Source organism: Phodopus roborovskii, unplaced genomic scaffold (assembly GCF_943737965.1).
Source record: "Phodopus roborovskii unplaced genomic scaffold, PHOROB, whole genome shotgun sequence".
NCBI lineage: Eukaryota > Metazoa > Chordata > Mammalia > Rodentia > Cricetidae > Phodopus > Phodopus roborovskii.
Genome location: NW_026126447.1, coordinates 25,238,077 through 25,310,165, shown reverse-complemented (window position 1 = coordinate 25,310,165; position 72,089 = coordinate 25,238,077). Strand labels below are relative to the sequence as shown.

Here is a 72,089-nt window from a genome sequence, read left to right as displayed (position 1 = left end):
GTGGTCAAATATTTTTTTCAATTTTTTTTTTCCTGAAAGGGAAGACCTTAGGTCAGCTGCACCTTTTGTGACTATGAATTGGTTAAAAGTGTAAGTTCCCATTTCCCAAAAACAGAACAACTGATTCTGAAGATCCCCCTGGCAAAGACCACCAATCCATGTTCTATCGGGTTCTTGGCAGGGTTCGAAAGTTCAAATGGCAGTAATTCATGGGTTGAAGGAAATGTTCACAGTGTGTTTCCCTAAAGAGAAGGTGAGTAGATAAATTTCCTTCCTGGCTTTTGGGATCCAAAAGCCTGGAATGTTAGAATATGTTATGTTTAATAATATAAAATACATAAATGTGGGAGGGAAGCTGATATAATTGATTAAGTACATGCAGCCATGTGGGCCCTGAACTTGTTTCTTGAATCTGCATAGTTAGATGATAGAAATGACTCTGGCAAATTAAATTATTTTTAAATGTATAAATATCTTGGATTCTACATGTGGATATTATAATTTAAGAAAAAGTGGCTTGAGAAAGAAAGATGACATATAATAGAGTTCAAGAGGAAGTTTGTTTTTTCTTTATGGGGGGGAGATCATAAAAATAGGAAAGGGGAGGGTAGAGACCATCCTCCAGGGACCGGAGCAGCTAGATAGTGGAAAAGAAAGGCAGAGAGAATCAGAAAGCAAGGAATACTGAGAGGGAGTTAAAGAAAGAGAAATGGAATGGGAGGTGGGCAGGACACTTTTTAAGAGAACATAGTGAATATGCAGAGGCAGTGCTCTTAGTAGCTGCAGCTGTGGCTACATCCTGTCAGAATGCTAAAGGCAGGCCAGTAAAAATGCCTAAATACTAACATGTATGTTTGCCTATCTGAAAATTGGAGTATCCCTACTTGGACATTCTCATCTGGTAATGGCTTAGCAGCTTTCTCTCCTAGAACATCAAATTAGCTGAAAATTAGTGGTGTTATATTTTAGAATCACAAAAATGGGCCCAGTAATTGTTACTAAGTCAAAGAATTTCTAGATAAAATGAAGATGATATCATGAGCGATATTTATGACATGGAGTTCAGTATCATATTTGTACTGGGATTTTACAAGGAATTAAATAAAGGAGTCATTTGCTAGAGAGCTTATAGTTTCAAAGAAATGGACTAACAGTACCATCTCTCCTCCAAAAGCTATTTGGTAATAATAAAAAAGAGCACAAGACTGCTATTTTCCTTGCTAGAGATACATATATTAAAAGAAATTCCTGAGAAACCATCGATGCTTGTCGTAGGAAAACAGGCAATGAGTGTCTATGAGAGCAAAATGGAGGTTTCATCTTTCTCTTGCATAAAGGAAGGATGTTAGGAGCTATATAGACATAAGGTTATTCTAACTCCCCAAAGCTGTAGACATGTTGCTTCTTTTAGAAAGAATTCAGGAAGACTCAGGATTATGTAGAGATAGTATCTCTGGTTTGAAAACCTTCATCAGTTTGCAAAGGGAATTGGATCATCACAGTGTGTAAATTTGTTTGGTGGTGAGTACATTGTGAAGGGATTACTTAGGATGAAATAAAATCTGAAGTTTTCTTCATATAAATTGGGTAAAATTTCAGCTTACTGTTCACGGTACTTACTTCATACCAACACAAAGTTGTGAGACTAGTAAGATAAATGACTGAGGATGAAGAGAAAAGCAGATAAATAGAGCTCACTGACCATCCAATGTAGACAACCAAAGAACTCCAGCAACAGTGAGCTACCATGTCTTCAACAAAAGAGGAAGAGAGGAAATTAAGAAGAAACCCTTCTTCGACCTCTGACCCCCATACAGATTTCCATAAACTATGTGTAAGCCAAACACATGTATTCACATATACACTGAGTATATATGCATATACATTTGTACACATGTAAATAATAGTTAAAGTGGTAAATTGTATATATTTTATTGCACTAATTGAAGGAATAAGAATTGTATCTCTTCTGTTATCTTTTTCTCAGACTTCCATAAAAGGAAAGTGAGAAAAGCAAAGAAGTGTGAGAAGTAAATACACAGTTGTTTTCTAGGCACTCAGATCTAGTCATTGTAGATATTATTGTCTTGCATTTTAGCTTAAAGACATAAAACCTAATATTGAAGTTTTCAAGCTTAATATATGTAGCAAGTGCTATAATTGGTATTCAAATGAATTTGGGGAGATTCAAGCTGTCTTCCCATACTGGAAGGCTCTGCAGAATTTAAATGAATGCATTTTTACAACAACAAAAGTCTTATGTTGTGTAAGTAAAAAATAAATAATGAGTATCACCTCCTTGAAAATTAAATGAACTTGGCATAATATTGTTAACACTCACCCACACAAATTATAAATCTGCCAAATTAAAAAAGCTACCAAGAGCAGAGTTAGATATACCTTTCTCTTTATTATTATAGTAATAATATTATTTATATAATACAATGTATCATATATAATAATATATGATAATATATTATATATAGTATATGTAACAATTTTATCAATCCTTATTCTCCCCACATCACTTATGTAATACTGTGACTCTTAATAAGAACATTGTCCACACCCAAGTGTATGAAATACTCTATAACGAATTTAAATCTTCACTTCAGTTTTGACAGTAATTTAGAGGATGAGTTCCAAAACAAAAATGAGTCATCTCAGAGAAAACTGTTTTCATGTCAGCATAAATACATAATATATTGCAACTGAGAGCAAAAGCAACTATAACATTTTCAGTGGAGTAACTAGGAACAGAAATTTTATGTATAGATAGTGTGTTTATTATATGAGGCACATTTCATATCTAATATAACTATATACAATACATTTGTGCACAATATATACACAATTATATATGTTTCTTTCTAGGCTAATATCAAATCCCCAGATGGGTAAAACATAGTTATAATAATTTCAGAAAGAGAAATATTTAAGGTGCTGTTGAAGAGAACAGGGTAACAACTTCAAAATAAATTTGTTATGAAAAATTGTGTCTTTTTGATGCTTTAGATTGGCACTAAGAGTGAATGATGAAGTCGAGAGCAATTATTAATGGTATGTAGTTCTCTCTAGTAGGGACTCCTACTACCTATGCCCAAAGGCATGTAGACCAACCTTTAAAAACAGCGATGCTGAGTGAAAGGGTTTGTGTACAGCCCACTCCTAGTCACAAAGTTATTTGTTGTCAATATGTTTACAGATTATTCTACATTTTTAACTAAAGTGAAGAACAATCAAATTTTCAAAGTAAAAGCAATCTTCTGTGGAGGTAGGGTCAGCTGGTGAGCTAACAGTTGTTCACAGGCATGGTATTTGGGGGACAAAGAAAAATTCAGATGAACTTTGAGGAGAAAGGCCCTTGAAATTAAAATTCAGCAGTTTCTCAGCACTTTTGTACCTTGAATATTATAGCATTTGAGTGAAAGCAACTATGTATATAACTGTAGGGAATATTTTAGATTATGAAATTGGTGACTCAGCATAAGTTTCCCTGTAGTTTATATATAAAATTCAATGCACATATATCAAAACATAAACATTGATTTTGACTTACATACATGTCAGCCTAAGATAAAAGTATACGTGATAGTAGTTGTAATTAAAATCAAAACTGGTACATATAAACAATTTAAAAGTATATACAAATTCACAATGTTCTTTGAAATTGGGCCTAATTCTTAAATTTATATTACGAGATATTGTTCTATTAAAAGAAAAATTATATTTAAGGCTATTTACTAAGCAGTATAGTTATCAGAAAATGAAGGAAAATTATAAATATGTATAAATGACTTTACACTGTAGTATAATTTATTTCATTATTAATAAATTATTTGTATATTTAATATTCTAGCAGAAATATTATACACTAGTAAATAGAGGAAATACTACTGTGGAGTATTTTACAAAGCCATGGATTAAGGAGGCAGATGCTCTTCAGTGCAAAGATTATAACAAGAGTAGGAAGCCACGTCCCCACCACCACCCTGTACATGGAGTAGGCAAAGGGTGCAGAACCACCATATCATATGGTTATAGGAACAACAACCTCCCCAAAAGTATGGTTGAAGAATGACGCTGGGGATGAAGCTCGTGGATATTGTGATTGCATAGCATGTCCTGGTATGATCTACTACAAAAAGCAAAACAGGAATGAGGCAAGGAAGTAAAGGAAGGGAGAAAAGGAGAAGAAGATGGGAGAAGGGAGGGAGGGAGATGGGGGGGAAGGAACCACAGATCTTTGTAGATAGGAAACAATCTGTAAACAGTTAGCACACTTCTGTTATGGGGGATTTAGCAACCACCTTGAGTCCTCCTACCTTATTTCTCTAGAGGATTCATGTTATCCACTGCCTAGCTGAAGCCAGAGGTCAATGGGTCTTGTTGGAGTGGTACTTGGATCTCTGCTTGGGGGTCCAGAGCAGAATGTCAAGAGGGAAAAAGTGACAAGGTAAGATTTCTACAGTGCCCTTAGTTCTTCTGCATTTCATCCAAATCATTCAGTTCAAAGAACTTTGAAAATAATAGCATGACTTTGAGTTATTCAGCAATGTCCAGCTCATGTGTAACCAAGCAAGCAAATCAGCATTCTTAGAAGCCTACATTGTTTAGACTATTTATGAGATTTTGTATCCAAGAAAATTCCATTGTATAAGTTAAAAATATGTTTCTCAGAGTTTTCTGGATTTCATGCTGGGTAATTAAAATATAAATGCAAGAATGTGTAATGGGAACATAGGTTTCAAATAAGCTTTGCCAGATATGTTTCCATTCCTTCAGCACTTTAGCACAATCACATAGGTAGCTTGGTCCTCTGTCAATCTTTACAGAGGTCTTACAAGGAAGTGCATTATCAGGAGAAAAGTAAGGAATCTAATACTATGTTCCCTGCATGATCATTGTAATGCGCTACAGCAGTAAGATACCCAGCCTGCTGTGTTCATGAGAATTAACTGAATAGAATTATTGATCTCAAAATCTAGAAACATCTGTTCACAGAGAATGAAAATTCTACCTCACTCCAGGCACAACAATATTCATCTTTTTTAGGACAGTAAAGCTCTTTTGTTGAAAGGCTATCAAGTAAAGAAGGCAGATAATATGCACTAATGTGAATAAAAATACTGGGTACTGTTAAAAATAAATAGGACGTTTTGTATATGTGATTAGACTAGCCTTTTGGTGAAAGAAATGGTAATTCCAGAAATATAACATGTACAATAAAACTAGCCCTCCTAAAAGATCTGATTTATTTTGAGAGAGCCTGTGTTTCGTGTGATGTTTTGACTTGTGTGTTTGAAGGCAAAGTGGAAGGAATTTGAGGCACATTGCCAAAGTTACAGTCTTTGAGTGATAATCCAAGGCTATTCATAAATTATAGGCAACAAGAATTACCCTCTTCCTTGTTTATCCTGGACTTGAAACTTAGCAGTAAATCTCTTTGGGGACAGTACAGCAAGCATTTTGTAACCTTAGAAACACTAAACAGCACACACATTGCATCTACCTAGGAGGAAATGGCTATTTTGTTACTGCATGCTGGAAAGATACTGGATCATTCCTATGCTTTGTAATAAATCTTTTTTTGTTTTTTCCCCACAATAATTTATCTGATATAGAAGCCAACACCTTCCAGGTTACTGAGCCTACCTATTGAATTAATTCATGAGCTACATTGCAAAAAGGGCCATTCTTCACCACCAGGATCATGAATATTTTAATGTCTGAATAAAGATAAGAATAAAGTTGAAGTCACTCAACTTTGTAGAGATGCCAACAGGAGAAAAGCTGAGTTAGATGCTATAGTTGAATTCATTTTATATTAGCATAATTGAGATGACTGAGAAATGTATTTATTGTTGTGGGTCAAAACAAATCATAATACAAACATCAGCATGGTTATTTCATGGAAAAATGACTAGCATACCATTATGATCTAGATCACCCTCCAGAGAAATTATTATTTTTATTGTTTCTACTTGAAGGTTCACACAACATCATTATATTTTGAAGTTTGGTATGTGATTATGTGATGTGATAATCCCAGTGTTCTATCAACTCAATAACAAGAAGTTAGAGTTATTCCCCAAGATGACAGGAAACTTTTGTATAGTATACAACTAAACTGGGTATGTGATTGCATATGTCCCAAAATTCCAGACCTAGTGGTGGCTTCTGGGGCATCTGAGATGTTGCAAACCACAACAATCTGACAACTCAAAGAAAAATGAGAAAAGCAGGTATTGTTTTTAATCTGCTGCCCAACACTCTTTTCAGTTTGTTGTTCTCCAAAATCAGAAAAGATAATTCAAAGGAATGTCCACAGAGAACTGATAAATTCAATATATTCAGCTGTGTTCAGTATTTTACTATCCTTCCCACAAGTAACTGAGTCAGTGTGCTTCTCTGACATGAGAATACTGAACTCATCCCTGTCTTTCTAGAGAAGGATAGATCTAACACTTTTAAATCACCTATATATGAATAGATCCTCAGTCTAGTATTGGAACCTAATTTTCTTTCACCAGTTCACTTTTTCTGTCCTTTCATATTTAATTGAAATATTTATATGTTACTTTTTTTACTGTCTTCTATAATTTAATTTTTATATATACAACCAGTAATTATAACCAAAATTATTTATATGCACTTACATACTCAGTATCTTTTGTGTAATAGGGAATGCTGATGAAAAAGTTAAAATTGTTATTGCTTATGGATGTATGTACTATCTCTTTTGAATTTCAAGAAATTTTAATGAATATTGTAATAAAGCTGCCAGTTGTATTGAAGAATGTGTGTTATAGTAGTTCAATAAAAAGGTTATCAACACAATTAGTACCGATATGATAGTTTTGGTACAACTTAAAACTTAAGGCAAAGGTGGGAATTTCATGCCTAAATAACAAAATAGTGTTTTAATAAAACTATAAATACATGAATATTTTTGAGAAGTAGCATCATTACCAGCAAAAGGAAGATAATCTGGAAAAGTGCTAGATTAGAACAGCAAATTATAAAGAAACTGAGGAACAAAAACGAGAGAACCCAGGACAAAGTGATGTCTTAGTATTACAGTCATTCCAACATGACTAAAGAAAGTAGAAATATTTAATGTACACAGATAAAATGCTTAATTTAACAACGTAGTCTCACTTTAAATATAAACATATTTTCCTTCTTTAAAAATGAATGTGTCTTAATTATATGTTGATTTTAAAAAAATTGAAGTCCATGGTTGTAAGAAGTGCCTAAGGAAATAACTTTTTGGGAAATTATAACCGCTGTCCAGAAAGAGGAATTAATGTGAGGAACAATTACATGAAAGGTTAATAAAAAGTATTTAAAACAGACAAACAGAAGACTTACAAACAATGCTTAATTTAAAAGACACCATCATTTCCTTAACTGAAAAGTATACATCATGTACAAGAAAAGAGGTTTTGAAGATTTACTACCATATCACCGTCAGTAAAACTTCTTACATATTAAAACAAATGTCATTTCTTTTGGCATAATGGTCAGTTTATTATAAGACAACCCTCCTTTAAAGGTCAAAATTATTTCTAGAGAGAAAATAAAAAGATTCTTTTTATCTAGTAAACAATTATTTGAAGGGAAATTAAGTTAGAAGATATTCTAGAAAGGAGCTGATATGACCTAGACATGAACAAAAGATATGGATATGGATAAAAAGTTTCATGTGCCCATTGGGACAACTTTAGTTGCCACTACGAAATATAAAATATTATAATTGTGTTAGCACAGTCATCAATGACAGGCAATGTATAATATTGTCTTCTTAAGCAGTCATTCATTGTGCAGCCAGATAAAACACACTGCCATTTTAATTACTGATATTGGAGGTTCTTACAGTCTGTTGAAAAAAAAAGAATGTACTTGATTTCTTTCAAGTAAATGAAATAAACTTCAAACTTGCAAGTCTCTAGGAAAAGTAGGATCCAAAGAGGAACACATGGATCACCCTGGGAAGAGAAATTAGATGATATCAGTAGGGCAAACTTGGGGTAGGGAAGGTGGTAAGGGAAAGTTGGGGGAGAATGAAAATAGGAGGGAACAAGACACCCTAGAAGAAGGGGGATTCAATGGAAGACCAATGAAAAACATACCTTAATAGAGAGAATATGGGTTTAGGTAGAAACCTGGTGCTAGGGTAAATCCATGAGGTGGACTCTAGGTAAGACTCCAAGCAATAGTAGAGAGAAAGGATGCCTGAACTGGCCTATCCCTGTAACCACATTGATGAACACCCCAACTATCATCAGAGAACCAGGTGCACAGATCCAGGGCCAAGAAGCAGGCCAGGATGTGGGAATTCATGTGATGACAGGGAAGAGGAAATACAGGAACAAGGGAGGTCATAAGTTTCAGACATAGAACTGTGGAGATTCCAGGGGACTGGACTACATCCTCCATATGTGGGAGACAGTTGTGAAGCTTAGACTATCAGAGGGACTCCTGCCAATAGGACCACAATACAAGTCTGGAACATGAACTAGCTTTTTGGAGCCCATTCCTTTTGGTAGAATGCCATACTCAGTCTTAATGCATGGGAGAGGGGCTAGGCCTCACCTCAATCTATTGTGCTAGACTGTGTTGACTCCTCATGGGTCTTCTTACCTATGAGGAGGAGTGGACTGGGTGTGGACTAGCGGAGAGGTGAGGGAGTATGGGTAGACTCTAGCAGCTTCACAGAACACTACAAAGTTGATGCAACTGACAAGAATGGCACAGGTGTGGGAATCACAATACAGACCAGGGGAGTGGGACAGAGAGAAAACCAACATTCAATGTCTTTATATTTTGTCATTCTATATTTTTATGAGGATACATTGAGAAGGGGCATTTGTTTGGTTTCACAGTTTAAGAAATTTCACCTGTGCTCATGAGCTTTGTTAATTTGTGTTAAAGCAAATCAGAATATCACAGTGGTATGAACTTAAGATGCCTACCTTGTCAAATTTGGGAAGCATTTGTGATCAGTTCCTTCAGTCAGGTCCCATCAAGCAAGTTTCTACCACATACCAATAATATCATCATTTTGTAAATTCATCAATTTCATAACCCATCATTGAATGTAGAGACTTGAGAACCCAATGACCTCCCAATTATTTTTATCTACCATCTGGAGACTAAGTTTCCAACAGGAGCCTTTTGTGGATACTCCATTTACACACCATAGCACAGCCAGTTGGATATTATCAAAGTTGCCTAAAGCCAATATTAGATAAAACAACACTTCTTTCTTTCATCTCTCTCTGTCTCTCTCTCTGTGTCTCTCTGTGTATGTGTCTTTGTTTCCTTCTTTCTTTCTCATTTTGTGTTATGTTAATAACTACAATATTTCTCTCTTCCCTTTCTGCCCTCCAAACCCTCCCATATATCCTTTCATCTTCACTTTCAAATTTGTTGCTGTTTTTTCACGAATTTTTATTGCATATACAAATGCATTTTAATATACATAAATTCAGAAATACAACCTTTTTAGTCTGTAGCACTTGTACATATGTTTTCATGGGTGGTATTATGGCACTGGACAAATAATTTGTGTGCTCTTCCTTGGGCAAGACCATCTCTATTTTCCCAGCTTTCCTCAGTTGCCTCTTTGTATAGGATTTTCCCCATACATTTCGGAACTCATTCCCAATGGATTCATTCTTTAAAACACAAAACAAACAAACAAAAACTAATCTAAAGCTCAGGAATCATTGAGTAAGAATGGGTAGAATGATTATAAGAGCCAGAGGATTAAGGAGTTTTCAATGAGACTGTGTCTCTAACTAACATCAGATGCTACAACCATAAAATCTGACAAACATGGAACACGTTTTTAATGACTAGTATTTGAACACCTGGAGATTCACGTGGCAACAAGAAAAACTGTACCCCTATAATTTTCCATACAAATATACAATAAAAATAGAACTAAAGCTTTGAAACTGCAATAAAGAAGAAAAGAAGGAAAAACATTTTCAGACAATATTATCAGAAAAGATATCTGGGTGTGGCACACGAATATAAGAAAGGAAAGCATGGTTGAAAAGCAGGATACATCAAACAAATATGCCATTGCAACACACACACACACACAAAGAGGCAACAGAGTAAACAGATACATGAGGATGGGGTAAAGGTTTCCAAACATATCTGAAAACGTAGTTAATTTATATAGTATACAAATGTACTTGCCACTTGGCATGGATCTGACTCAAATATCTGAAAGAAAACCTGAATGGAGGAAAGATTTAATCTTGACTCACAGTTTCAGTCCACAATGCTATGGCTCCATATTCATTCAGAAAGATATGGTGACATCAGCTTTCCACAGTATGAGGCAGAGGCTGCTCTTCACTTCCTGAAAAATATAGAAGTAGAACAACACATGAAGAGACAGAGTACAATTGAGTTCCCAGTTCTGTTCTCCACTGCCCTATTACCTGGAACTAGGACCCAGCTCCATCTTTTCACTAGCTCCAAATAATCCACCATATTATGAGCCTGCCTCATTATTTCAGAGACCTTATGAGATCTAATTATCTCAAAGACAGCACTGCAGACACTCTTAGAGGTGTGCTTCTCTGATATCCTAGGTGTTTCCTATCAGCCAGAAATCAATAATGAGTACCACAACAAGGAAGTCAAACAAATAGAAATCATATAAACAAATACTCTTTATTTAAAATTGAGCAAATAAAGAAATGTCAGACCCTGCACTGTACATTCTCATGATAGCTAAGATGCTGAGCTATAGAGATTCAGAACCTTACCTGATTAGACCATTAAAGTCTGCTGTTAACATTTTGAAGTCAAATTGAGTCAATTCTTTCTTTTTCTTTGTTGACTCCTTTCAAGCAGTTTCTACGCATATGTTAAACAACTGTTCATTCAACCTTGCTATGGATCATAGTGTAACTACACAACTTCATTATGGTTCCTCTCAACTACTGTGTGATATCAATTATTTTGCCATGGCCCACAAGGAGACATATTTGTCTCTGATGCCAGGAAATATCCTGCTAAGTTCATATCACAATAGATCCCAAGCAGTCCCAAGACCCTGTAGTACCTTCCTGCTGTAGGCCTTGGGGCATCTAGTGTGGTGATAACTTTGCTTATGCAAATAAATCTTGTCTGAAGATCAGAGGATAGATCTTGCCACTAGCTAATCATAGTGGTTTGGAGGTCTGTGCAGACAGGCAGGAAGTTGAGATAGCTGGGGAGACACAGGAAGAGAAATGGGTGGGCAGAGAGAGGAAATACGTGGGATAAAAATAGGAACTCATACTTTTTTCCCACTGGGAAGCTAATGAGATAAAGGTGACTTTGGCTTACTCTTTCTCTCTGATCTCTCAGCATTTTCCTCTATATCTGATTCTGTGTTCTTGTTATTTAGTTAAATGAAGAACTCCATTTACAGTCCAGTGAACCAAGATAGCAGCAGGTAGGTAGCAGCAACTCTGTGGCCCTGGAAGCATGCCTATAGGCCTCAAATTTAGCTGTGCACTAAAAAATAGCCCTACCAGTTCTAGTTTTGTAGCTGTGGTTAGGAGACAGTTCTTCATGTTTATGACCTTACCTGGTGATGCAGTTGTAGTTCTGAGGAAGCAGGAGGGAGCTGAGTAAGTAAGTTTATATACCTGAAAACATGTTCACCTCCTATAAATGTACATCCAAAGTGGTACCTTTGTCTCTGTGGCAACTCTTCTAATCAAGGCTCTGGCTTGGAATGAATGGAGTCTAATCTTCCCAGGCATCTCATTCACTGATAACTGCCTAACTAACAGTAAAATCAGGAGGAACTTCCAATAACTACCCCCCCTACTCTCAGTCACCATCCCTGAGTCTTTCTCTACGATGACCCTGAAGTGATCCAATTGTTTATCATGCCTAGATGAAATGTCTTTACAGAGAAAAAGAAAGTATACAACAACTGGAAGAAGTGTTCTTTCCTACAAAAGTATACATCCCATGGCTGCTTATCTGTACAAATAACCTCTTGGCAGGCAAATATATCACCATCAAAAGAAACCAAGAAGAACCACGTAATTTTTCCAATAAAGATGGAAATGTACAAATTGTGTAGTGAATATTTCAAACCAATTACCTAGACAAAGTTCAAAGAGATATAAAAATAAAAGGATACATCTGCAAATCATTTCCAAACATCGGGCTTAGGGAATATTGCAGCAGAAGGTTGTGGAAAGATTGTAAAACATCTGAAGATCAGGGAGTTTGCTATAGATTGAGTCTCCTGGTAATATCACCTAAAGTCACTCACCAATATGGTGGCACAAACATGAGCTAAAAAGGATGAATATACAAAACGGGACAATGAAAATCCCATGAGGTCTCAAGCCTAAACAAAGAACTAAAATTAGAGTGAGTTAAGTGAAATAATATTGCCAAAAGTTACCAATTTTTAGGAAGAAAATGGACATTTAGAATCATGAAACTCTTTGAATCCCAAGATAGAGAATCCAAACGCTATATAAAACTATGTTACACTAAAGCTATCCAAAGAGATTATTCACAGAGAAGAGATCCTCCCTAACTCTATGAGCAGCAAAGCCTGCAGAAATCTTGCAAAGAATAAGAAGAATACCCATTCCAGTTTATGGGGGGCAAAGGGGGAAGACTTGCAAATAAAGCATATTATTAGTGCTGAAGATGTCCTTCAGAAATGAGGACTAAACAATGGCATTCCAGACAGAGAGTGTTATTTTATTACCACCAGACATATCTACTGATTACTAACAGGAGTGCTATCATGAAAGGATGCTAAACACCAACAATATGAAAATGTGAATCTCTAGTAGAAGTAAATGCATACTCCAAAACAGAGCATCCCGATGTTGTACTAATAGTGTATCTATCACTTTTATTTGTAGAGGAAATGCTACTGATATAAATAGGCATATCAACTGCTGATATTTTAAATTCACTGGATATACAGTAATAAATAATTTCCCATGGTGAAGTATGGTAAGTGTAGCCTGGCACAAAAGGTTCAAATGTATGTATTGTCTCACCTATGTCAGTGATCTGAGGTAGGAATAATGCTTTAGCCCAAAAGTTTTAAGATCTGTCCAGGCTAAATGAGGATAAGACATTCTAGAAAAGAAAAGAAATAATGCCTGTATTGCCGGCAACAAAAAAGGTGAATGAATAGAAGGAATCTTAAATGTTCTGAATACACACACACAAAACCTACACACACACACACACACACACACACACAAATGCATATGAGCATGCACTTGTGTGAATTCACATTTATGTTTAAATGTATACATATACACACATACATGCACATAGCCACAAAGGTTCACATAAGGCACACACATATACACAAAATAAGCAGAAAACCACATATGCACCAATAAAAATTATACTCATCATTTTATAATGTATATATGTATCTGTCACATTATATGCTTTGAATATATATATACATGTTCACATGTATATGAATACATAGTACAAGTAAATGTTATTTTTAAACATTATATCCTTTACTTAAGTAGAAAACAGGGGAAAACTTCAGAAAGGCTAGTAGTTGATGGAAATATAAGTCATCTTAAATTTTGAGATCCATACTCACACAATGAACACAATTCTTACTAAATACATAACACATATGACTAGGAACATGTGTATGGGAAGATTCGTGACACACTTCATTTTTGTTATGTTTAATATAACACTGTTGGAAATGTTATATCATGGCCTTTAAAACACAAGTTTTATTAATTACAGAATTGATTGAAAGCTCAGTAAAATTAGAAAATGCAGATATGTGTGAAGAGTAATGTTGCTCTAAAGTAAACATGTAGGAAGGGGCTGTTTTCTCTTTTTCACTCTGTTTTCAAACAAGAATGAAGTAGCAGGGTACACAGTCCAACCTCCTTCCAGTTCACAGTGAAGAGCTGTAGGCAAGCAGCAGCTAGCGACAGGATAGCAATTAAAGCCTACACAATTCATTACCCCTTTTAAAAGAGTTCTTTTGTTTTGTAGCACAAAGGGAAAAGAAACCATGAATTGACACCCAGTCCCATTTCAGGAAAGCTATAAATTCTGTAGAGTTATGTAGCAAACTAGCATTTGGCGTCTCAGCTGAGCACTGTGTTTATTTGTTTTCTGCTCTGTTTTGACTCAGGCAATGAGAAGTCCACTGGAGAGTCAGCTTGCCTGCTTTCTCCAAATGCTGTCATTATTCTTTCACTCCACAGTCTGACTTTGGTCATGTTTTTAAAACCAAGTCAATTCTGACTTCAAGTTTGAACAGAGACGTGAGTTTGCAGTCCTTTCCCCCACCTCTATTTCGATGAAATAAAATGCTTCCTCTCTAGGAAAAATACAAATATAAAGGACTTGCCCAATATCTAATTTTAAAACATTTAAATAAATCAATACCATATGGATTTTCTTTCCCTTACAATATATATTTGAAGAAACCTGTAAAGTAATATATCTTACATTTTTCTACCTAAAACAAAATCCATCAGGGTATGTTCTCAGCTGCTTAATACCATGTACTTACTCCCCTCTCCATGTGTCCAGTAGCTGGTAGGCCCTTTTATAAATCACCTATTAAGGATACCTGTTGGAGTAGACTGGAGTATTGGGAGGGGTGGTGTGAGAAGAAGGAGCCTACAAATACTGATTACTTTGTCTGAATAAAGTCTATAAAATACCCAAAATAAAATACAATGGTTCCAAAAATTCCATTATACTTTAAAAGAATAGACAATATTTTAATAAAGCATTCTTCTTTTAGATGATTTTAATAATTAAAACATGATCCAGAATCACTACATACAATTATATTTAATCTTGTAAGTAACATTTCTTGAAAGAATAGCAATAAACGATCTTGATCAAGTCTATCTAAATTGTATTTCATTATCAATTAAAGAGATATGTATTACAATGTCATCTTCCCTGTTTGGGAAATGGAAAGTATTCCTGGTCTTATCCTACTGCAGAGAGGGGCTGGTGTTCTTCTCTCTCCTACCTCCATCTTAGAACTCCTCCCTACTACTTCCTCACCCCTCCTAGTCTCCTAGTCCTGCCTATATTGCTTTCCCATTGGCCAACAGTGCTTATTCATTAACCAATACGAGAAACACATTTACAGAATGGAATCTCCCATCATCTCCTCCTTTCTGTCTAAAATAAAATAAAATAAAAAGAAGTGTTTTAACCTTAATATAGCAAAATATATAACAAAACAGTTATCAAATAAGAACCATAGTTAACAATGTTCAGTCCACATAAAGAAAATATTCCATCATCTATCCTATCTTTGTGAGTCTAAAGCCATATATGTAACTTATCTTTAATCATAACTAAGGAAAACTATAACCATAACTGTCTTCAACTCCATCAAAGACCACAAAAGGGTAATATATAAACTCTAGAAATGACAGAGACATCTTGCTATCTGATCAGTCACCCGAAGTTCTTCTGTAATGTTCCATCTTCAGCCTATAGGCCATAGTGTGTCTGGCAGACTCCTCAGCAAAGCAGGAAACTTTAAACTGTCTATCTTTACTGGCACTTTGTCACTCTTCTCTGTGACCTGCAGACTGTCAGGTAGACTCTTGCATGAAGCAGGAACCCAGTAGCAATGTCCATCTTGTGTCAGCAGTCACTTTCCTATGGGTCCTGCATGTCCAGTTTATACAGCTTAAAGTTGAACAGTCCAGACCAGAGAACTATATTGCCCAAATAGCTAGTCTTGTCATGTTGAAAGCAAATTCCATAACGTGTTTCTTTTAATGTTCATCTTCCTTTCTGGCACAGGTGGTGTTGCCAGAAGCAGTTATGTCTCACTATAAAGAAATACCCTAAACCATTTTAAATGCCAAATTCTGTAGATTTTTGAAAAGCTTGAAGAATGCCTATTCATCTCAAATACATCTCTGTATATCTAGAAAACCTAAGCTTTGACTATCATAGTTAACTATCTATAATCTGTACTAATTTATACATTTTTAAATGAACTATATAAACACAATACCTAAACAAGAGGAGAAATATACATATCACAAAATTGACCTTAAGTTTGTATCAATAAATGAAAATCCATTCTAAAACAAAGTATTCATATCTATACCATAATCTCTTTTTTACTTTTATAGATATTGGTTCTGATCATTAACCATTTATAACAAACCCCATATAAATGAAAACAAATATTTATAGACAATATTTGGGAATTTGGGCATCGTTCTTTCCAAACTGGTTCCTGCTGGTAGGGGGCGCTGTCATGGGGATCCAAAGAAATCCTGGCTGTAGTCTGCAAGGCTGCCTTGTCCCAGCATTTTTGAATGTTGGATTACCTGGTACTCTTGTTTCAGGGGGTCTGGCTTGATCAAACCACATTAGTCTGGAATAAGTCTACACCTTTTCATTTTCTGTGGAAACAAAAATAGAAATCCTTTTCCCCAGTGACCTGTCCTTAGACTTAAATTTTGTAGTCAAAGGATTTTTAAAATATATTAATTGAATTAATCCAGCAGTTAACATTTGTTGCTATTTCCTCAGCAGTCAAAATATAAAGACAACAGAACAGCATATAGTATCCACAATCGTTTTGTGCTTTCCATCTTCATGTGGCTTCTTTATTTGTAACGAGTACAGGTTTTTCCTGCCGGCCGCCTGGTCTTGTCCTGCCGCCGCACCAGCCCCAATTAACACACAGAGACTCTGTATTTGTTATTATACTGTTGGCCAGTTACTACTTTCTTATTGGTTAGCTCTGTCTTAATTATTAACCCATTTCTATGTATTTCCACGTGGTCTTACCAGCGAGAGGCAGCTGGCGGTTCTATTCTCTTCAGATTCTCCATCTTGATTCCTCCTTACTCTTCCTCTTCCTCCTTTTCTCCTAGTCCCTCCTATCTTCCTTTCCTATTGGCCAACAGTGCTTTATTTATTAACCAGTATGAAAAACATATACAGAATGACATCTCCCATCATCTCCTCTTTTCTGTCTAAAATAAAAAGAAGTTAACAATATTTAGTCCATTAACATTTAGCAAGATTAAAAGAAACTATTTTATCATCTATCCTATATTTGTGAGTCTAAAGTCCTATATGTAACTTATCTTTAAGCTTAACTAAGGAAAACTATAACCATAACTATCTGTCTTCAACCCCTTCAAAGACCACAGAAGGATAGTATATAAACTCTACAAATGACAGAGACAACTCATTGCCCAGTCACCCGAAGTTCTCTTGTAATCTTTCATCTTTAGCCCATAGTCCATAGTGTGTCTGGCAGACTCTTTAGCAAAGCAGGAAACTTTAAACTGTCTTCTTGTATTGGCAGTTTGTCAGTCACTTTTCTCTGTATCCTGTAGACTGCCTGGCAGACTCTTTCATGAAGCAGGAACTCTGTAGCAATGTCCATCTTGAATTAGCAATTACTTTTTTGTGGGTCCTGTATATCCAATTTATATAGCACAAAGTCAAACAGTCCAGACAAGAGCAGTATCTTGTCCAAATGGCTAGTCTTATCATATTGGAAGTAAACTCCATAGAGTTTCTTCAATGTCCATCTTTCTTTCTGACACAGGTGGTGTTGCCAGGAGCAATTATGTCTCATTGTCAAGAAAAACCCTAAAATATTTTAAATGCCATATTCTGTGGTTCTTTGAAAGGTTTGAAGAATTCCTATCTATCTCAAATACATCTCTGTGTATCTTGAAAACCAGGCTAACTTAACTCTAAACTTTGACTATCATAGGTAATTATCTATAATCTGTAATACATTATATGACATTTAAATGTTTTAATATTAGTACTCCATTGACATGAGACACTGTTGCTCCTGACAGCACCGTGCACTTTCCCAAAAATATGTTGGACACTTTTGTTGCTCCTGCTGGAGTTCATTATCACCTCAGCTAATGGCCTGTTGGGCAAAGAATTGCCCCCACCTTGACCACTGATTTTGACATGCAGTCCTATGTGCTTGCAGGAGACAAATATAGAAGACTGCTTGACCTTGACAAGTCAGGGTAAGACAGCCATTCTACCTCCCTGCTGTTGTTGTGGTCTGTCAAGTTCTCTTGGCCTTAGCCAAAACTGGGTGTACCAACGTTGCTGTGAGACCTAGGGTGACTGTTCAGGTGGCTTGCTGTTTCTGTCCTTGCTGCACCTTTTGGAAGTTGTCCATCTGTACTTCCTGTCTACTCTAGTATTGTTATTTTCCTTCTCAGGTCTTGATGAGGTTGAAGATTAAACTATCACAACTATTATTCTCTCTTCCTAGTTAGATATATTAGGTACTAGACTTACATTTTCCAGCTTAGGACAACTCTATTGTAAACTCCATTGTGCCTTTACCCTAGGACTAGATAGATTTTGTTCTAGATTTTCCTTTTCTTAGAGCACACTTGTTATTCACTGTTTTGTATATAGTTTTGTATTAAGCCTAAATCTTTTCTTTAGACTAAAAGGGGAATTGTAGTGAGATAGTCCTTCTGTGGCACTGACCATGCCCATTGGGGGGTGGAGCCATGGGCGGAAGTGACCTGTGGAAGGAAGTGGGAAGGAGAGCCGGGAAAAGCTCTCTTGCTGGCGTGACTTGGACAGGAGAGGATCGGGTTGAATTTCCTGGTGTTCATCTGTGTAGGTTGTAAGTTATTTCTCCCTGAATGAACATCTATTCTGCCTATTTGTTTATCCTGATCCTTATTTCACCGCGATATTTATTACTCTGTTTTTTTATTTTTTGAGACAGGGTTTCTCTGTGTAACTTTTATCTGTCCTGAAATTAACTCTGTATACCAGGTTTACTTTGAAATCACAGAGATCTGCTTGCCTCTGTCTCACGAGTGCTGGAATTAAAGGTGGGTGCCACCACACTCAGCTACTCTCTCTGTCTTTTTAATACCATTTTATTCTTTTTCTTTCCTAAGCCTATGTAAATTTCAAAACGCACTGTAAACCTTTAGTGGTTTTTCTTAATGTGAATCTGTCTTTTACTGTATATCTTTATCTTTTTCTGGCCATGAGTCTTTCATCTGGTAAAGAACAACATTGCTGCAAATGAAAGCCACAGCTGTGTTAGCTGCGGTCTATCAAAGATGGCAGCGGGTACTTTTACCACCAGAACTGAGAGCTGTGCTCACTCCCCGTGGTCTACGCTGCCATCCAGCAGCATATTGCTGGCTCGGAGATATGGTCATTGCCATGCCAGTTGTTAGCAGATCTCTTTAAAAGCCTTGCTGGTTTTTGCTGCTTATGCTGAATTAGGAAATCTCCCTTAAAGGAGTCACACAAATTTCTGCTTATCTCTCGCAAAACAGAGCCCAACTGAGAAAAATGCTGTTATTAAGGAGCCTTGCTTTTCTCTGTTCTTTTGTTTGTAAAACTATTTTTTAAGGTTTTAAGTTTTAAGTGGAAGTTCTTTGGTCCTCGTTGGATGTTGTTATGAGTAGGTTCCCCCCACCCCCAATGGTCTGGTCCCACTGCTGCACCAGCCCCTATTATCCAATTCAGACATGCTATATTGGATAATTCTGTAGGCCTGTTACTAATTTCTTATTAACCCAATTCTATTAATATTAACCCAATTCTATTTATCTAAGTATTTCCATGTGGTCTTATCTTACCGGAGAGAGGGGCTGGCATTCTTCTCTCTCTGTCCTCCATCTTGGAACTCCTCCCCACTACTTCCTCACTCCTCCTAGTCCCACCTTTCTTGCTTTCCTATTGGCCAACAGTACTTTATTCATTAACCAATACAAGAAACATATTTACCGAATGGCATCTCCCATCATATTCCTACCTTATAGTCCCAAGTTTTCCATTTCCATTCAAAAACTTAAAACTGTTTATACAGATACACTGTGCATATGTATCTTCCTAACTTCCACTGTTTGTTGTAATAATCTATCAAAAGATAAGAAAATGTCTCTGAGATAAAACAAACTGCTATATGTAACTAGTTTGGAGGGAGAGATGATCAGGATTTCAGTGAGGGACACAGAGTTGACTCATAACTGTCTGCTTTTGCTTGACTCTGGTTTGGTTTCCCACATCTAGATGGTAGCTCTTAACTATTTGTAACTCCACTGCAAGGTATCCAACACCTTCTTCTAACTCTTTGGGAACCAGACAGGGAGATAATGCACCAGTATACAGTCAGGCAAACACTAATACATAAATTAAAAAAAATCAAGGAAGCATTAGGAGGCCAGAATTATTATTCTAACCCTCCCAGCCAGGATCATCTTTGTCATTCTACCCCCTGCTCTATTTGGTGGAGCACCAAAAAAAATTTATTTAAGAACACAAAATAAAATCATTAGAATTCCTTAGCCCAATGTGTGCCATGTGTGCCCTCCCAAGCCCAGTAATTATTATTAAGTAATAGTTATTTGATATCATGTTAGTCAATATTGGTGTCATCTAGTTACAAAACTGGTTAGATTGAAATAGGTAAGGAATATCTAATATTGCACTAAATACATTGATATCTTATAGCAATGGACTATTAAATGAGAAAAATTCAGTTGAGAGAATATAATTCTGTTATTTTATAGGTAAGACAACTGAGAACTAGAAAGACAGGTTTATTCATTGATGCTCCTCACATGTAGTGTAAAGAAAATGACTTTTGGAATGGATGTTTGGCATCCAAGTACACGTGCATATCTGTTTTACTTTGCTTCACAAAGGCATCAGAATTTCAAAAGTAATAGGCTTACTGGGTCTCACAGTTCAAATTTCTAGGCTTTCAGAAAGTGAAATCCCAGAAAGTAGAGGTATAATTACTACATATGTATGGGTGGTCATTAGCTCAATCAGACATAAAAAAACATACTTCCATCTTGATTCTGATTCTCCAAGGTTGTTGCTCCTATAACAATACCCTTATCTGTTGCCTACATATTTCCTTCAGGTAGCATGTGGAAAAGCAGAACAGTTGTCACTGAAGCACAATACAGAGCTCCTGAACACTTCAGATTTCTTTCCCCCTTAAACCGTAAGCTATAGTTTATGAGTCACAATAGCCTGCAGGAAAATATAAAACTAAAATTGTAAATTGCAAATTGAATATTTGACCTCACATGTTTTTACTTTGGATACACAAATGATTCTAGAAATCCTTAAATCTTTCTCAACTGGAAATTAATTTTCTAGGAGATATGTAAAAAAATAAATTGTTGTTTTCATCTCTATCCTTTCAGCTCTTAACTCTTACAAGAAGCTCTATTCCTAGTGCTCAGTAAAATCAGCCTTGTGCCCCCTGTAAAATGGAGGCCTTTTCTCAGGGAGGCAGGTCCTTAATGACAAGGCTGATTAGTTAAGCCACAGAAAAATGCCAGTATCTGACTGTCTGTGGTTAATTTTATAGGCTTTAACCTAGTATTTCATCAAAAATTCATGGTGGGATTCAGAGAGTAGCCATCAAGCTTGGGTTAAAATGTGGTCAGAATCATGAATCCTTCCAATGCAACATTGTTCTTTTCACTGACCTCCAAATGTGCCTTCTCACAGCAAGAACTATTTCAGGGCAATGCCTTTTTACTCAGTATAACTAGCACCATCAAATACTCTTGGACAAATATAATAGAAATATAATTTTAGTTTAGGGATGATATTTGGTCCTTAGTACACATGATGATCATCAGTTCATCACAAAGAGTTGTTGTACACAATGAAAATAACAGAGATAAACTTGATATCAACTTCTTTTAAAACTAGGCACATAAAAGACTCTAGCCCACGTTTGCTGTGCTAGCTTTACCACCAAAGAAGTTTTACCTGTATGAAGAATTATCTAAGCAGGACCCTGATGCTATGCTAAATTGGAACTTCTCAAAGTCAAAAACACACTGTTTCTGCACTGTCTGACTCATATAAGTCCTTCTACATATTTTCCTTTTCTTTGGTGTCAATGGCACCTCCAATTTAGTAAACCAGTGAGTATAATTAATGGGATTTTCCCTCTTCTTCCAGACCATTACCAAAGGTGTTACATAAAGGCGGTCTTAACACAGAGTTCTGCATGTTTCCACTGACTCCTTCCTCCCAACTGTACATACTGCTTTGTGTTATCACCATTAATTTAGAATTCTTCAGTCAATAGCAGTCATAGCTGAGACCATTTGTGATATATATTTTAAGGAGTCAGTATTACATCAGTAAATGTCCATAATTTTACTTAACCTTAGAAGTAAATGTATGAAAATAGAGTAGATCTACCTTACAGATAAAGCCTATATACCATACCATAGTACATTAAACTTTTAATTAAAACTTGCAACAGAGACACTGTTTTCTGTTGTTCCTACTTTGTCAATCATAACCCTGACCACATGTAGGTTCAGTCCTTTCCATAACAAACTAGTACTGTAATGTCTTTATATTTTTCATCGAAATCTCAGAGAAAGCTTTGAAAGTGTATTTATTTTCTTATTCAACAAATATTCAATAACATCCATGCCAAGCACAGCTCTAAGCATTGGTCATAGAAGAAGGGACAAGAAAGTAAAGTACTTATGGCAAAAGACACTATATTGCAGAAATTATGAATAAGCAGGTAAACTGATAAATAGCATATCTGATGGTGTTAAGTACCAGCTAAAAATGTAAAATATGCTAATACATGATCAAGTGTTGATTGGAGAGAAAAACTTTTAAGACCTGTCACTGAAAAACATCTTTTTTAGACAGAATGAACCAAGAGCTACAGGCAGTTAAGGGATAAGCCAACTGGGGAACACCATTACCTTCTTTACAGACAAATGTGCCAATAGCACAAGATGAGGGAGGAGCAAGCCAGACAGCATGTCAGGGTCAGCTCATGTGGGCAAAAGTCACGGGCAGCCAGTGAGATTATCTAAGCATTTAAGAAGGCTAAGGACTTGAACTCTACATAGGCAGAAAGCTAACTTGATAAAGGTGTATGACACTATGACTTAAAATTTGTCTCCTTCAGAGGTTTTGATGTGCTGGTGTATAAAACAACAACTTTAGAAAACAGACAATTGCGGACTTAAGTTCAGTGGGTCAAAAACCACCTGAGTTTTTGAAAATCCCTCTAGGTCTGTCAGGGCATTGCCTTTGTGCAGAAGCCAGTTTAACCCCTTGTTTCTTACTTTCGGTGTACAAATCCAGGAAATGACTTCTAGGGCATCATAGACCCAACAAACTCATAATTAATGTCTGCATCAACTCTATCATCCATCCCATTTATACCCCATGCATTGTACACACTCTCATCTGCAATCTCTGGGTGTACTCTTAGGATATTATAATTATAATGGTAAATTAATACATCAAAGCACAAGCAATCTATAGTCTGTATTTATGTCCAAAGAAACACATTTTTATTTGGGATATTTTTGATTTCACAAAATAATTTATATTTGAAAACATGCTTTAGAGAACTAAGACCTTTTCCCATGCACTATCATGGTTTAACCCTCCAACCTCCCTTTGATACAAATGAGGCAGGTAACATCAGCACTGCTTTATAGTTGAGAAAACTTATAGTTTGTAAGCTTCAAGTTCAGACAGGTAGTTAATGACAAAAACTCAGAAATAGGCCCTACACTAAAATATTCTCCACTGCACTCTCTGTCTTCAGGTGTACTCCACACACAAACAGAGAAACCAAAGCCAGAGCATACATGATAGTGTACTAAAGGATCAGAAATTATGACTTTAAATTGTTCTCACAGTTAGTGTTTCTTTGTGATGCAAGGTGTTGTTATTTGAAGCCATAAACAAATTTAGGAAATAAAATATTACTGTGTTTTCCATCTCTCTCTCTCTTTAACCCTCTCTTCATCTCCTTTTCTCCCTCTAAATACACATATAAATATATACATATTTCATAATTAAATCAGTATGGATGAGCACTTCTAACCAATTCGCTGCCTCACAGAGGTGTTGTAAAGATTAATTAGGCTTAATTAAGTGAATTATTTGAAAGCATAGACACTAAGCATTGTTAGCATTTGCTTTCCAAATGAGTTTTAAGTTAAAAAGAAAATCTAGATAAATCATTCAACTATAGACACATCTACTTTGTTATCAGGAGATAATAAACAAGGCCATTTTAGTTATGGTCAAATACAACTGATAAACAGAACCTTGTTATACTAAGAAAATGCTATAAATGAGAGTTCGTTTGCACTGTATGTGTATTCACACTGTTTCATCCCTCTCCTCTTCTGCCACAGTCGATAGTTCTTCTTCCTAGTCCGGATATCACTGTTTTCATCACATACAGCCAAGCTCACAGAAGTCTCCGTGATGAACAATGCTATGTTCAGCACATTAGACATCATTTTGAATGTTCCTTTTGATGATTTTCTTTCTGGAATGTGGTTTTGTAAAAATAGCTTTCATTTCAAATATCAAAATGTATGAAAAGCATTTAGTAAAACTATAGCTATCCACCTGGACATAGGAAATCATGATTTTCTAAAACATTTCCTAATGCCTGTCAGCACCATTTAAGGCATTTCCATGCCTTTGGCTCAGTTTGTTGTCAATCCATTTGCCTAACTTATCTGTGATAATTCATTTTAACCATGAATTTGAAGAAAAATAGATCAATGTTAATGAGTGTTAGTTATTGACAACAGTGAATTTTGAGATAAGTTTTTATTAGTTTCAAGGCTCCAGCATAATATTAAGTCATTTTAAGGAATGTAATACATATCTAACTAATATAGACCTAATACATTTAATTTTATGCAGCAAAGCCCAAGAACTGGATTGAAGATATTCATGGGAAAAAGAAAGCAGTTGGTGTATTTTTCTTTGGTCTCAGGGTGCTGATTACCTTCCCATTTTGCATAATTGTTTGGTTGGTTTACTGATGTTAAATAAATGGTCTGATGACTGATACCTTCATCCTATAATTTCTTCTAAAGCAAAATAAAATGGATTTTTCAAAATATGATATGAGAAGTGATCTCAACCTTTTATTAAAATTATGAAACTTTATTATTTATTTGTTATTTCTGAAAAAAGTACCACTGTGCATATTCTCTAGAAATAAAGATCAGTTTTTAAGTTTTGGAATGTGGTATTCATCATGTTTTGGTATCCACACTGGTTATTACCAGTGTAGATCATGTTTCAGAAGGATTTTTCTAAAATTAGTGATCTTCCTAGTGTATTGTAGTTACTGTTAACTGTTACCCAAGCATTTAGGAAAGCAGAGTATGAAGGTTTGCACTTAAATATATCATTAATTGATGAGAATCTTTTTTTTTTCTTTTGCTGTATGAGACTGCATGAGGAGATAGAAGGTTACAACATCTTGTAGACTTGACCAATCCCACAGTCAAAAGTACATTCTGTCTTGTAGTGATATTATAATATTAAGATTCAGAACTTCAATTTCTAGGCCTTTTAAGGGAAGCACTAAAATCACATTGCAAGCAGATTTGACAATTAGAGAGTGTTTGCTTTGCATAGAAGTAAAGCTTCTACTGAGTGTTGCAGACTAGCACCCTGAAGACACAAGCCAGGACTGTCCTTTCTGGCAGATGAGGTCAACTAAAGGCTGGATTAGTCTGAGAAAACACACCCATTTCACAAACTGGCCATTTACAACCTGGTACCGCTGATCACTTGACTTGATATGCATGAGAAAGTGTATAATAACTGGATTGTTACGCAGGAATGAGGAATACAGTAAATGAGGGAAGAAAATGCTTAGCAGGAAACACATTTCTATTTCCTGTAATATTGTCAGGATGTATCAAATGGATCACAGGACTGAGTTATGAATGAGTCTTTATCCAACACCTCTTTTTTGATTAATATAAGATTAGTACAATCTGTGTTGGCATGAGCCCATAATAGAAATATAAGCCATCTTAGCAGCCAGCTTTCTTAAATATTGTGTTTTCCTAGTTTTTGCAGTAGTTTTAGCATTACAGATGCTTCTCATCCATCATAGCTAAAATATTTAATCTACAGGTGAATAATACATGGGTGGATGGATAAATATACCCATTTACAAAACATGCTTTTGGAAGAATATCATAGTGTGTCTTTTCAACAGCTTAATTTAGTGAAGTAGTTGGACCCTTCCCAGTTAATTATTAAGCCATCCACATTCACTTCCACATTACAGGAGTCTCACTCTAACATTTATATATTATATGGTGTGGGGGGGGGGGTCTGTGGGTGTGTGTGTGTTTTCTGATGTTTTAAAACTCTCTCAGCTTCTACTGAAATTACTGATCTGTATGAATCCCAAAGTCTCTCAGCTAACATTATTAGAGTAAACTTGCATCCCATCCTACCCATCACTTCTCTTTGGCTTTCCCTAGTCCAAGTAACAATTACCCTGCTGAAACCAGGATACAAGACACACCTGGTTGAGCAGGAGCTTCTCCCTTCTCATCAAGCAATCACCAATTTATATCAATTTCTAGTCTTATCCTGGACTTTTACAAAATCTGTCATATTATATGGCCTTAATTTGAGCTCCATCAGTTCCCTGGCTGCACTATGTCAATTTCTTCTGGCCCAATCAATGGGCATGAGAACTCCCTATAGTGGTATGTGTGAACACAGAAAATGCTACCCACAATGAGCTTTGAGTTCTAGTTGGCAATTTCCTATGTGCCATAAAAGGCAAGTGCTTTTTGTAAATAAAATAGAGAGAACTGCATTTTAAAGGGGTTCATTATTTATAATAATTGTAAATATTAATAAAATAAAAATTAACAAGTTAACAAGCTAAATCTTGTTAAATTAGAATGCTCACAAAAAAAGGTATTCAGAAGGCTTTTACAAACACACACACACACACACACACACACACACACACATACACACACACACACATTACACCTGGGGAAATGGATAGAGGATGGAAAAATATGCTGGTTAGATTTTGTCAATTTGACATCAACTAGAGTAACCTGAGAAGAGAACACAACTGAGTTATTACCTTGTCCCCATCAGACTGACTTGTGGGGATTTCTGTTGGGCATTTTTCATGATTAATGACTGATGTGAGATGGCTCAGCTCACTGTGGGTGGGGAAACCCTGAGGCAGATAGGTCTTGGTTGTATGAAAAAGCAGAATGACAACTTCAATAAGAAGATACTAACTCTCTGAGACTTGCACAGAAAAGAGACTTCTGCTTCTCCCTCCTGTGCAGGTTGAACATGGCTGTGTATTTCCTTATGTTCCATTCGCTTAGCACTGAGGCAAAATAATTCTGAGTTCAAAAAAAACAATGGACAGAACATATTTCATAATCACCAGCATGTGACAAGTCTCAAGTAACTGTCTCCCCTTGCTTTCCATTTTCTGGTATTTCTATTGGGAGTGGTTAATATGAGGCAGCAAGAAGAGTCTTAATATCGATTGGTAGCTTTTCCTAAATTCTCTATCAGTAAGAATCAAGATCCCTTCCTGCCCAATGAGGAAGTGGAGTGCAAATTCAAAAAACTGTTCTCACTGCTTTTATTATTAAATACAACAGCCAAAAATTCTTATTGGGTAGCTTGTGGGTTTCTTGTGCAGACACCGAATAGACGACTAACACTGCATATCTCAACTTGATAAAACAAAGAGTACCGAAACATTTTAACTTGTTAGTTTTCTGATACAATATGCATTTCAAGAAAAATATTGTTTGTATGATTTTGCAAAAGAGACAAATATGTTATTTTTCTCTCCCTTTTTAAAATCAGTAGTATCAGATAACATCCACTTAACTATAGAACAAAAGTTTGTTGGCTGTTCTGCTGAACAAAGTAAAAAAAATCAGTTTAATTCCACATAATTAACTTTTGACCTACTAGCACTAGTGAAAACTTAAACATTCAAACAAATTAAACAATTAATTATGGCAAAGAAAACATGGGTTGGCTGGCTTTCCCAATTTGTAACAATGAGGTTCATATAGGTCTGGTGAAAAGAGCATGGACTACAATATGAGAGAAAAACCATGTAACACCTGGCTATACTAAGGCCAGTTTTGACAAAAAGGAATCTTTTGCCATTTTGAGACTCATCTTTCACAGCAAAAATTTTAGAAGATATAAGGTTATGGTTTCTTATATGTGTGTGCAGATGAGAATCAAGTGAAATTATGTATCTAAAGTTCTATTTACTCTGCTTGAGATGACAGGTTATTAATTATTTTAATAAAAAGACATATGTATGTATGTATGTATGTATGTATGTATGTATGTATTATAGTTTAGGGTATGTATACCTCTACCCATCCAAAGCTGGAGCTATTAAAATACACATTTTATTCACTGAAGAACATAGATGCTTTATATATCTAATAACATTTTTTGCTGTTTCTAAGTACTTTTTTAATTTTATGTGTATGAGTGCTTGTCCATATGTATATGGGTATGTTTGTTGCTCATAGAGGCTTGGAAAAGGTACTGGATTCCCTGAATCTTGGGATACATAAGGTTGTGAGCCATCACAAGGGTGCTAGGATTTGAACCCAGATCCTTTGCAAGGACAGCAAGTGCTCTTAACTGCTGAACCATCTCTTCAGACCTCAATTTTTAAAATTTCAAACAAAGTACTTACTTTGGTCTAATGTTAAAAATCCAAAGAATGGCCACCATGGAAACAGGAGACCTGAACTTTTTAATCCATGAATCAGGTTAGACAAGTGGCTTGCTTTTATTGACATGACTACATATTTGAATGACTTTTCTAACTAGAAGTATAAATGATTCCTGCTTATAGAATATTTGTAAATGTTGAAATTCCCTGTATTCAGCCAGAGGATGACTCCTCTCTACCACTCTGCAGGACTGAATATGAATAAGAGTAGATCACAATGCTTCCTAGAAGCCCACTGGCCACCAGTATAACTACACACTAGTGCCTTTCCCATCCTTGTCTGTTGACTTGAAAATAAGGCTTAGTGTATGCTGCATTTTTGCAAGATATATTCTTCATTCTTTTAGTTCTGGTTTCCAACTTACTCCTGTATTCCTTTCTTCAATTATAGAAACCAACTTAGATGTTATTTAAATATTTCTGTAATGTGGTAAATGATAGCTGGACTTCATGTCTTGGAAGGTATCCTAGAGCAAGTCCGATATATTTACCCAGAGAGCTCATTCTCAGGCTGGCATACACCTTCTAGGAATCCTGATGCTTCATTTCCTCTGCCAAAGCTCTGCAGGGCTTCTCTTCTTCAGAAAGAATGGAGCTCAGGTGCCAATGGGAGCAGTATATATACTCATAAGCTAATTTGCATTATACGTCAATTCAGCTTGCATCATTTGTTAAAAGGAATACTCCCCACCCACCAACTCCCAGAGGATTTCTGCAGGTTTCCATCATATACAGCCAGAGGTAATTTACATGAACGAAAGGGATTCTTGGTAGAAAAAGAGAAATAGAACTTGATTTTTTTTTTTACTTCTTTGACAACCATTTTCTGGTTGTTAACTGTGGTAGGCTTTTCCACCAAGAAGTATGGTCTATTTTTCTAGAGCTATGGTTTCACTAAAATAATATCAAACCCAACACACTCATGTCACATTTTTCCATGTAGGATTGGTTAGATGTTTTAATTTGAAAAGAGTTGATTATTTTACTTGATAAGGATTTCCTTTTTTAAAACTATTCAGTAGTGCATGTTGTTTAGGCATATACATGTCAAATACGAGCTAAGTCAAATAATAATAATAATAACAGTGTAAATATATTTCTTACATTCATGAGTATAATAGCACATATACTAATGGTAGATTTAAACCTACTATATATAAATGTCTAATATTTAATATCCTCTTTTATTCTAATCATCTCTCTCTTAATGTGTTGTTGCTGTTCCTTAGGAGTAATGAAATTCCTTGACAAACACACTTGCTATTCCTTGTATTTCAATACAACATTAATAATTTTTTACATATTTTACAATCAATTGTCATTTGAATTCAGAATCTTCACAATGTTTTTTTTATTTTTATTTTACATATCCATCCTAGTAACATCCTCCTCTCTTTCTCCCTCCCTCTTTCCCTCTCCCCCATCCTGTCATGCCCCCCAACCACCCTCCCCTCCCATCCCACCCACTCCATATGTGAGGTGATGCTCTCCAGTAGGGGTGGAAAGTCTTCATGATGTTTACACATTTACAATTCAATTAAACTGAGCCTAATAGAAACCCTTCAAACGTTCTTTCCCAGCTGTAATTGCAATTGTAAGGGTACTTTCCAACCATTACACATTACACAGAAACATGGGATATCAGGGAAGGGTTTAGATTTTGCTACTCTTGGAAGACTAGTTTCTTCTGATTCTAAAAACGGTTTCAAACAAACAGATGATTAGATCCCTAGGTTGTTTATAACCTCCACCCTGCAGATTCAATTGAGGGATGACAGAGAACCAATCAAGTATTGAAATATTCCAGGGAAATGCCCTTGCTAGCCTTGTGAATTCATATCTGTCATGAAAAGATACCATTTCCTGGACATCAGAGTGCTTGGCTCAAAGACGCATCTACCCCTAGCACTGACTCCCCAATTCTGAATATCATTACAGACAAGGAGACACACCCAGCTGACTAATAGTTTTCGTAGATAGAATAGAGACACATTTCTTGCTTATGATTTTGTTTTGTAATGATTCTTTTCTATGTTGAAGCTATTTTCCTTGTGTATTTGTTGCCAGCAAAGTTAAAAAGTTACATTTTAAGGTAGCCTTTCTACTGCTGCTCAGATTGTTATCCTTCCCTCATAATGAGATTGATAACTAACTTATATGTCATCATAGAGCCCTCATCTAGTAGCTGATGGAAACAGAAGCAGACACCCACAGCTAAACACTGAGCAGAACACCTGGAATCCAGTTGCAGAGAGAGAGGAATGTTTAGAAAAGGGCTAACCTGAACAAGGGAGAGCTCATGAACCCCCAGAATGATAGCTGGGAATCCAGGATTATACAGACTGAGACCCCCTGAATGTAGGTCTCAGTTAGAAGGCCTGGACAGTCTAAGCGATCTCTGACAGTGGAACCAGGATGTATTCCTGGTTCATGAAAGGACTTTGGAAGCACATTCCCCATGGAGGGATACTCCCTTACCCTAGAGGTAGGAGGGAGGCCTAGTCCCTATTCCAAATGACTTGACTGATTTTGATGATCGCTCCTGGAAGGCATCACCCTCTCTTGAAGTGGCATGGGAGGAAGGAATAGAGAGGGAACTGGGATTGATATGTAAAATAAGAAATTATATATATATATATATATATATATATATATATATTTAAAAAGTTAAATTTTATTACACACACACGTTTTGTCATGTAAAGTGTTGAATTCTCATTTGTATTGATTTAAAAACATTCTTTACCTGTTTGGTGCAATCATTGTTATTTTTGAAAAAAAAATACATTTTAAGGACTCTTAAACAGGTTTTCCTTACTAACCTCCCAAGAGTGACATAGCTGTATGCTGGCTTGTCTTTGTATTTACTGCAGTACTCAGACTAATGCTGGAATTCTTCTCTCTCTTGCCCTCTAGTGCAGCGTGTCAATATGACATTGGATATCCCCTCAGAACTCCTCCAGACTGTTTCTCTATTTGATGCAATGATGTGACTTTATTTGAACTTATTTTCCATGCACGATTCACTACAAACAAGACTGCAAAAGCTAGTGAAATAAAACCAGGAAATATGATAGCTACACAGAGCAGAGCAGGCATGTGTTGAGAGCAAGAAGTTTCTAAAAATACTGTTACCTTCTTTGGGAAAAGGAAGAAAATAACATGGTAGGAAGGAAACTCTGAGTTTAGATCCACATATAAAGATGGAAAGAGCCAGGAATGCATGTTTTCTGGGAACCTAGCCTGACTTTGTCATCTACTCCAGCAAAACTATAGCAGACAAGTGTAAAGGTCAAGTGCATTTTATTTTCTTAGGATGAACATTTCCTGCTTAAATAATACATACACATTTTAGGAATATTGTTGATACTTGAATATAGGTAAATAATTGTAACAGATTGCTGTTTTGTCCTCATCACTTCCCTTTGCATTTAAAATCTGTACCCAACTAAAACAACAGAAGAAAATAACATCAGTTTTAAGGACGACAAAACACACACAGATACTATCATCATGGGTTGTGGAACTAAGACTATGTCACATTCATGTCCCCAAGTAAATCAAACATTTATGTTGTTTTTGATATTGATATGAATAAAATTCACTAAATTATGTAATAAATAAAATGAAACGCAAAACATATATTAGTGAAGAAAGTTGTTGAGAGCTAATTATGGTTGCACCCATACACTATAGCAATGATTCTGCATAATCCTTCTCATTTCTTAAAACATCAAAATGAAAAGGTAGTGAAAGACAAACCACCAATAATGATTGGGTCAGAAAGAGCTTCAGTTCTTAATTATAATACCAGTGTGCTCATACTTAAGCAATCATACTTAAACACATGGCAACTTTCAATGTGTCTATTAAGTTATATCATAGTCTGAATCCATTTCTTGGCAATCTTGTTCCAAGAACATGATTTTCTGATAGACCAGCATCCAGGACACCCAATATTCTTTCGATAAAGAACCAGAACAAAGGCAATTTTAGGTTATTTGATAACATTAACATATATTAATATAGTGAAATACTATTCCCTCAGCATATCCTAATATTTAAATAAACCTTAAGGGTAGGCTATGTGACACTCCTGGCAAGAGCTAGAATTCTGCCTGCTTAACTGATCCTTTGCACTGCACTGATGCTAGATCTAGAAGCTAATGTAGGACATACTTACTCAGTAAATAAAATTATCAGTGTAAGAAGCTTAAAATAAAACATGATTCCGGTGTTTCTATGTAAAACTATTCTATCACCCTGCTTCTTGACCCAGAATTGGGGATGTAAATAATTTACAATAATATAAGTGAGATAACACCAGGTGTGTATGCACCCAAGATAATTTTAGGTACAAATTGAGAGACAAGCCCGTAATGAGTTGCAGAAAAGAGAGGTTACTGTAATCAAAATAAAAGATACTCAGTTTCTGGCTCCTACTTTTTAAAAATTGATTATCTTTTCACTTTTCAAGCATGGTGATAAGTGACTGATGTTAATATTCAGGCAAACAATCAGCCTTCTGCAGGAGAACTAGCTTTGCTTTTCTGTATTCAGTTATTAGGATCACGCAGCAAATTATACAGCTGGCAACTCTTTTGTGTTTACTATAAACATTTCATAGAACGGACACCTTTTATCTATCAAGCACACAAAATACAGAATTTCTATTTTCCAAGGTATGTATTCTTCCAATACTCCTTGACTATTGGTATGGACATCTATTAAGATCTCAAGCTCAAAGAGTGATTAAGACTTCTTTCCTATTTCAAGAAGGCCACTGCATTCATTTAATGCTTTTGTGTGTTTTCTAATTATCATGGTGTAATTGTATTTCTTCTTATTGCTACTAAGAGAGACTAAGTCAAGAATAAGTATGTGTGTCCAGAAATGTGGTCATGAATATCTTTTATGCCACAACAGTCTTTTTTCCCTTTTTCATGGAATAACTCTCTTTTACTGTTGCACTAGAAATTAGGATTTTCACCTTGAAAGCTTTGATTATGGAACAGACATGGGAGATGATATGGAAATCAAATATCACTATAATTCATATGATGATTTTACTTTTGAACAAAGTGATAATAAAACTATAATCATAATTCAATGGAGGAACTATTTATATACACTTACCTGAAAACCTATGAAATACATAATTTTAAAATATATACATGTGTGCATGTGTATTATACATACATATATAGGTATAGATATAAAAGAAAATGCAAATATGTAATCAAAGCAAAGAAAAACAAGCACCATCATTTGCTTTGTCTATATGCTGCTACAGAAATCAAGAAATACACATAGGCGTACATCTAAGTACATGTATCCATTTTTTCCAAAGGCATTTGATGTTGGTGTCTATATTGTTCATTATTCATATAGACAGAAGATTTCAGAGAAACTGGTTTTAAATACCAAAATTAACTCATTATTTAACATCTGTCCATATTAAGTGAATTATGTCTATGTGTCCTCTGTATGTATCGTAAAAATCCTTGAGCCAGGAGGTGGTGGTGCACTTCTTAAATCCCAGCACTTGGGAAACAGAGGCAGGTGGATCTCTGTGAGTTTGAGGCCATCCTGGTCTACTATACAAGATCCAGGACAGCCAGGAGTATTACACAGAGAAATCCTATCTCTAAAAACCAATAAAAAATATTTGAACAAAAGCTCAGCAGTAATCATTTAATGTAGTCACTGCTCAAATGGTATGATATTAGTGGGGGGGGGACTAGGTGCTGAAATTACTGAGAACAGTGGCCCCTGGCTCTTCTCTTCTCATACCCACTTTCATCAACTACTCATAGTGAATATCTACATGGCAACAATTGATCAAAGGGGCAATTTGAACACTGAGTTCTAGCCCTCCACTTGCACTGTCTAAAAGTTAAGAGCCTTGACAAGAAACACAGTAGGACAAGAAGCACAGGAGTGCTTTCTCCACTACATGCAAATTGTGACTTCCCATGCCTCCTATTACAGATGGACTGTACAGGATGCTCTTGGGCTGGTGAGACATCTCACCAACACTATTCTTTTTCTCCCAAGAGAATAAGAAAGAATGGTCACAAGCATGATAATTTTGCACTTGAGGCCCTTATCCATGCTTGTTTTGAGTATATATGTTAATGAAATAAAGCCAATGGCTGAAGTATTATCAAAATCATACCTGAATATCCTGATTTTCATTACCTCATATTATTACTAATGTGCTACTTATTTATGAGAATTTTAACAAGTGTTCATCTAACTGACACAATCGCTAAGGATACTATCACCTGTGAGAATTAGCTATTGGACTAAAATTGTTATCACTGGAGCAGAAAAAGGCACTTTCCTTAACCTGGAGACAGGAGAGAAGTCCTAGTCCCTACTTCAAATGACCTGACAGATCTATGTGACCCCATCTGGTTGGCATTGCCCTACATGTGGAATTGGGGTGGGGGGATGTGAGGGTGGTCAGGGTGCATGTGAAGGGGCAGAGAGGGTGAAAGGGAGGGATTGAGGGACAGAGGAAAGGAGGGAGGGAGGGAGGGAGGGAGAAGGAACTGGGAACTACATGTAAAATAATAAATTAAATAAAAAAATTAAAAAAGAGGTACTTTCATGTCAGTCAGTCAAGGCACAGTTTCAACTCATTTTATTTTGTTGGTGCATAATTTAAACTTCCTTGTGTGCTTATAGCTGAACTTCCAAAAGTAAGAAAAGGTATGCAAGAAGATTAAATTCAGAAAACTCTGACATATTCTTACAAAAGAAGAAAAATATGATTCATAATTGCATTCAGAATGATAACAAAACTCTTACCTTATAAAATGCTAATGACAGCATTTTATAAACAAATGAAAACCCAACCCCATCTCTTTCCGTAGGAAATTTAGTGTTGTGGCCTTTGTGGAAGGAAGAAGGAAGTCATATGCATGTGTGTCTACCTGCTTATCCATATTTGTACAGACTTACGATAATTTGTCTGCTGTTCTCCTTAAACAAAGTATTCATCTACAAAATAAATAATATATACTATCAGTTAGATAAATATTTTACTTCCTAAAGTTTTTTTAAAGAAATGTACAAAAGTCCTTTAAAAGAGATCTCCTGTGAAAGAGAGCAGGTGAAACTAAATTCTGTACAAGCAAGAAAACATGGTTTCAGATCGAAAAAAAAACCAAAAACAAAAACTATGCATGAAAATAAAAGCTAAATTTCTCCCTATTAGAAAAAGGGGAAAGGAGAGAGAGAGAGACAGAGAGAGAGTGAGAGTGAGAGAGAGAGAGAGAGAACAGGAAAGGGGGAGGGAGATGGAAAAAAGGCAATTAAGCTAATGCAAGTTGGGTGTCACAAGGTTATAGATATTTCAAGAGCTGAGCAATTTACCGTCTGGAAAAGGAGAGGAACTCTTGCATAAAATGTCCCCAGTTCAGATTTATTATGCTTTTAGTTGTGTTATATGTGATACAATTAGCAGGAGGTGCCAATAAGGCATTCTCTCAAGGACGTGGTCATCCCGTGCCATCTGTTATTAATTGCATTGTCCTTTCCACATCCAGCTAGAGGGGAGAAAGTTCTTTGAGAAACACCTGCAAATTCTCACCACATGATGACTTGAATGTAAAAACACTTAAACAAAGAAGAAAGAACTGCACAGACCTTTAAAGTGCCCACCAGGAATTCACACACACACATACACACACACACACACACACACACACACACACACACACACACTCAGAGAGAGAGAGAGAGAGAGAGAGAGAGAGAGAGAGAGAGAGAGAGAGCCTTATGACAAAATCTTTTCACTGGGATTTTTTTCTTTGTCATTAAAATCTACTGCACTGATAACTTCTCAAGAAGCAAAATATTCTAAAATGGAAAGTGAATATTCATGCCATTCTTATATATACTAAAGATGGTAGCCACTCTGTACAAAATTGACAAAGACTGGATCTATAAACAGGTTCTAGAAGTGAAATCACAACACAGATATTAAAAATATTACTGGTAGGGATTTTTTTATTATTTTTATGGGGTTTTTTTGTTGTTGTTTGAACATTTGTGGTGATTCACATTAGTCTTAAGAACTGAGTTCTGATAATTGATATTCCTATAATTATTCAAATGATCTCTCAATTTGGCAATTCATAGATATCTCAAAAATGAATCATTATAGAATGCTACTAAAAATCCAAATAGCTGTTCTAACAATTTAATTTCAGAAACACTAACTTACTTTTAGCCATCTGTGCTGAATGCTCTCTTCTGTTTCCTCTAATCCAATGGACTCTGTGAAGCAGGCAACTGCTGTTTCCCTTGCTCATGTTCAAGTGAGAATAAAGACTCAGGATCCACTGGACGATTCTCCATAGCACAAAGATGAATGTTTACAACATTTTTGTGAACACTGATTCAACAATACTTTTAGAAAATACCACTGAGTTCTGTTGAAGGAACAAAATAAGTATTTTAAAGAAAATTACCAGAATTTAACTGTTACTTTCCTGGAACAAAAACAAGTGGTACATATTTTAACCAACTGTAGTTCATTTGCCTGCTAAATTACCTACCTTAGCTTGCATATTGAGTTGTACTAAATCCAAGCAAATTGTGCACTCACACACACACACACACACACACGCATGTGCACATACACACACACACGTGTGTGTGTGTAGCTAATAAAATAGAGATTTTACTTCAATTATACTTCTAAATTACAAAAGTATCCAATTCTTATAGCATAGTCTTATATTAAAAATCCAGTGACATTAATTTCATTTATCAAAATTATACTTGATCATTTTGAAATTTGGTTACAATTGATCTATTTTATTGAAAGAGTTTATCCATACACCAGTGTCCTCACAAGCTGCTGTCATTTGGGTGCTGAGCAGATTTCTCTGTTTGTATTAATTATTCTCCTCTTTCTCATTTGTTGGTTCTTTCAAGTCATGCTTTATTTTACCTTCATCAAAAAACTGCGTTTGCTTTTTGAATTCCAGTATTTTCAGATTGTGAAATTGTAAGTATAATTTGATGGCTAAATTACAAGATTAAATATAAGATACAAACACTGCCTTACAATAAACATAACACATATAGAAGCTCCAGTTCTCAAAACCCGTGCTTTTGATCTTTGTTTTAGATACCAGAACCTCTTTAGATTATTATGTTTCCACTTTGAGTAAATGAGTATGTTGATTATTTTTCAATATTAAAAATGGTAAAGGATATAAGGATAAAATATACTGATGAGAATATCATTTGTATCTGTAATTACATTAATGTAGTATAAATAACGACTTTTATTTGTCATGGGCTATGCAACTATTAATCAAAGTACCAAACTGTCAAATCTCCTTAATTTCATTTATTTCTTTCTTTTTCTACATCATGCTATTTGGTGCTCTCTTTAGTTGACAGCAGAGCCACGGATGTATCTTCAGGGTCCCAGAAGTGAATTAGTACAGACTGAGCAAGAGTATCTCCTAGGGGAAGGTTCACATTATCACAATGATCTTATGCATTATTTTTAAGGACCTAGCCTTTAGGCCTTTGCCACAGAGCAACCAAATCTCAAAATGCCCACTGGATAATGAACCTGATGGATGTGTAAGCTTTAGGGGGGAAGAGCTCAATTACGGACCATAATAACCAGGACTATCTAAAATGTTAAGGCTACCTTAAATTGCATTCATAAATGTGGCAATGTCTATTCTTGTGCATTAATCACTCTCTTGTGAACAGAAAGTACATGCCATGTATTCATTTAAATAGGAATGGCACCTGACTCAGAACTGACACACTCACTGCCTCTACTCTGCTTTAGTTGACAGGTGCTTCTTTTTCTTTATTCAGTGTCTTAGAGAGATTTGCTCAGATTTTTTGAGGTCTATTTAAGATATGAGATGTGTCTTTCCAAAGCACAAATATACAATAGAGTCCAGGGAAAGTTATAAATACAGCTGTTGTGCTTACATATAAAATCACACTATTTCTTACCAGACAAAAAGGGTTGGGTCTATTTATAGTCAAAAGTGGCAAACTTACTGAAAAACATCTGCATCTAAGTTCTGTAATTTCTATGCATTTATTTATTTAAAGGCATAGAGATTTATGTCTGGTAAAACTTGTTCCTGAGCAGTTGAGGCAGGAAATGAACAACACACCACAGCACAGTGTGGATGGAGCCAAACTGCTTTTAAAAAGTAACAAGTTTGCATGAAATTTGATCACCTCTTTGCATCAATACAGAAAACGATCTGGATGTCTCTACTGCCACAGAGAGTTTTGCAGTCATCTCTTGTTGCTAAAGACCAAGCATCACATCTGCTGGCCTTTGTGACAATAAGTGGCTGTTTACAGTGTGCTATCTTGGAACCTTTTGAAAATAAAGAAAACAGTTTTTTTTTTCCTTCCTCCTTCCTTTTCTTTCCTTTTCTTCCTCCTTAACAATGAGTTGTATGAACTGGTCATGTCAAGATACTTTTCCAAAATTGTGTTTTTAGAAGAACAGTTACAGGTAGGGTTTGATTTGGGGTCAAAAATCTTCTAATGAGTACTTTTAATGAAAATATATTACTATTTTTTTCCTGAAAATAATGCACAGATAAGACCCCAATGCTTACTCAATATTATACTGACTATATTTGTTAATAACCCTTACTGTGCATAAACTATGCACTCTCTGTGATCAAATACATTGTATGCAATATTCAGTGATGAGCATAGCATCACTGCCATTCAACCTACTTTAAAATGTAGAAAATTTAAGTAGGACTGGCTTAAGATAGATGTTATTTTAATTAAGCTTCATTTCATATAGTTTTTTTCTTTTGTGGCTGTCAAATATTCTAAATATGTGTGTTTAAAACACTTGTCTTAATCCTTTTGTGTAAACTGGCAAACCACTGTCTCCTTCCCCAGAAAAACAGAACATTAGGCCATAAGTTAAGTCTTTACAGAAATAATGATGATGATGATCATGATCATGATGATAATAATAATAATAATAATAATAATGATGATAATAATAATAATAATAGTATTATGTGTGCCTGCAAATAATGAGAATTGTATTACTGCTTTTGGCTACTGTGTACAACTTTTGAGTCACTAAAGTTCAGAACACTGTGTCCATTTATTCTCATTTCTTCCTTTCAAAACCAAAAAAATCTTAGTTCTCCTTCTTTGAGGTACTTCTCTATCAAGATAAATCTCGTCATCTAGAAACAGCCCATGGAATGTCCTCCCCAACACACTCACACACACACACGCACACACACACACACACACACACACACAAACACACAAACACACACACAATTTGAAGAAGTGCAAATATCTGCCCATTGCAGAAACAGACAATATATAAAAAATGATGAAAAGATTGTTGCATAAAACAAGGAAAGGATCTACACCCAAAGGAAAAAGAAATCAATCAGTCAATTAACATAGAACAGAGCAAGTGAAATAATGTCCCACTATGAGTGTGCCATGAGGGAATAGAGGGGAAGACCTCTCTGTTAACACAGATGGAACAAGCAACTCTTACACCAGGATTACACTGAGATGAACATAAGTGAAAGAGATCATGTCCTCATTCCTAAACTTATCCATACACAGAACCCTAATCATGATTCCTTACACACTAATCCCTCACTCTAACCTCAATAGAAATGCCAACCTCCTGAATTGGAACACTGATTTTCAAAACAGATGTCAGACATTAGCCACTGGCCTCAGCTGCCATCAATATTAATCAGATAATCTTAACATTAACAAAACATATGCATCTTAAGGACAAGCCCATCCTGCTGCTGTGCAAAGGACAATTACTAGCAGTTCAAATAATTAGGATGATGTCAGTACATCTATTACCAACCATAAACATCTTTTATCTTTCTTTCTTTTTTTTTTTTCCAAAGGACGTTTCTCCTGGTTTAATAGGAAACGATTGTCATTTTCAGTTTATATCCTTAAATGTCTTAAACACAAGGTAATGTAACACATGAAGCATTACATTCCCTCTGGGTGAGCAGGGATATTTCCCATTGTTAAGAATCATTTTTTTTTAGCATCAAAACTAGCTCAGTTACTAATTTATCAATGTTTATTAGATATGTGTATCCACTTTTAAACGTTTCAGACAAGATGTGTTTTTATGCATGGAAGTTTTGTGTCTCTGACTGTTATGTTGCTTGGATTTAATAATACATTTATTATAACATAGATTAAAAGAATTCTGGAAGTTTTACAATAAAACAGTGTAAAAAATATTAGATCATGTAGTAGGACAAAGATGGAATTTTTTCTTGAATTCTGGCAACAAAATGTCCTGGCTTCCACTTTGTTTCTGGTCTAGCTTGTCTGAGTTCACATTGAAACTGGCTGTCTAGCTCTCTAAATGCTGCAAGCTTCCTTTCCCCTATGTACTCCTGCATACATCTCCGTGGACAATTAAGTATTTATAAGCATTTATGTGGTTACTGCTGTAAGGGCAATGCTAATCATAGTAAATTGTGTCCTCTCATAATGAAACATGAGCTATGCCTGATGTAACACTCAGACAAAAGCCTTAGCAGTTAAGCTAAAGAAATAATCTTTCTTATTTAGAAGTCAAAAATATAACACAATCACAAACAATTATACTAATTTATATAAAGAACAAAAAATGTTGAGTAGGTTTGATATACTGCACTAGGGTACATTATTTTTAAGATAATTGAAGCTTTTACCATAAAAGAATTTGAAGTAATTTGTGGTCTATAAACAGAACACTTAAATGTAGCCCTGTTATCTGTCATATGGAATGTCAAAGTTACGCACTTGTAAAGCTACTAAGGGACAGTACAAGAAATAATTAAATATCAAAAAAGCATGAGGGAAGAAAGACTGTCACATAAAATAACGTTAAATATTGAGGAGCTAATAATTCAGTGTTGGCTATATTTCGAGATATGCAACGAAGAAGTCCATTCACCTCGAGGCACTGATAATTAAAGGATTAATACAACCATCTACATCTAGTTGGGAACAAAATGAGTCTATTGGGTTTACTAACAGGAGTGTGGTTCACAGGTTTACTGACAAGATCATCAGTGACTCTGGGCATTGTAAAACCCAAAATGCTTATACAAAATGTAGATGATTACATAAAATCTATGACCCTCAAGGACCTTACCAAATGTCCCACCACCAAAGAATCTCTCCCCACAGTTGTTCACTGCTGGTGAGAGTCCCCTGAGAGTCTCCTATGTCCCCTGAAAGAGGCTTGTAACATTTATTAGATTCCCAGATCTTATAATCTCTTTTGTCTAGCTTCAGTTTAGAGGGAATATTCATAGATACACAACACTAAGCATGGGAAGGGGGTGACAAATGAGAAGGTGGCAGTAAATTAATGGATATACAATAGACTTATTCTAACAGCAGATATTTTTTTAAATTAAAACAAGATTTTTAAATAAAATGAAGGTCAAATAATAAAAAGGACATAGTGAAGATGCTTTGGGGTTCTCTACAAAATGAGGATTAGACATCCTATTGTTTTCACTTATGCTAAAAATGATGTTGCAATTACCAGAGTGATAATTGAGAATTGGTTTTATCCATAAGCATCAATGAATCATGAAGAATAGCCATAGTCAGGACACTAGCGATATTAATGCTGACTCTGTGTGCAGAGAAAAAGCTAACTGGTTATTCACAGAATGTGACACTCATACCCATGGACCTAAGTAAGATATGCCTGAGATGTTAAGTAGATACATTGTGATTTCAGTGCTACTTTGTCAGTAAAACAGAAGTTTCATACCTTTTCCTTTAAAGAAAGAATTTGATTTTAAATTCATCCATACAGCTGCAAAGGAAATTTTTAAAAATTCCTAAGTCATTATGAAACTGTGGATTATGTTATAATTTTCAATACCTGGTATATATTCCAATAAATAAATGTTCTGAAGGGAATGGCTTAGAAACACCAATGACAACTTATGCTGGAGAGGATGTGGAAAAAGGGGGACACTCCTCCACTGCTAGTGGGAGAGCAAACTTGTACAGCCATTTTGGAGATCAGTATGGCAGTTCCTCAAGAAAATGGGAATCTGTTTACCATAGGAACTGGCAATCGCCCTCTTAGAAATATACCCTAATGATATACATCCATGCAATAAAGACATGTGTTCAACTATGTTCATAGCGGCACTATTTGTAATAGCAAGAACATGGAAGCAACCTAGATGCCCCTCAACTGAGGGAATGAATAAAGAAGGTGTGGCACATACAATGAAATACTACTCTGCAGAAAAAAAAAATCTTGAAATTCGCAGGCAAATGGATAGAACTTGAAGAAATAATCCTGAATGACTGATGTAACGAGGTCACAAAGAGCCCTCATCTAGTAGCTGATGGAAACAGAAGCAGACATCTACAGCTAAACACGGAGCCAAACTCCTGGACCCAGAGTCAGAGAGAGAGAGAGGAGAAGACCAGGCTACAGAAACCCACAGAGACATGATATGAACAAGGAGGAACTACTGGGCCCACATACTGATAGCTGGAAATCCAGTATTGAACCGACTCAGACCCCCTGAACATGAGTCTCAGTTAGAAGGCCGGGGCAGTCTAAGGGACCTCTGACAGTTGAACCAGGATGCATCCCTAGTGCACAAAAGGACTTTGGGAGCACATTTTCCATGGAGGGATACTCCCTTAACCTAGAGGCAAGTTTTGCCTTGACAGATTTTGATGACCCCTCCTGGAAGGCTTCACCAGTGGTGTGAGTGGGGATGTGTGGGATGAGAGGGTGGGAGAGAGGGAGGGAGAGGGAACTGGGATCAATATGTAAAATAAGAAAAATAAATAAATAAATAATGTTCTACTCCTGAAATACATTCATTATTTTATTTAGATAACTATTTTCATTTATTTTACATGCCAACTGAAGTTTCTACTCCCTCCTCTCCTCCCTTTCTTGCCTAAATACTCCAGCCACACTTTTACCTCTATCAGCTTCCATGGACTTGAAGAAAACATGGCACATTTAATTTTTAAATCTATGATATAAGTCATATATATATATATATATATATATATATATGAACAGGATATGATAAGATGTGACATGATATGATATGATATATTGTTTTCCTATCAAACTAGTAACCTTACAGAGAGAAATACTTTGGGAGGTATCATTTCTCAGAAAAATATTTGCCTGCTCAAATAAATATTTTAATGATGACAATATTTTCAACTAACATGTGATATAAAAACCAGACTTTATATATCATTCTGAGTTACATGGGCATAAATCTAATGTCCTGAAGTAAGTTAGGAATCAGAAGTTCTTTAAAATTAATATAGAGGGAAGTAATACATGCTTCTGATAAGCACATTCATCATGCCAAATTTCTTAGGCAAGTGTCAGGTTAAAACTGCTGAGAAATTCTAATCCTACAATGAGGAACTACAGGAATATATTTACCAGCCTTGTTTTCTTCATTGTGACAATTCTCTCATAGTAATACATGCATGTTTCTCAAGAATACATGGAGGTAGAGTTAGCTGACAGGAGTGTGACTCAAATGTAACCTACCTATCTTGTAAGACTGATGCACACCAGATTTTACACACCCAGGGTCTGTGGTGTTCCCCTATATTTGCCAGAACAAGTTTAAAAACCAGAAAAACAATCTTCTGATTTTCCACACTATTACAATAAATGAAAAGTCAACCCCACAGTTCATAGTACAACTGTGACAACATGATTTATGTAACCTTGAAATAGATGAGAATGTTACCTTGCAAAGTATTACAATTAAACAGTTGCCAAGTCTATTGTCAACTAATCCAGCAATGAAACTGAGCCTGTAAGTAGTATTTGTCTGTCTGTGCTACTCAGTCATTGAAATCAAGCTTACATATATTGACTGAAAATTTGTGGACTCCTTAGCAGATGATACATATTGTTAGGGTATTTTTTTTTTCAATCTTTCATTCCCTATTTAGTTGTGACAATTACTGAGTGCTAGTTATGTGCCTGACAAAGTACTCATCAACAGCCATAGTGATTTCTGAATGCAGTGATCAAAGATCCATTCTGCGTGGAGGGTACAGTATAGTTAATACAGTAAGAAAATTATAATTCTGGTGATAAATGTGGGTGCTTACTTAGCCATGTTGATCTCACATCCCTTTTCAAACTCAATGGCTTTGAAGATCAGGTAATAGGAGCACAGAAAAAAAAAAGCAGACAAATTACTTCCATTTTTTTTTTTTGGAAGACATAAATCATGACTAAGTGAAAAATGTGTTTAGTGTAGGAAAGGAAATTAAAATTTAGATGTTGATAGTGTTGAATGGAAGACAAGCAGTCCTGTTCTCTTTGAATTTACGAGTCTGAAAACTGATAGCACTGGTCCAGTGCATGCTAGAATTGTAGAATTCTTTCTGTTCTGCAAACAGAAAGATGACCTGAACACCTACAGCAGAACTTCTGCAGTTACTCAGACTTTCAATAGTCAGCAGAAATAGATAAAGAAGAAGAAATTATACTATAAACGATTCCAGAGGGCAAACAACTGTAGCATACAAAAGTACATAATAAAAGAATATAAATTAAATATAATTAATTAATTATAGAAGAAGAAAAACAATATAAAATTCATGGTAAGCAAGAAAGAGTTTGTATCTATCAAATAAAATAGTTATTTTTGATTACATCCTTGCTGATGTGACTATGCTTTTTTTTTTTTTAACCGCTATATAGCACAATATCTTTCTGATGAAATTACTTCAAAGTTTTGCTCATAGTTGTCTGTCAATGAGCAGATAGTCAAGTGCACTAATCAAGTTTATATATATATATATATATATATATATATATATGTATATATATGTACACACACACACACATATATATATATCAGAACAAAGCACAAAAGTGTATATATCTTCCCACATTGTTATACTTATAATTATATATAATATATGTATTAGAGCTAGTAAACATTGTCTAGTTATGAGAACTTCTGACTTAGGTAGAGTTCTGTGTATTAGGCTTGTCACTGATGTCTTTTAATAAACACATAAACTACAGATAAATAAAAGCTTGGGGAAAGTAGATTTGTCACTGAGAATTGTGAATTAATTTCTATCTCTAAAAGATAATTTGAATCAACTAATTGTAATCCTAGAACATGGGCTGATACACAGAGTTTTTTTAGATTTAGAGTTTTATGAAATAAACACCACAGAAATAAATTATTTCTGTAGTAGTTAACAACATTTCATTAGTAGTATGAAACTGTCCAGTTAATTTTTTTCTGGGCTGTAAGTAAGGGGATTTGTCTGAAGTATGACCTATTATTGGTGTTTGAATTATTACTTTGTTAGCTTTAATATATGTCCTAAAGAAATATATTCCCAGAAAGGACATCCACTCTCAGAAAGAACTAAACCACATGTTCTCCATCATATGTACATCCCACCTTATGACATGCATAGATAAATGTATGGATGGATATAGTATAATGTATAAAAAGAAGAAAAAGAAAGAGTAATATTGGGTCATGGAAAAGGACAGAATGTAGATAAATTATTCATAGAAAGAGGATATAAACTGATTGTTTTCCTAGTTTTAATTGCCACTTATTTTTTTATTCTTTTTCATTTGTTTGTTTATGATAGGTGAATGTATAAAATTATAATTGATAGCAAAAGTATAAAATGCAAAGTGAGACTCCATAGTTTCAGAACAGCTATTCTATTGCACAGAATTTCATTGTGATGTATAGACTTTGGCTCTTTACAACTATATTTAGAGGTTATGATGATTTAGTCTTCTAAATTTGCATTTACTTTACAACACAATGATCAAAACATGAAATAAATATGTTCCCAACCATTACAGTTTATAATGTATATTCTCATTAATATAAGTAATAAAATAAGTGCTTTACATTGAGCAACTAAATGTAATGATTAGGCAGTAAACCAACAGACAATTAAGGTGGTAAGATCACTCTTTAAATAAACCAAGTGTGAATATGTATATACCAAATAAATATGCACATATATATTGGTACCATATACATATAATGGTTCTCAGAGTTTTGAAACTATATTAAAAATGAATTTATCAACCTACATGGTAGAGGTTACAAGAAGCTTGCCTATTAAAGTTAATATCCTAACTAGAAATAATTCAGTAAAAATTAACTTTTTATTATTATGTTAAGAAGAAAATCCATCCAAAATGATGAATATTTTCTTGACTAGAATTATTCCTCTTGGTAATGAGCATTGCTCTATGAAAATGAGGATTTAATATGTAACCAATTAGTAAAAAAATTAAGTCAATTACCAAACACAATTTTCCATGTTAAACATTAATTAAATTCTGAAATATTTCTTAATAAATTTAATATAGAAAATGTGAATTAAAAGAAAAGGGCAATTTAACCTATTAATCAAAGTAGTGTTTTTTACTACACATACATAGTTTAGCCCAAAATGTACTTTGTGTAGTAAATTATTGATTCATTATTTTAAGAGATAATTTACTGTTTAGAGTTTGAATAACATTTCATGCATTATGAAACTGGATACTTTAAAGTTAATGTTTACTTGACAAATGACTAAATATATCTAGTACTATGATACAAAACAGAAAATTAAAGTCTGAGAACACAAACATTTAAAGTGTACTTTCAGGTTAGTTAAATAAATAAATAAATAAAATAATGAGGTTGTTAAAATCGGGGTAAGGATCAGAGATTGTGTTTTTGCTATTACTTCTTGGAGCTGTTAACATATGCATACCTCTTACTACACATTCAAATTCACACATATACATACAGGGATTTGGAAGTCTATGAAAATACTTATAACTATGACCAAATCTCTGTGGAACACTTGGTAGATAAAAGCAAGAAGGTCAAAATTAATTCAGAGCCATTTTCGTCAACAGGATAGTCCAAGGTACATAAGACTCAGTATCAGACACACAAGTGGAAAGAATTGACAGAGTTGGGAGACAAAGAAGATGGGAAGAAGGAGTTAGAGGGAAAAATTATTCTGTTTTAATACAATTCTAGACAGGCCTAGTAAGATGGGAGATTTTAGAAATGAGCAGCACATATATTCTATTTACTAACAAATAAAGCACTGCTAATTCTGAATCAGTTGCTCAAATCTGTTCCTATAAGATGGATAGCAGAGTATTTTCATACTCTAAAGAATGGTTGGGAAACAATGAATCATGAAGGCAGACAGACAAATCAGGTAGTCCCCACAAAGAAGGTGTTTCACGAGTGTGTGTGTAAAAGAAAACCTGAAAGATTTTAAAAGAAAGCACAGAGATTATAGGCAGGTGACACAAATGACTATGAAAATATACCTCTGAACCTTTCTAGCTTTTAGCGTAATTAGGCCTATGGTAAGAGCCTTTACCATGAAGCTCTGACATTTGGTAATGTAACATCCACATTGGGAGAAGGATGTCCACCTATTCTGTGATCCAAGTAACAAAGATGGTGAAGATGCCACAATGACAACTTTTGATAGGAAAGGAACTGAAGTTCTGTGCTATAGAAGAATATGGATAGAAAAAGTGATTTCTGTCATCCTTTTCTCCCACACTTCAAGGTTTGTAGCACAATTGGGAGGCGAAAACCACTGTGGTTCTGATGGAGAATCATTGGTTTCAAACATTGTATTTCATTTTACAACCCAATGATCCAAATCCTCCTGGCTACCACAGTGTTTTATGTTTGCTGGTCAATTTTAATTTAATTTCTGGTGGCAAGTTTGACTTCAGAGGATGTAAAATATCTTAGAAATTATTAGTTCCTCCTGAGCCTAAACACAATTAAGTGTGGAAACAAATAGTTGATTTCAGTAAAATATGGGAAATTATTAAATATTGGGTTAATGCACACTGGGCAGGTAAATAACTTGTACCCCTAACAAGCACCATCCAAATCCTATGTAATACTTTATTAACTGGAAATTTGTAAGGCCAGGAGTTAGGAATGTTACAAGTACTTAAGATTAGCACCAAAAATATATTTGAATCTAGACAGAGAATGAAAAACACAGCTTCTGAATATATTAAGATGCAATGTTTTAACTCTATTGAAGTGCACATCTTCGGAATAATAAATAAAGGTTTGTTTCTTGAATAATGACAGTGAATTTTCTAACAAGTATAGCAGAAAGATAATACTTTGGAAAGAAATGAGTAAAGAAACTGACAGAAAAAAAAATGTAGAGGTCAAGTATTTTTATTGGAAATATTCTAAAGATCATTATATATAAGATCACAGAGTTTCTGCAAAGTGTAAATGGGTTTATATGAAGCAAGTAGCATTTATAATCATAAATTAATTCTGAGATAAGAAACTTTACTTCTAATGATTTTACAAATTAAAATATTGGAATGTGTTGTCACGTTCCATCTTTCAAATTTCAGAGAACATTATTCATGGTAGTTATATTATCTATGGTGGGATCAGGTTTGCATCATATTCCTTATTTGTTTTTTTTTATTTCTGTCACACTTTCTGACTTTAGTTTTGGATGTACATACATATGTATGTGTTAAAGAAACAAGATAGCAAATAAAATTAAACTTTCTGAATTTCATCTCTTTTTTAATAATCAGACACATTTTAAATTAGAAGCAAATATATATTTTGGTATTCAAATGTAATTAAAATTAACTTTAAAAATTGTTGACATAAATTTTATCAAAAGAATTACATTATGGCAATTTGCACTGCAGAAAATCCAAGGCACCTATGTGTGGATCATGAGAGGAAAACAACTTTGAAGTTGAGGCTGATTAAGTTTTCTTTACAGAAAATTTACTTAATGGAATATAAATTGGAGCAAATGATTTGCTAACTGATATATTTTTGTAATCTTATTGCAAAATAAAAGTTGAGAAACAAAATACAATCATTCTCTTCTATCTATGAATATACTAAGAGGGGGAAATTAGCAAGAACCCTTGGATTGTATGTAGGTAAGTAAGTTTTGTACAAAAGTCAGCCTCCAGCTAGTCATGACTGAGGCATGTTGAAACAGGTTAAATTGTTGTTGAGTATAACATGGAAATGAGTTACACATGTAGAACACACCTTTAATCAAAGACCATATTCTGCATTATCTTCTAAATGATTTCAGTCCTAAGAGTCTTCATCGACTACAGGGACTGGTGTCAAATTTTATTATTGTATTATGTAAATATAATTGCTATAGCACAATTATCATATATAGAAACCAATTCTTTGGAATCTATATTTTATAATAAATTATGCTCATGAAAAAAATGTGACTTTACTTGATTTTAAAGTTACATTTATTCATGTATGTTTGTGAGCATGGGAGTATTGTGGGGTAGGGTTCACATGAAACCTGTATATATGGAGGTGAGAAGAAACCACATGTAGAAATGAATTCCCACCTTTTACCTTGTCTGTTTCTAGGATCAGGTCATCAGGATTGCTAACAAGTGTCTATTCCTGCTTTTTTTATTCTAAAAAATTGTGAATTCTAATTTTTTTATTCAGAATTTGTGATGTAGCATAGCCTGTTCTTAATGTCTGCATCAGTTTTTAGTGCCAAACTCATCTGATATCAGGAAAAACACTTGAAAATGCTATTGTGTTTGGAAAACTCACCCCTTAATGTTTGGGAAAATACATGTATATGCTTAAGTGTATACTCAAATTAAGTAGTTATTGGTTCATTCAAACTTTCTATTCTAATCTTCCTTCCATCAGTTATAGAAAACTAAGAATATATCTACTTCTTCAGAACATTCCAATAAAGGATCATTATAATTTTTATGATATTCTTTGACCTTTCCAGAGTAGGTAGATAGGTTTCACTACTATCTTCAGGCTGTTTGTATTTTTCTACCTTTTTTATTAAATTATCTGAGGTGATTATGAATTATACTCATATATAAAACACACTGTCTTTGCAGAATACTTCATTGTCTACTTATCTGCCTCGCCATTTTTTTTTTTTCATGAAACTTGGGTTTATTATTCTTATTTTTTCTCCACCTTATTTTTATTTATTATTATTTAATATTTTTTCTTATTTTACATACCAATCCCAGTTTCCTCTCCCTCCCATCTTCCCATGCCTCCCCATGCCCCCTTATCCCTTCCCCCAACCACTCCCCAGAGATAGTGAGACCTTCCATGGGGGATCATCAAAGTTTATCATATCATTTGGGACAGGCCCTAGGCCCTCCCCTGTGTATCTAGGTTAAGGGAGTATCCCTTCATGGGGAATGGGCTCCTGAAGTGCATTTACTCCCTAAGGATACATCCTGGTTTCACTGCCAGAGGTCTCATTGACTTCCCAGTCCAGATAGCTGACACCCACATTCAGGAGGCCTGGTTTGGTCCTATGGTTCCACAGCTGTCAGACTGGGGTCTGTGAGTTCCCATTTGCTCAAGCCTTCTGTTTCTGTGGGTTTTCCCAGTGTGATCTTAACCCCTATGTTCATAATTCCTCCCCCTCTCAAACTGGATTCCAGGAATTTGGCTCAGTGCTTAGCTGTGGATCTCTGCTTCTGTTTCCATCAGCTTCTGGATGTGCCTTGCCATTTGTCATATTATATGATAAATAATGGAGAAAAACATGTCCATTAACTCCTTTCTTTTTCTATATTATACCATCAACTTTCTTTTAGCTAGTTAACTATTCTTTTCTTAATTATGACAGGATACTTATTTTTCTTCAGATTTTCCCAATCTTCAAATACATCTAAGTCTGTAAGAAAGCTTCTAAGCATGGCTTTTCACACATCATACTTATTTTGATTTATGGTAATTGTAGTACAAAGTAATTCAAATATATATTGAGATTTTTTTTAGGTGACTAATAATTCTCAGAGTAGTAGTTTCTGTGAAAGTAGGCTAGTGATACCAAAGGTATGAGAAGGCTATTGAAAATTTCTACAAATATGACTGGGCATAGTCCTTTTGTGTTTTTCCTTTGAAGCTTGAAATGCATAAATATGCATGAGTACTTTTTACTAAGTTTTTTTTTTTTGTATGCCACATCCAATTTTCACATTTTTAAATATTTTTGTCTCATTTTAGGTCACTCATTTTTTCTTTTGTACATATATGAGGATTTTAAACTTCTTTTCAAGTTCACTTTATCTTTTTAGCTTTTAACCATTATTTTTGCTTTGTTCTTTTGTAAAGATTTTACCTCTCTCTCTCTCTCTCTCTCTCTCTCTCTCTGTGTGTGTGTGTGTGTGTGTGTGTGTGTGTTTGTTTGTTTGTGTACACAGAGCCCGAAGGCCATTTCTTTAGTATGACATCAGAGGACAGCTGTATATGGTAGATTTTCTCATCAATCCGACATTTGTATGTGTTCAGTGGATGGAAGTTCAGGACACCAGGCTAGTGTGGAGACTAGCTTTACTATCTATCCAGATTTTATAGGATATGACAAACCATGCTAGGAAAATATGTCTTGAAATTTTCTGGGTATTACAAGGTTGTCTTTATAGGGTTGATAATAACCTGCTGAGCCATCTCAGAGGTATCTGAACTGAATTAACTATAAAACCACTTGAGATTCTGAAAATTTGCCTCTGTGTCACACAGATTTACTTCTCAGCTGAACCTCTTTAAAACTCTTCTGAGAGAACAAGAAAGGAGGAAAAGCTGTCTATACACGAATGAGTCTTTCAAAAGTGCTGTTCAGACACTGGAATATCATGACTCCTTGCTTAAATTTGAATTTATTACACGGAAATCATCCTAGTTCATGTCTCTAGGAGTTGGTCTTTTTCAAACTTTAAACTCAAAAAAATATTAACTACAGTGTTAACCATCTAGTCAACAAAACACCTTTATTAGAGTAAGGTCAGAATTAAGAGGAAAATTTAAAATAACAAAGTGCATAAAAACCAGCATCAGTCTTTCTTGTAATCAATAGCCATGTAGGTAAGCTTTATGAGTTTCTACACTCAAAACCCAAGAAGGAAACAATGCATACTTTGAAATGATATAAAATGGAAAACAGTTCAAAGGATAGAAAAACAGGACATAGAACTAAGTGAATGGGTAGGGCAAGGACTGTTGTCTTTAGATGGGTTTTTATAATCATTTCACGTGCTCATATTATAAGGCTGACACAAATGAACATATGAAACTCCATAAAGTAAAGACTACAAGTCCTCAATCATATACAAAGAACTATAAGCAACTTGGTAAAACTGGAGAAAGCAGAACTGCCATTCCTCTGCTCTAGATAAGACCACGTGGAAATACATAGAAATGGGTTAATAATTAAGACAGAGCTGGCCGATAAGAAACAAGTAACTGGCCAACAGAATTATATTAAATACAGAGTCTCTGTGCGTTGTTTGAGTCTGGCATGGCAGCGGGAGGCAGCTGGCGGTTCTGCCTTCTCCTGACTCTCCATCTTGACATCTCCTCACTACTTCCACTTTCCTCCTTGTCTCCTAGTCCCTCCTATCTTGCTTTCCTATTGGCCAACAGTGCTTTATTCATTAACCAGTATGAGAAACATATTTACAGAATGACATCTCCCATCAGTGTACAAATGGGCATTGGGAGTCCATTTCCTGTGGAGGGATACCCTCTCAGCCTAGATACATGAAGAAGGGCCTATGCCCTGCCACAATGAAGTGAAAGACTTTTATTATCCCCCATGGAAGGCCTCAACCTCCCTTGGGATGTGTTGGGGTGTTAGATGGAGGGTGATGCAGAGACAGGGAGGACAGGATGAAGAGAGAACTAGAATTGTATGTAAAATAAGATTTTTTTAACTTAAATAAAAATTAGTTGAAAAATTACTCATATGGTAAATGAAACAACTTTGTTTCACAGTTTAGTGAGCTAAGTTTCTTTTGCATCATTCACTCATTATATTCCATGTTCTTGATTACAAGTTAGTGTAATCAATACATGGGGAATAAAATCGTGTAGTTATTGATAAAGCAATTATAAATGGTTGATGATCATTATCTCATCTCTTTTACATTTCTAAATTATCAGAATAAATTAGTCATTTATTTTCCCTTTAGACAAAGAAAAGTCAACAAACGTTTTACTCAGAAAAGAAAGCAGTAATATGCTTAAAGTGTGTGAGATAAAAGAAAAAAATAAATAAAAACAACAACAAAAAAAAAAATCAACTAACGGAGCCATCTCTTCTATCAGGGCCTCCAACTCCTGCTTTAACTGTACCATGACAGTGAGTCAATAACAACTGCTTACAGCTGCAACTTTCTCTTTTCAATGGATATGAAATAACTCTCCTCTTGGAGTTTACTTTGGAGGACAAATCACAGTTTCTCATGCCTCATGGCAGTGTGTCATTATAAAATATTTCATACCTGATGACCTTTGAGCATTTCTTATTCAAAGATTCATGAGAGCTTAGCATGAGGTGCGTCTAATGATCCCAGTGTAAACACACTGAAAGCTCCCTCCTACAAAGGCACAGGCAGGTGGAAGACATATTTTCCACTCTATATCTTCAATCTAAGCGTCACTGGCAGTCCCTGACAGGTCTCATTTGCTAAATAAAGTACAATGTGTCAATTTGAAATAAATGTAAATTATCACCTTTCTTCCTTGTTAATTAAGCTCTGATTAATGCAATACAAGTGGTCGTTGACAGTACAGTAAGGGAATGGATTTGCTGAAAACACACAACAAAAAATGCTTGGATATAAATCATGGTTTGCCTAATCCACTGAACTCTGGGTTAGGAGGGTTATTTGGAAGGATTTGTTCCATTGAAATGTGAATAGGTGTTCAGATCTATGCCTCTTAATATATGAATCCCAAGTAGAAGGTTCTAATGCTTCAGGGGTAAGGGAAGTGCAATATCATAAAATTTATACAATTGGCAAAGGAATGTATTCTAGAATATATAAGAATTCAAGGTTCTAACTCAAGAAAGTAATTGATATGTTGGAAGTTTGAAAGATAAATTTTTACTTGGGACACTCTTTCCAACAAATCTACAAAGTGAAATGTTAATAAATATGATAGGCTACTGAACGTAAATTTACATAGTCTAACTTAAAAAAAAACACTATTTGAGAAAATTTCATTCCTTCCTTAAGTTCAAGTTGCTCAATCATATAATCCAAAATGCATTATAAGACAAAAAATGTGTCCTTTGAAATGGGTTGGAATATTTAATTCCAATTATTTAAGAAATTATCCACTTTAATTATCTTAAATACAAAATATCATATAATTTGATGGAAAACTATACAGTTAAATGAAGCATTTAGTGTAGGAAATTTGACTCCAATATCAAATCAAATATTGTTTCCCCCCCCTAAGTTTTTTCTCTTTTTATACCCATATTTTTAGATATCTGTTTATTTTAAATAACCCAGTTTGAAAACCTTGGAAAAGCCAACAAATTTATGCTAGACACTACTCCTTAAACATTAAATACATTAAAGTTTCTTTTGTGTGTGTGTGTGTGTGTGTGTGTGTGTGTTTGTGCATATGCCTGATTATCTTATCCTGTGGATTAAATATAGGGCATTGAATATGCTAGTGCTCTACCAGTGAGATTTTACTTGCTATTATGAGATATAGTCTCACCGAATTACCCAATATGACTTGGAACTTTTAAAAATATGGTGAACAGATTCCTTCATTTTTATTCCTAATGTTTTCTAAGACAAATATGTAGTTCCACACTGAAATATTATGACCCATAACTCCACTATACATGGCTTGGTTGATAATACATCACTCTGTGTTTTTCAAATAATTTGGGGAAAATTATCATCACATAATCATGATAACATAAGAATGAGAGTCAGAATTACATAAATTCAAAGCTGATAAAACAAGTAATCATCCTTCAATTAGAATTGAACATGCAATTGAACAGTGAAAAACTGAGGAAAATTTATTCATTCATCGAAAAAATAGGGTTCTAACTTCAGAGTAAAGAACAAGGTTCTAAATTTTGAAATCATCATCAATGACACTATTCTCCATCCTTTCTACTTTCTCTGGGTTATGAAAGTAGCTATAGGCCAGAAACAAGAAATCCATGACTTATGCACTACTGATTTTCTGTACACTTCTTTATGATTTGGCTAATCCAGGAATCGGCCAGTCTATCTGGAGAGAGCCTTTCTCCTCATTTATTTCTTGCAAAAGCCTTAGGAATTCATCTTAGATGATTAAAGGCATGGTTCTTAGATATCTCCACATTAATGTCATAGTAAAAAAATAAAATTATAGCATACAATTTCAAAGAATCAACTGTCTTCAATGAAGTGTCACTAGGTATATCAATCACACTCCAGAGCACTCACCATCATTAGGATTAGTTAGTCTACCCAAACTGAACATTTTGGACTCCAAGATTTCATTTTTGTTAAGAGAGAACAAGAACTTGAATAAGTAAGGAAGGTAGATGATGGGAAGCAATGAGATCAAAATATATTTATGAAATCCTCAAAGAATAAGTCCATATATATCAGGAGTGAAAGGCATATACCTCTGAGCCCATCTTTTTATATGTGTTCTCATTATGTTACTATACAGACAGTACTCATAAAAGATAAGCTATCTTCCTAGCCAAGCAAACAATTTAAAACTTTAAAGATAATTTTATTTTTGGTTGTTTCTCTATTTTTAAAAAAAAGTTTTTCTTTTTATATACCAACCCTATTTTACCCTCCCTCTCTTCTTATTCCCCTCCCCATTTCACCCCTATCTGCTTCTAAGAGAGCTTAAGACCTTCCTTCCTTCAGAGTAAAAAAATCCTGGCATACCAAGTTTAGGCAGCACCAACCCCTCCCCCCTTATAAAGGCTATGAAAGTTATCCTCCCACCATAAGGAATGGGATTAAAAAGGCCAGTTCATGCACTGGATAAGTCCTGGTCCACAGTCAGTCCCCTCCCCAAACAGATCAAGCCAGCCACATAACAGTCACTCACATTCAGATGTGCTAGTTCAGTCCCATGCAGGCTCCCCAGCTGTCAGCCTAGAATCCTTGGGGTCCCACTAGCTCAGGTCAGCTATCTCTGTGGTTTTGCAATCATGATCTTGAACATTCTTGCTCATATGATTTTTCCTCCCTGTCTTCAGCTGAACTCCAGGAGCTCAACCCAGTGCTTAGCTGTATCTGATTCCATCACTTACTAGATATAGGTTATATGATGACAATTAGGATAGTCACTAATCAAATTATAGAGGAAGGCCACTTCAGAAACCCTTTCCACTACTGGTATGTGTCTGAGCTGGAGTCATTCTTTTGGAGTACTAGGAATTTCCCCAGCACTGAGCTTTTTCCTAACCCATAATGGCTTCTTCTGTGAAGATATCTCTTTCATTGCTCTCCCCATCAATCCCTCCACCAATTTGACTATCTGGATCCCTCATGTTTCTGTTCCCCATTCCCTCCATTCTACCCCCTCCTAGTTTACCCAGGAGATCTTTATTGTTTCCCCTTCCTGGGATCCTATGTGCATGTCCCTCTTAGGATATTCCTTTTTACCTAGCTTCTCAGGGTTTGTTAATTGTGCCCTGGTTATCTTTTGCTTTATATCTAATAGCCACTTATGAGTGAGTACATACACTGTTTGTATTTTTGGGTCTAGGTTACCTCACTCAGGACGGTTTTCTAGTTCTGTCCATTCACCTGCCAATTTCAAAATGACAACATAATTTTCAATAGTATCTAAAAGAAATTCACAAATATGAAGAATTTAATAATGACTTAATAGGAACAGCATATAAAATGTACAATGTAATAGAGACAGGATTCTTTTAAGTATTTAATAAATAAAAATTCAACATTTATTTATTATAAAATAGAACTAATTACCTACAAGTTACAAAAAAAATAGGTAAAAGAAAAAGAAATAGATAATACCCGTCTGCCATCTCCATGTTCAATGATATCTGGATTAGACATATACCAGACATAGAAACAAACTTGGGATAAAAGTAAAAAGGGGAACTAAGGACCCTAATCTAAGAAGAGAAATATTCACCAGAAAAAAAAAAAAACAAGATTTTCTCAAGTGTTAACATTTGATCCATGGCTTATGGGGAAACTCAGATGGGCAGGTTTGTTACAGTTCTCAAAGTTAACTTGGTTGAATTACTGATGTTAGTAGACCATTTCCCATCTTTGGAGAGACAGAAAATTAGTGGAAGAGAGAAAAAAAATGATCATTCAAAAAAAAGAAAAACTATTTTTATTTCTAATACTATTGATTATGTTTACTGTTCTTTCTTAGTTTTTCAAATTTGAACTTTAGTGGGTCATTTGAATTATTGTTTCTATCTAGGAAAACATTTTACTATTTTCCTTCCTTCTTTTATACCTAAATTTTGTTTCACATATTACTTTTTACAACTTGGACCTATATACTGTCCTTCCCATTCTTACTTTGTTCCATATTTTACCCTTTATCAATTCTTCCCTCCTTTCTCTACTTAAAGAAACTATAAAATGTGTTTCCCTAAGCAGTACCATAATAATGCTGTCTTTGACCTTCACTGGGGATAAAAACAAAATTCCCAATCTTTCTTATTGTATAGTAACATTCTTGATTGAAATATAATCAGAAATATTAATCTATGTGAAGGACTATTTTTGACTCCTAAAATTACAAGAAAACAAAAAGAAGGAAAAAGAACACAATGAAACATGAGCCAAAAAATCAGCATATTACTACAAGTTAAAGATATACCATTAATATAATCCAATGACTATGAAATATGTGAAACAACAAGGATTTCAGAGTCCTTCTTAAAGTACTGCTAATAAAATGAAGTAATAAAATGTACAATTGGACCTAAACAAGAAGTTATCAAAATACACAGAATGTTTAGTAAAAATGGAAGAGAAATTTTAAACCATTAGGAAAATATTCAGGAAGTAAATAGGGATTCTTAAAAGGTCCAAACAGAAAATATCCTTTACCAAATAATGTAGAATAAAAAGCCTAATCAACATACAAGTTCAAGCAAAACACATCTCAGATGTGGAGGACAAGCCAGAGAATATAATATATTAAGACAGCAAATAGAAGAAAAATTAAATAAAATGACCAAAAAGTCTTAGGAAACTGGAATACATTACATAATCTAAACCTAAGAATCCATGGGCAAAAGCAGTTAAATTCTAAAAATAATTTATTAAATAGAATTATTTGTAAAAATTCTCAAAACAATACAAAGAAGGAGATACATAAACACAGGGAATATTTAGAAAACCAAGTAGATGTTACCATATATCATTGTCAAAATCTTAACTATGTTGTGAGACTAAATATTTAAGATGTAAGGAAAAACAATGTATAAATAAAGGTAGAAACATAATAATACCACTAGACATTCTGTAAAATCTCTAAAAAACAAAAATAAAGCAGCAAACCATGGAAGGGCATATTTTGAACTAGAATTACCTACAAGACATGCCTTAGGGTACTCCTATGTGGGATTAATTAGATTAGACTAGTGCCTACGAATGCTTGTGAAGGGACTACTCTGATCAGATTAATTGAAGTAAGAATATACACACATACTAAAGAAACAGGCAATTATTCTCTGGGCTTCAGTCCAAGACACTTAAGAAGTTATCTTAGAAAGAACTTTGATCCATTCTTGGATGCACAGAGGTTCTGATCAGCTGATATAAATGTCTGTCATTCTATTTCTCAACTACAAAGTATGTTACTTTCTAATTGTGAGAAAAAATGGACCTGTTATACCTGAAGTTGCCAATTCAGGGATTTTTTTATGGAGTAACAAGAAAAACAACTTGAAACCAGAAAAGTTATCACTCAAAATTGATGGGCCATAGGCATATTTTACAATGTCACACATTACGCATGGCCATGAACATCATGGCAGCACTGATAAATTTAATTAAGAGAAAACTTCCTCTTAACCAAGGAAGAAAAAGAGCAGTATCTCATTCAAAAGATACATGAAAAATATTTCATGAAAAAATTATGTAGATTTTAAAAAGCCATGAAGGAATCCATTATCTTCATTATAAACCAGTAATTTCTTGTTAAATGTGGAAGAAAAGAATCCTGCCAAGCAGAACAACAATCAAGGAAATAGCAAACTCTTTCATTAATAAATTTCAATCTAGGTAATTTCAACTCACTATGAAAAGGTGCAGGAAGCTACGTGAATTGTAGGGTGCTGTGACTGAGCTACCTGTTCTGGTCTATGTCCCAGTGTCATTGCGGCCCTCAAAAATCTTTGCGACCTGAAGGCGGAGGCCAGACCCAGGCAGGCTGGGTGGAGGTGGTGGCCTCAGAAGCCCCAGGCTGGGTTGCAGCCTCGGGTACACTTATTTTTAAGACGCAATGAAAGCTTTCTATGCTCTCTGTGCTGTGCTTTTGGTGTTCGGGAGTGTCTGTGAAGCCAAGTTTGATGATTTTGAGGATGAGGAAGACCTAGTAGAGTATGATGATAATGATTTCGCTGAGTTTGAGGATGTCATGGAAGATTCTGTTACGGAATCTCCTCAGCGAGTGATAACCACTGAAGATGATGAAGATGAGACCACTGTGGAGTTGGAAGGGCAGGATGAAAACCAAGAAGGAAATTTTGAAGATGCAGATACCCAGGGAGATCCTGAAAGTGAGCCATATGATGATGAAGAATTTGAGGGTTATGAAGACAACCAGATACCTTTTCTAGCAAAAATAAAGACCCAATAACCATCGTTGATGTTCCTGCACATCTCCAGAACAGCTGGGAGAGTTACTATCTAGAGATCCTGATGATCTGCTTGCCTATATCATGAACTACATCATTGGGAAGAATAAGAATAGCCGACTTGCTCAGGCCTGGTTTAATTCTCATAGAGAGCTTTTGGAGAGCAATTTTACCTTAGTGGGGGATGATGGGACTAACAAAGAGGCCACAAGCACAGGAAAGTTGAATCAGGAGAACGAACACATTTATAACCTGTGGTGTTCGGGCGGAGTGTGCTGTGAAGGCATGCTTATCCAGCTGAGGTTCCTTAAGAGGCAAGACTTGCTTAATGTCCTGGCCCGGATGATGAGGCCAGTGAGTGATCAAGTGCAAATAAAAGTAACCATGAATGATGAGGATATGGATACATATGTGTTTGCTGTTGGCACTCGAAAAGCTTTGGTGCAACTTCAGAAAGAGATGCAGGATCTGAGTGAGTTTTGTAGTGATAAACCTAAGTCTGGAGCAAAATATGGACTGCCAGACTATTTGGCCATCCTGTCAGAAATGGGAGAAGTTACAGAGGGGATGATGGATACGAAGATGGTTCACTTTCTTACACACTATGCTGCCAAGATTGAGTCTGTCCATTTTTCAGACCAGTTCTCTGGTCCAAAGATTATGCAAGAGGAGGGTCAGCCTTTGAAGCTGCTGGACACTAAGAGGACACTATTGTTTACATTTAATGTGCCTGGCTCAGGTAACATGTACCCAAAGGATATGGAGGCTTTGCTACCCCTGATGAACATGGTAATTTATTCTATTGACAGAGCCAAAAAGTTCCGACTCAACAGAGAAGGTAAACAGAAAGCAGATATGAACCGGGCACGAGTGGAAGAGAACTTCTTGAAGCTGACATATGTGCAGAGGCAGGAGGCTGCACAGTCTAGGCGTGAGGAGAAGAGCCGAGAAGGAGCGGGTCATGAATGAGGAAGACCCTGAGAAACAGCGCAGGTTGGAGGAAGCTGCTTTGAGTAGAGAACAAAAGAAGTTGGAGAAGAAGCAAATGAAAATGAAACAAATCAAAGTGAAAGCCATGTAAAGTCACCCCAGAGGTCTCTGTCCATGTCACCTGTAAGCTCTGCATCCACAGGAAACAGGAAAAGCACGAACCGTTTCTCCCTTAAATTCACATAGTCGCAGTAACTGAGAGTCTTTATTTCACCCTCTCCTCTTGGTTTGGGGTTCTACAGAGGTTGTAGATACATTGAAAGGGCTTTCAGTTATTTCCTTCCAGATAATCAAATTAGTTTGATTGTTTTATAAAAGAATGGTATATAAAGTATGTAGTTTTAAAATATTTAAAATTATAACGTGAATCATTACTTTAGTGTTTGAAGAACAATCACGAAATTTCTAGATAGGTTGTTGCTTTTTGTTTAAACTGAGCAATTGGAATAACTGTGGAGACTGACTCTAAACCAAGATCCCAAGAGTTTCTATTGCACAATAAACATTGCTTGTTTTTTTTTTTCCTGTGTCCACATTAGACTTATGAAAAAGTGGAACTTAGAACCCTGTCTGTGCAGATGGATTTCAGAGACATAATATAATATAGTGAACATTTTGTATGTGGGTGGTGTTGATGACAGTATTACAGGAGGAAATCTATAGGCGTTAGGATACTGTAAGTTCTTGGAAGATTCTAGAGGTAGGTTGTACATGAGCAGTTTCTCCTTGCCTGATACTATGAGCTAATGACAGTGTGAGTGCTGAATGTGAAGTAGTGGTATGTTTATTTTTCCTGAGTAAGAAATGCATGAAAAGTGAGCTGCTTCTCCTAGCTCAGATCACTGCTCTGTGAGGTCACAGTGGTTTTCTTGGTTGCTGCAGCCTGTTGGGTCTTCATGGTGAAGCTGGTCTCTGTCTTATGCGTGCCCCTTTCTTCTCCCTCTGCTCCTATCTGCCCACACTTGAGGCCGGTATGTCCTTTCTTGAAAAAATAGCCATCGGTATGCATATGTATGCTTTTAAAAAGTGAGCTTTCTTAAGTGATTCAGAGTTTCATCTGCCTCAGTGGCGGAAGCTTAGTGCTGAGAGTCCCCCTACCTGTATAAGCATTTGGCTTGTTGAGATCTCTGCATTTTATAAATGCTTCCTACTGAGAAAGCATTTCTTTAAGTCACTGTTTGTACCAGGTAATTTTTTCTGGGATGCGACAGAGTTTTTTTGTTTTTGTTTTTTTTTGGGGAGCCAGATAAAGTTAATATATAATAAACACAATTGTAAAATACAAAAATGAAATAGACTAGACATTGTATAATACAAGCCCTTTATCCCATCACGCTGGAGGCAGAGGCAAGAAGATCTCTATGAGTTTGAGACTACCCTTTTATACATAGCAAATTCCATTAACAGTCAAGCATAAATAATGATATCTTGTCTCAAATGCCAACAACAACCCCTGTCCCATGCCCCCAACTACTGAACACATTAAACCAATATACCAAATCAAAACGAAAAGTAAAATAGCTAATATGTTAAAACATATTCAACATCCTCAGTCATCAAACTATGAGAATTTAAAAGACCAACATAATAGCCCATCTCACCACAGTTAAAATGATTAACAACAAGAAATTATATAACATGCTGAGGAAGGTTTGGGAAAAGAGGAGCCCTTTATTAGCAAATAATAACAAAACTCTCATACCACATATAGATATTACAAAACTAATATCTTAGCAACACTTGACAGGAATTCTAGACCTTTTTATACCTTAGAGTCAGAAGCCACATGGTATCACTTCTTTAGTCACTAATTTTCAAAGTAATAAATATATGTCATCAACACTCTGCAATTTATCTCTTGATGAAAGGAGTCAGAACATTTCTGGCCATACTTAAAGAAAGGAAGGAAAGATGGAGGGAGTGAGAGAGAAGGGAGGCAGGCAAGGAAGCCAAGTGGAGGAAGGGAGGAAGGGAAGATGGAAAGAGGGATGGAGTGAGAGAGAGAGGGAGGAAGTGGAGGGAAGTTGGAGGGAAGGAAGGAGGGGATGAAAAAAGGAAGGAAGGGAGGAAGAAAGGAAAGAAGGGATGAACGAAGGAAGGAAATGAGTCATGTTATCACTAGATTATTTTTAAAAAAGGAAAGAAATCTTGGGTGATGTGTAAAAAATGAATGATGCTTAATGCCAGGAAAGAGTCACTTTGTTTTCTACGACCATAAGCAATTATTCTTTCCATGCTCAAACTCAACTTTTCAGATGTTAGAATACCATATCAGTTCTTATATGAAGAAAGATCATGATCATCACCATTTTGTATAAATGGTTATTTCTAAAACTTGTTTTATCTGTAATTAAACCTGTCACTAAAGCTTGCCTAGTTTTTGTCTCACTCAGTATCCAATTCTGTGTAACAGCTATTGCAGAGTATTGGATTTTCAGGTTCTATATTCAATGGCATCATGCTGGAAGTTGGAATTTGATTGTATTAAAATGTGATGGTTCCACACCAATCATATTTTGTTTTTACTGTCCCATAATTGCTCATACCATCATAAGAAACTAATAAATATTATGACTGAGGCTAATGGAATCCAGCAATCATATAGGCCACACATATGAAGATTACTTTAGTATTTTGTAAAGGAAGATAAATAAAAGATGAAAAAACTGAAGGATAGAAATTCAATGAAATAGTCAACATCACTAGAAGATGTCTAATATAACTGAGGGAATGTAGTGAAATGATACTATAGGTCAATGACATTGTCAATATCCTGCCTTGCTCTATGCAGTAAAATTTTCAACTCATTAAAGTATTTCTGAAGGCCAAATAAAAGGTTAATGTTACATGATAAATATTCTAACAGATTATTTTAAAGTTATGAAATACCATGAACTATAATATCAACAAAACTCATTTTATATTGGTCAGTTTTTCACAGATTGCAGATTGGCATATATTCATCACCCTGTTGGGATAAGGGTGAGAATCTTGTCAAGCTTAGAAATAACCAGCCTCTGGATCATGTCAAACAGATTTTATGTATACAACAAATATTAGTAGAGCACAAGAATAAATGAGAATAAATAGTTTTTGGACAAGGAAGACAAAGTAATTGTTTTGCTCATCAATAAGTAACCTGTCATGGGAAGAGAAAATGTGATCACTGGGAAGCTTACAATTTTGATACTGCTTTGAGATAGTCCTATGAAGCATCCTGTTAGATACATACAGAGAGGAACAGATCCCCTGGGATAGATGTTCTGGGGAACATCCAGAGTAATGTTCTGCATATTTACAACAATTTGTTATTGACTAGAAAGGGACAGGGAAACATTTTTATTTTATTTTTTGTAACATTACTTGTCCTTTCATCATTAAAGGAGGCTTTGGGATCTCCATAGCCACACAAGTCTCATTTCTGCTGTTGGTTAATTAAAAGAAAATGTTTTAAGCATATAGTGTTATGAGAAAATAGCTACCAAGTAATTCACATTAGGAAACATTAAAAAAGTAATAGAAGCAAGCACATATTTATGAAACTGCTTGTTTTTTGTTAATTGGGGAGAAAAGAGACTGAAACATTTCTGTTGTTGCCCATTTGTTATAAGTAGTAAGACTGTTTTTAGAAATAGCCTGTAATTTCCTTAAACTTCAAATGAGATGGTATGATTAAAATTCATGGCAAAAACACAACCCAAACACAAGAATAGTTTTTTTCCCCAAAATTTTCTATCCATATGAAGTAAGCTGTATTTTAGCCTCACCCTTCCCTCGCATCATACATAATCAACTTAAAAATGCATATGTCTCAAAAAGAAAATTTGTATACCAATGTAAATCATGATAGAGTTTATTTATGCACTTTCTAATTTTTATTCTAAATGTATCTGAATGAAAGTTGCTAAGAAGAAAAAAAATGAAGCTTATCATAACACCATATCCACTTGACTAAATAAATGATCTTGTGTTGGAATTTCAAGAACTTGCCTGGATGTTGCTATTTGCTGACAGGATTGCTCTTTTCATAAAGACCCAAAGCAGATATAGTCAAGTAAACCCTGTGGTCCATTTCTTCACCATTTGTGATAGTGAAAAAGGAAACAGAAGGGCTTCAATAAATAGCTCAGTAGATAAAAATCAACTACACCCCAGTGCCTGAGAAAAGCCAGGGATACCCATGCTAACTTTGACCTAGCATTCCAACACGGAGAAGAGAGGATTCCAGTAGCTCCCTGATATGTCATACTTCAGAAATAGCAAGCTTCGGCTTCAGGTTCAGTAAGAGACTCAGTCTCAAGGGATTAAGGCATCAAGCCATTCAGGAAGACCATTGATATCCTTCTCTGACCTCTGCTGTGTACTCGTGAATGCATAAACATGAAAACACTACATGCGACACACTACAAAAGGTAGTGGTTGGTGTTTTAAGGGCTCTGCATATTCTTATCTTTCTCAGTATGTTAGACCTCACATACGGGTCTTACCTAACATGTCCAAGAACACTTACTAAGGATGTTGCATACATCTCATAGTGATTTTGGGAGATGTATGAGAGGTTAGGCAGTAAAGAATCTCAATAAAATTAAGGAGTCCACCATCACATTGTCATATTTTGTATTTGATTACTATAGTAAAGCACTAAGAAAACCAGCTTGGACAAAAGATGTTTATTTGGCACTCTTGTCAGTCACCGGGGGGTAGGGGGGGGGCGAGTCAGTACTGGAACTGAACCAGAACTGAAATACAGGCAATGGAAGAATACTGTTTACTGGTTGGCCTTCTACAACTTACCCTGATTCTTCCATTATGGCACCCAGGAAAATTTTCCCTGTGGTGGCACCACCCATAGTGGGTTAGGATCTCCCACATCAATCAGTCATAAAGCAAATAAATCACACCAACTTGTTTAAAGGCAATCTAATGGAAGCAATAATTCAGTTAATGCTCTCTCTTCCCAAATGACTCTAGCTTGTGTCAAGTTTACAAAACTAATATATATATATTATATATATACATATATATGCAGGAAATAGCATGAAATCAGATGCTCTGGACATGTAGTCATTCTTGCCAACAAAACTGGACAAACAGAAGCCTTGGTTACAAAGAACACTTCACAAGAATTTTTGGCTGAATTTCATCTTCATACTCTAGAATATTCCATGAAGTGACTAAACATCATCAGTACAGTTATGGGACACAGGAGAAGCAACTAATATTTATGAAATCTGAGTAATAACTGGCTTTATGTTCTCAGGGTCTCTGAACTGCATCAGACCTTCCAGTTAAGTATTTGGAAAGGCACAAAAGTCTTATATCAGAATAATCCCTCACACTTCAGTTTGTCATCACATAAACAAAAAGAGAATTATGAAAACGAGTTACATCTTACACCTCTAGGTTCAGAAAATTTGGAAAATTATCATTTCCATGTGGTTAAAATTTTTGTTTTTTTACTTTATCAGCAAACTGGCATAAAAGAACATTGCATTCTATTTTAGCTAAATATTTTGGATTGTTTCAAAACCAAATAAAAGAAGGAGCTGTTTGATTTCTTAGGTCCGAGCAGGTACAAGTGTCTAAATTTTTCATAGTTGTGCTTGAACGTCTTTCTCCAAATACAGGAATTTCTTGTGGAATTTCAAGCATACATTAAGTAATTTTCGATAATGTAATCACATAATCTCCACAACACACACTCTATTTTTTTAACTTTCCTAATCACCATTTATCCTCAAACATCGGGATGAAGACTATGTCACTTATAAAGTGATTTCCCCACTTCAAATGACTTATTCTTGTCCTGTGTCAGTTTATGTATTCATTTACTTCATAGTAAATAACATAACCAGGAATAATACCAGGTTTATCTATTACTATCTAAGTACTATAGTGAACAGTTAGGATAATCATCTCATCTTAGCAGAATCTTTTGTCTCAATTACTATTGGAAGTTTCACAGATGTTGAATGACTGCCAAAGTCTATATATCTGAAAGTGATTGAATTTAAACACCACATCCAGTTGTGTTAGACTTCAGAGCCTATATTGTCGATAGGTTTTCTATGCTCCTTTTTGTAGCTATGTATTATAATTTCCTATTTACTTCCGTCTCCCATGAATGTCATACACTTGAGTAAATGAACAGTGCCTTTGATTTTGAATTCCCAACATCTTGACAATTACTTTGCCCAATAGGTAATCATTAAAATGTGTGGAGTGAAAGACTAAATGAATTATTTATACCTCATTTCATGAGATACCAATTGCTTCAACTATTTCATTACTAAGTGCCAAAGGGAAGTGGTGAGGACAAATGAGAAATAACTTAGGTAAAGGCAGCAACATCCATTATCCAGCCTCACATATGGAAGTCAGAGTTTTACTTTCATTGTGTTTATCAATCTTTAACTGTATGCTTACTCATGGAACAATGACTCTAATATTGGAAATATACTTGCGTAATCCCCACCCTTGATTCATACTTAACATACATTTACAACCTTTTATTGATGTTAAACCCTCAAAATAATAAAAAACACTAGTACAAGTTTATACTAGAACCAAGCTCTGTCATGAATTAAAATGGTAGCTACCCTACAACTATTTCCTAAACAGAGGAAAATATTCCAAGAAAGGGATCATTTTTCCCAAATATACCATGATTTTGTGACAGAATCTAAACTTAATAACACAATATGAGGCTCATACTATCTAAGTGGCTTATTTGGATGATGTATCTTAGAAACAAAGGAAAGAACCTCTGGGCCATATACAAATTCTACCTACAATGTACAAAGCTCAGTTCACACCATAAAATAAACACCCTTAAAATATCCTATGTTGATTTCCTGCATAAGTTTTAGTATTTCATAAATTTATGTTCCAAATATACAGTACCTGCTAATTAGACTGCAAAGATTTACTTTTGTCTAAAATTCCTAAGTAGAATAAAGTAGAATCAGTTACAATAGTATACAGACTTAATCTGTGTTGTCTTTGACATGTTGTTTCATTCACACAAGCACATTGAAACAGTTATTTTCCTCTCACAAGGATTCAAACTCTTCAAAGCATGTAGGTATAGAATTAGCCTACTTCTTCTTTACTGCTATATCATAGCCTTTAGACATAGTAAGTATTATGTAAACAAATATGTGAATAAAACAGGTATGCCTTTTGAGAATTGTAAAATCTGAGGTAGAAATAAAATTACGAACTAGAGGACTAGAGACAGAAATCTGAAAGTACTCAAAAACAAAATCAATTTTTGCATCAGGGCATGAAGCCAAGTTTGAACAGTAAATAGGAGTAGAACAAAGAAAGAATTTAAAGAGAACAAATGAGGTTTATCATGTATATTTCTGTGCATGAAATTAAAAAGCACCTAGAATCTCTCTCACATATGACAACTTGATATACGTGAATGTTTGAATATGATGTACTTGTGCATGCTGCAAATCTGAAAGGAATAACATTTGCACTCTGATTCTGTCTCTTCAGGTTGAACATTGGGATGTCTAGCTAATGCATGACTTTCAGTCCGAAATAGCTTAATTAAAAATGGAAAGTGTGTTCCATGATCTAAGATAATTTTTTTTGACATTTTACTCTTGTACCTAAAACCTCTTCAAATTTCATCATTAATGAAGATCTTCCATAAACCTGCTTAAACCTACCTCTTCTGCAGGGTGTCAAGTTTTGACATATTTGGATTCTTCTACACATAGCAGTCCAGTTTGATCTGCACCATTTGTTGAAGATGCTGAATTTTTAACAGTGTTTTTCTGGAATCTTAATTAAAAAGTAAGAGGCAGGTAATGGGATTATTTGCAGATATTCAATTCTATTCTGCTGATTAATGTGTCATTTTTATGTGAATACTTTATATTTTTTCTTTTTATTATTATAGCTCTGAATCAAAACTTGAAGTTGTGATAGAGTTGCCTAGAGTAGTTCTTTTATTAATCAAGATTTTAAAAGCTATCCTGGTATTTTTTTTTTTTTTCACAAAAAGCTAAAATTTGTTCTTTCAAGATCTGTGAAGAATTGTTCTGGAATTGAGGTGGAGGTTGTACTGTTCTCTAGTTTGATTTTAGTCAGCTGGTAATTTTCACTAAATTTATTCTACTAATCCATGAGTATGGGAGAGTGTTCCTTCTTTTAATATTTTCTTCATTTATTTCTTCATTATCTGGGTATATGCCCAAGAGTGGTATGTCTGGATCTGGAAGTAGACTGATTCCTAATTTTCTGAGAAACCACTATACTGACTTTGAAAGTAGCAGTAAAATTTGGGGTTCACACCAGCAGTAGAGGAGTGTGCACATTACTCCATATTCTCTCCAGTATAGGCTGTCATTAAAGTTTTGATCTTGGATATTCCACCAAGTATAAGAAGGTGTATAAGACTATACTTTCAAGGATCATTTCTATGGATCCCTGTCTGCAGAAAAACCTCCTAGAGAGCTAGGACCACAGAGAGGTACAGATATTGAATCTCAGGCTCACATAAGCCCATCGGGGAAGTACCATAGAGAGAGGGGGAGACCCCACCAACACCTACTGGAAGAAGCTATGGGAAGAAGGCAATACAAGAGAACACCTAACAACAGAAAGACAAGCATGACACCACCAGAATCTAGGGAATCTACACCAACTAGAATGGAACACAACAACAAAGCAGAGGAAGCAGAAGGGTACGACTAAAAAATACCATCATAAAAATGATAGAGGCCCTCGAAGAAGATGTGAGAAAATCCCTTAAAGAAATGGAGGAAAAAACAAACAAAAAAGTGGAAGAAATGAACAGATTCCTTAAGGAAAGTACAGAAAACCAAGAAAAAATAATAAAGCAGTTGAAGGAAACAGTTCAAGATGTGAAAACTGAAATAGAGAAAATACAGGCAACACAAACCTAAGAAACACTGAAAATTGAAAAGCTGGGCAAAAAAATCAGCAACTACGGACACAAGCATAACCAACAGAATTCAAGAGATGGAAGAGAGAATATCAGGCGCAGAAGATAAACTAGAAGAAATAGATTCATCGACCAAAGAAAATCATAAATCCCATGTGTGCACTCTAGATGTTATTTCAGAATCTGTGAACTCCCATGAGTTAAGGTCAGCTGTCTCTATGGGTTTCCCCATCACTACCTTGAACCCCTAGCAGTGGGACCAGTACCTTTTCCTGATACAGAAGATGGCTTTTTTGGAAACTGTTCCCTGTGATGGGATGCCTTTTCAGCCTTGGGGGAGGAGCTTGGTCCTCTCTCAACAATTAATAAATGCAACTTTGTGAAAAAGATAATCTTCCATATATCAAAAACACAATCATTTGGACAAAGTGACATCCTACACAATGTAATTTTTTTTTATCAGTTTCACATTCAACAGATGTCTAAAATCCAAAATATATAAAGAATTTAAAAAGCTAGACATTAAGGTAACCATTGATCTGATTTAAAAATGAGACACATCTAAACAGGATTCTTAAAAAAGCAGAATCAAAAGGCTTAGAGGAATGTTCAGTCATCACTGAAATGCAAATCAAAACTAGTTAGATATTTCCACTGACACATGTCAGGAGGGCAAAGACCAATAATACAAGTGACGCCTCATGCTGGAGGCATGTGGAGTAAAGGGAACATTCATACTTTGCTAATGAATTCACACTTTTATGACCAATATGGAAATTGTTATAGCATTTCCCAAGAAATATGGGAATTGATCTACCTCAATATTCAGCTACATCACTCTAGGGCATAAACCCAAAGCATGATGTTTGTATACTACCACAGAGACACTTGCATAACAATAGCCAATGCTGATCTTTTCGTAATAGCCAGGAATTGGAAACAACCAAGATGTTCACAAGATATGAATGGGTAAAGAAAAAATGGTATATTTATACAATGAAATATTACTCAATTATAAAAACTAAAATGCAATTAAAGGTAAATATGTCAAATTAGAAAATATAACCCTGAGTGAGCTAACTTATTCAGAAACACAAATACTACCTTGCGATATATATATATATATATATATATATATATATATATATATATATATATATATGGCCTCTCTAAGAATTCATTACATCACTATTTGTTTGACTCTAACCATTTGTACTCAGGTCCTTATGTTGATTATGCTGCCCATTGTTTAGGGAATAGTACATATTTTCTCTTGTATTTGGAAATTTTTGTCAATATTCTCTACTACTATTAACTAGTACTCATTGTTTAGATGTAAGTTGAAATTTACTTTATAGCCTTTAGTATCGCCCAAATAGATTCAGATTCCTTTCAAAACCCACCATGTCCCTACTATTTAGCAGCTTCCTTTGTTTTAATCATCCATTTCTTTGTATAAACTACATTGACATTTCAGCAGAACCTCATTCAACTAAATGTCGTTAGACCAATGAGTGAGATCATTATAGTAATATGCCTTCTTATACAATAAATTCCATGACTAGATTACTATGTTAGTATTCTATTTGTTTAAAATATCTGTCATTAAAATGATCATAATCTTTAATGTCATGTCATTGTATTAATTACGAAAATGAAAAAGCCTTACATACTTCCATAATTGTCTTTAAGGAAACTATAATTTTAAGTACACAAATTATATTTTATCATGTAGCTAAACTTAGTTCAGTAGACTGTTTTGTCCCATGGATCAGTCACTATTCTTCCATGACTGCAGAA

The 72,089-nt window shown here is 35.1% G+C and overlaps 1 protein-coding gene across 1 annotated transcript; it reads left to right on the top strand.

The window, feature by feature from the left end:
• The first annotated feature begins 60,021 nt into the window (after positions 1 to 60,021).
• On the top strand, positions 60,022 to 61,534 carry LOC127224943 (PAT complex subunit CCDC47-like). The gene is given in 4 exon segments (XM_051188174.1): positions 60,022 to 60,337; positions 60,340 to 60,441; positions 60,444 to 61,314; positions 61,316 to 61,534. Coding segments are annotated over 4 exon segments (1,431 nt in total). The 3' UTR covers positions 61,458 to 61,534.
• Positions 61,535 to 72,089: the final 10,555 nt, after the last annotated feature.